The sequence below is a fragment of the Camelina sativa genome, chromosome 15, assembly GCF_030686135.1.
Source record: "Camelina sativa cultivar CO46 ecotype springtype chromosome 15, ASM3068613v1".
In the NCBI taxonomy this organism is placed as follows: domain Eukaryota; kingdom Viridiplantae; phylum Streptophyta; class Magnoliopsida; order Brassicales; family Brassicaceae; genus Camelina; species Camelina sativa.
Genome location: NC_141894.1, coordinates 20,077,307 through 20,148,842, shown reverse-complemented (window position 1 = coordinate 20,148,842; position 71,536 = coordinate 20,077,307). Strand labels below are relative to the sequence as shown.

General features: G+C 37.0%; 5 protein-coding genes and 1 pseudogene across 14 annotated transcripts; 4 read left to right on the top strand and 2 right to left on the bottom strand.

The window, feature by feature from the left end:
* The first annotated feature begins 26,268 nt into the window (after window positions 1-26,268).
* LOC147926899 (uncharacterized) lies at window positions 26,269-27,495 on the top strand (annotated as a pseudogene).
* Window positions 27,496-30,019: 2,524 nt separating this feature from the next.
* On the top strand, window positions 30,020-31,822 carry LOC104747139 (GDSL esterase/lipase At2g04570-like). The gene is made up of 3 exons (XM_010468715.2): window positions 30,020-30,501; window positions 30,830-31,319; window positions 31,419-31,822. The coding sequence occupies exons 1-3, from the start codon at window positions 30,088-30,090 to the stop codon at window positions 31,610-31,612; spliced, it is 1,098 nt and encodes a 365-aa protein (XP_010467017.2). The 5' UTR covers window positions 30,020-30,087; the 3' UTR covers window positions 31,613-31,822.
* A 4,521-nt stretch (window positions 31,823-36,343) lies between these two features.
* Window positions 36,344-38,153, top strand: LOC104747138 (uncharacterized). Of its 10 annotated transcripts, none has more exons than XR_015582810.1 (7): window positions 36,344-36,772; window positions 36,913-36,982; window positions 37,077-37,139; window positions 37,264-37,301; window positions 37,398-37,439; window positions 37,538-37,712; window positions 37,828-38,153. XR_015582810.1 is itself a non-coding variant. In XM_087489525.1 (6 exons), exons 3-6 carry the CDS (start codon window positions 37,098-37,100, stop codon window positions 37,848-37,850), a joined length of 282 nt encoding a protein of 93 aa, XP_087345651.1. In that variant the 5' UTR covers window positions 36,406-36,824; window positions 36,913-36,982; window positions 37,077-37,097; the 3' UTR covers window positions 37,851-38,153. The 10 variants fall into 10 exon arrangements, 4 of the variants coding, with proteins under 4 accessions (XP_010467016.1, XP_010467015.1, XP_087345651.1 ...); XR_015582809.1 differs by having other exon boundaries at window positions 36,406-36,824; XR_015582811.1 differs by lacking the exon at window positions 37,264-37,301 and having other exon boundaries at window positions 36,406-36,824; window positions 37,538-37,611.
* Window positions 38,154-43,804: 5,651 nt separating this feature from the next.
* LOC147926898 (uncharacterized) lies at window positions 43,805-45,994 on the bottom strand. The gene is made up of 2 exons (XM_087487233.1): window positions 45,406-45,994; window positions 43,805-43,851 (listed from the first exon to the last, which is right to left on the bottom strand). The coding sequence occupies exons 1-2, from the start codon at window positions 45,992-45,994 to the stop codon at window positions 43,805-43,807; spliced, it is 636 nt and encodes a 211-aa protein (XP_087343359.1).
* Window positions 45,995-47,340: 1,346 nt separating this feature from the next.
* Window positions 47,341-48,297, bottom strand: LOC109129120 (uncharacterized). The gene has a single exon (XM_019236760.2). It carries the CDS (start codon window positions 48,295-48,297, stop codon window positions 47,341-47,343), a length of 957 nt encoding a protein of 318 aa, XP_019092305.2.
* A 1,683-nt stretch (window positions 48,298-49,980) lies between these two features.
* On the top strand, window positions 49,981-52,207 carry LOC104747137 (putative F-box/LRR-repeat protein At3g42770). Its single transcript, XM_010468711.3, has 4 exons — window positions 49,981-50,284; window positions 50,474-51,373; window positions 51,457-51,600; window positions 51,691-52,207. Exons 2-4 carry the CDS (start codon window positions 50,480-50,482, stop codon window positions 51,946-51,948), a joined length of 1,296 nt encoding a protein of 431 aa, XP_010467013.1. The 5' UTR covers window positions 49,981-50,284; window positions 50,474-50,479; the 3' UTR covers window positions 51,949-52,207.
* Window positions 52,208-71,536: the final 19,329 nt, after the last annotated feature.

The following is a 71,536-nucleotide window of genomic DNA, read 5'->3' as shown; positions in this document are numbered from 1 at the left end:
CAAACTACTTGCTGTGGACTAGAACCACAAGAACTGCCCTTGGAGGTCGTGGTCTTTGGAGTCATGTCGAGAGTGACTATGCTCCAAAACAAAACCTAAAAGGAGAAGATGAAGGCGCTTCCGAGGAGGAAGTAGAAGAAGAGAGCGAGAGGAAGGCCAAGTGGTTCCAAGAAGACCAAGTTGTCCTATCTGTTCTCCAAAACTCTCTTGACACACCAATCCTTGAGGCCTACTCATATTGCGAGACGGCCAAGGAGTTGTGGGAGACACTTAAAGGTGTCTATGGCAATATCTCCAACTTGACTCGGGTCTTTGAGGTCAAGAAGGCCATAAATGAGCTTAACCAAGATGATGTGGAGTTCACTAAACATCTTGGCAAGTTTCGAGCTTTATGGTCCGAGCTTGACATGTTGCGGCCGAGTACACTCGATCCGAGTGTGTTGACTGAAAGAAAGGAGCAAGACAAGATCTTTGGTCTCCTTCTTACTTTAAACCCATCCTTCAACGATCTCTTGAAGCACATCCTCAGGGCAGAGAAACTTCCCTCTTTTGAAGACATTTGTTCACAAATCCAAAGAGAGCAAGGTTCTCTTGACTTGTTTAGCGGTAAGGGGGAGCTTGCTACGGCTAATAAAGGAGTGTACAAGCAAGAGGAGAGGAAGGTGTGGATATGCGACCACTGCAAGAGGCGGGGTCACCTGAAAGACAAGTGCTGGGTCCTCCACCCTCATCTCAAACCGGCCAAGTTCAAAGCAAACCTTTCAAAGGAAGCGGTTAGCGACAAGGGAGCCGGGCCGTCAAAGCAAGGAGATGAGGCAGCCATGACCGCAGCCTATGGAGAAGTGGTTAGGAAATCAGACCTTGAGGCGCTCATCCGTTCCATTGCCTCACTCAAGGAGTCTGGTATCTCTTTCTTTACCTCTAAGCCTAGTAAATCTCTTGTCATAGACTCGGGTGCTTCTCACCACATGATTAGTAATCCTAGTCTAATTGACAATATAAAACCGGCTTTAGGAAATGTTATAATTGCAAATGGAGAACAAATACCAGTGAAAGGAATAGGGGACTTGAAACTATTTGATAAAACCACAAAAGCTTTCTTTATGCCTACCTTCACATCTAATCTTCTATCGGTTAAGAGAACCACTAATGATTTGAATTGTTATGCAATCTTTGGTCCTAATAGTGTTCATTTTCAGGATATTGAGACTGGAAAAGTTCTTGGAGAGGGACAAGGGAGTGGAGATCTCTATGTCCTAGAGAAAACCTCGCCAAGTTTATCTACTAAATCTTGTTTTGTTGTTAATTTGGATAGTGTGTGGCATGCTAGATTAGGCCATCCTCATTCTCGTGCCCTTGCTTTAATGTTACCAAGTGTTTCTTTTGATAGTTCAATGTGTGAGTCTTGTATTCTTGGTAAACATTGCAAATCTATTTTTCCCAAGTCTAAAACTATTTATGAGCATTGTTTTGATTTAGTGCACTCGGATGTGTGGACTTCACCATGCCTTTCTAGAGATAATAACAAATATTTTGTGACTTTTATTGATGAAAAATCTAAGTACACATGGATTACTTTGTTGCCTTCAAAGGATAGAGTGTTTGATGCTTTTATAAACTTTCAAAATTATGTTACTAATCACTTCAATGCTAAAATTAAGGTACTTAGATCAGACAATGGTGGAGAGTATACAAGTCACAAATTCAGAGAACACCTAGCAAAACACGGCATACTACACCAAACAAGTTGTCCCTATACGCCCCAACAAAATGGTGTGGCCGAGAGGAAGAACCGACATCTAATGGAGGTGGCACGGTCGATGATGTTCCATTCACACGTTACAAGGCGATATTGGGGTGATGCTGTGATGACCGCATGCTACCTGATCAATCGGACACCAACCAAAGTCCTTAATGACCTATCGCCATTTGAGGTATTGAATGGATTTAAACCATCTCTAGAGCACTTACGGGTCTTTGGGTGTGTTTCTTTTGTACTTGTGCCAGGAGAACAGCGGAGTAAGCTCGATCCCAAAAGCATAAGGTGTATGTTCATCGGCTACTCCACTACTCAAAAGGGATACAAGTGTTTTGACCCAAAGACAAGCCGGCTGTATGTATCAAGAGATGTTCGGTTCTTGGAAAATGTGGGTTATTTTGATAACAAAGACTGGAACAGCTTGAAGGATCTTTCATCATCACCAAATGATAGATCCTCCAGCCTTAAGTTTCTCCTTGACCATCTCGGAAATCCGCCTACGGCCACAGCCCTTCCTCAGCCAGAACCCAACCCGAGCTCCATTGACCATACGCTCGAGCCGGAAGGTGCTATGCCCGAGATGATATCCCCGGACCATGAGATGCCCGAGTCAAACCAGAGCATGACCGAGGCACATGAGATGCCCGAGCCAAACTCAAGCCTGACCGAGACACGACCTGATGCTGAACCGGTCATCGAAGATGTCACTCAGTCCAGCCAATCAGTGCCGCCAGCTCAACCAGCTCCACGACGAAGCACGCGTGTCCGGTCTCACCCCTCTACATGGAAAGATAAGAGGGTCTACTACAACAGTCAAGCCGTCGCACATCCTATCCAAGCCGTATGTTCGCTCGAGCTGCTTCCGACCGAGCACCAAGCCTTCTTCGGCCAAGTTGATGAACACTGGGTTCCCCAAACGTACGAGGAGGCCAAAGAACATAAGGTATGGGTAGATGCTGTGGAGGATGAAGCTGGTGCAATGATCAGAAATCACACATGGGATGAGGCTGACCTCCCCAAAGGGAAGAAGGCCGTAAGTTCAAAGTGGGTATTCACCATCAAGTTCTTGAGCACGGGAGAGATTGAAAGGCATAAGGCACGGCTGGTGGCCCGAGGGTTCACTCAAACCTATGGAGATGACTACATGGCAACGTTTGCTCCCGTGGCCAAATTGCATACCGTGCGAGTAGTGCTATCGTTGGCCGTGAACCTTTCTTGGGACTTATGGCAAATGGATGTGAAGAACGCGTTCCTCCAAGGCGAGCTAGATGAAGAAGTGTACATGACTCCTCCGCCTGGTCTTGAGGACATTGTTGCTCCCGGGAAAGTCTTACGGTTACGCAAGGCCATCTATGGCCTCAAACAGTCACCACGCGCCTGGTACCATAAGCTCAGCTCCACTCTTAAGGCGAATGGCTTTAGACGATCGGAGGCTGATCACACTCTTTTCACTCTCAAGACATCACTTGGCCTGGTTGTGGTGCTGGTTTATGTCGATGACATCATCGTGACTGGCGATGACAAGGCCGGTATTGTTGCCATTAAAGACTCTCTCAAGTCTGCCTTTGACATTAAGGACCTCGGAGAGCTCAAATACTTCCTCGGCATCGAAATCTGCCGTTCCCCGGAGGGTATCTTCCTCTCACAACGCAAGTATGCTCTGGACTTGCTTGCTGAGACAGGCAAACTTGGTACGGTTCCAGCTACTACACCACTGGATGAAGATTACCAGCTCAAGCGAAAGGGGGAGAGCATTCGGGCGAAGGAAGGCAAACCATGCGAACCATTGGACGAGCCGTTCCCGGACGTCACACGCTACCGACGGCTTGTAGGTAAGTTGATCTATTTAACTATCACACGACCTGATATCTCTTATGCTGTGAATCAGGTGAGTCAGCACATGCAAGCTCCAAGCAAGTATCAATGGAGTCAGGTGGAGAGGATTTTGAGCTATCTCAAGGGCAGCCCTGGTCAAGGCATTTGGATGGGTAAAAACGGCAACACTGAGATCGTGGGTTATTGTGATGCGGACTATAATGGAGACACATTGGATAGGCGGTCAACTACTGGATATTGCACCTTTGTTGGAGGAAACCTAGTTACATGGAGGTCTAAGAAGCAAAAGGTGGTGTCATGTTCAAGTGCCGAGGCTGAGTACCGAGCTATGAGGAAGCTAACTAATGAGATGACATGGTTGAAAGGTCTACTTAAGGATCTCGGCATTGAAACAAGACGGCCGATGACAATGCATTGTGACAATGAGGCAGCGATCCACATAGCCACTAACTCAGTCTTCCATGAACGGACCAAGCACATTGAGAGCGACTGCCACAAGGTTAGGGAGAGGATCGAAGAGGGAGCGGTTCTACCATGCCACACAAGGAGTCAAGACCAGCTAGCCGACATCTTCACCAAATCTGCAAGTCCCAAGGTTTGTGATTATATTCATAGCAAACTTGGACTTGTAGACATCACACGGCCGTGATCAACTTTCCTAATCCGTGGACAGCACACTCTTTTTCCCTTGGCTTAGTTTTGTCCCATGAGGTTTTCTAAGTCAAGGTTTTTAATGAGGTGCTGCTTCACGGGTTCCAAGCTTAGCCATTTCATCAGGCTAAGCTTGAGGGGGAGTATTGATCAAGAATAAGCCTATGGCGTCCGTACAGTCCGTACCGTCCGTACGTGCAAGCAATGAGGCCGAGTGAAGCACTAAGGCCGAGTCATCTATGTGTGAGGATAGTGAGGAGGCCTGCTCACCTCCGGCCCATGAGAAGGATCGAGAATCCCTTGTGTAGCCGTTAGGGAGAAAGCGCAAGTGGACAAGAGTGGAAGACTAGGACAAGTCGCTATCACCGATCACCTACCCCCTCTCTCTCTCTCCTAATTGTCGATTTCTCTTGTTTCTACTTTAGGTCATGTGGTCGCCCTAGCTGCCTCCCTATTTAAACTCTTGTCATGTGTTGTATTTGAGATATTCTACCTAATTCTAATCTATTATCACTCTCTTTCATACTATTCGCCACCAACTCTTCTTCTTCATTCTAAACCTCTCAAATCTCTCTAAGTCTTCCGCTTATTTCAACAATTATAAGAGTTTGAGATTGATGTGGAGTGTTTAAAAGCCACTTATACCCATTTTGTCCCAAAACAGGCTAAAACCAAGAAAACATTGTTTAGAAGCTGTAAACAGCTATGTTAATGTTTCTGGGGTTAAAATGTGTCTTAATCCAATGCAACTGACTAGTTATAAGAGTTTGAGATAGATGTGGAGAGTTTAAAAGCCACTTATACCCATTTTGTCCCAAAACAGGCTAAAACCAAGAAAACATTGCTTAGAAGCTGTAAACAGCTATGTTAGTGTTTCTGGGGTTGAAATGTGTCTTAATCCAATGCAATTAACTAATTGTAAGAGTTTGAGATTGATGTGGAGAGTTTAAAAGCCACTTATACCCATTTTGTCCCAAAAAAGGCTAAAACCAAGAAAACATTGCTTAGAAGCTCTAAACAGCTATGTTAGTATTTCTGGGGTTAAAATGTGTCTTAATCCATTGAAACTAACTAATTATAAGACTTTAATAAAGATGTGCATAGTTTAAAAGCCACTTATACCCATTTTGTCCCAAAAGAGGGTAAAACCAAGAAAACATTGCTTAGAAGCTGTAAACAGCTATGTTAGTGTTTATGGGGTTAAAATGTGTCTTAATCCAATGCGACTAACTAATTATAAGAGTTTGAGATTGATGTGGAGTGTTTAAAAGCCACTTATACCCATTTTGTCCCAAAACTGGCTAAAACCAAGAAAACATTGTTTAGAAGCTGTAAACAGCTATGTTAATGTTTCTGGGGTTAAAATGTGTCTTAATCCAATGCAACTGACTAGTTATAAGAGTTTGAGATAGATGTGGAGAGTTTAAAAGCCACTTATACCCATTTTGTCCCAAAATAGGCTAAAACCAAGAAAACATTGCTTAGAAGCTGTAAACAGCTATGCTAGTGTTTCTGGGGTTAAAATGTGTCTTAATCCAATGCAACTGACTAGTTATAAGAGTTTGAGATAGATGTGGAGACTTTAAAAGCCACTTATACCCATTTTGTGCCAAAACAGGCTAAAACCAAGAAAACATTGCTTAGAAGCACTAAACAGCTTTGTTAGTGTTTCTGGGGTTAAAATGTGTCTTAATCCAATGCAACTAATTAATTATAGGAGTTTGAGATAGATGTGGAGAGTTTAAAAGCCACTTATACCCATTTTGTCCCAAAACAGGCTAAAACCAAGAAAACATTGCTTAGAAGCTGTAAACAGCTATGTTAGTGTTTCTGGGGTTAAAATGTGTCTTAGTCCAATGCAACTGACTAGGTATAAGAGTTTGAGATAGATGTGGAGAGTTTAAAAGCCACTAATACCCATTTTGTCCCAAAAGAGGGTAAAACCAAGAAAACATTGCTTAGAAGCTGTAAACAAATATGTTAGTGTTTCTGGGGTTAAAATGTGTCTTAATCCATTGAAACTAACTAATTATAAGACTTTAAGATAGATGTGGAGAGTTTAAAAACCACTTATACCCATTTTGTCCCAAAAGAGGCTAAAACCAAGAAAACATTGCTTAGAAGCTGTAAACAGCTATGTTAGTGTTTATGGGGTTAAAATGTGTCTTAATCCAATGCAACTAACTAATTATAAGAGTTTGAGATTGATGTGGAGTGTTTAAAAGCCACTTATACCCATTTTGTCCCAAAACAGGCTAAAACCAAGAAAACATTGTTTAGAAGCTGTAAACAGCTATGTTAATGTTTCTGGGGTTAAAATGTGTCTTAATCCATTGAAACTAACTAATTATAAGACTTTAAGATAGATGTGGAGAGTTTAAAAGCCACTTATACCCATTTTGTCCCAAAAGAGGGTAAAACCAAAAAAACATTGCTTTGAAGCTGTAAACAGCTATGTTAGTGTTTATGGGGTTAAAATGTGTCTTAATCCAATGCGACTAACTAATTATAAGAGTTTGAGATTGATGTGGAGTGTTTAAAAGCCACTTATACCCATTTTGTCCCAAAACAGGCTAAAACCAAGAAAACATTGTTTAGAAGCTGTAAACAGCTATGTTAATGTTTCTGGGGTTAAAATGTGTCTTAATCCAATGCAACTGACTAGTTATAAGAGTTTGAGATAGATGTGGAGAGTTTAAAAGCCACTTATACCCATTTTGTCCCAAAACAGGCTAAAACCAAGAAAACATTGCTTAGAAGCTGTAAACAGCTATGTTAGTGTTTCTGGGGTTGAAATGTGTCTTAATCCAATGCAATTAACTAATTGTAAGAGTTTGAGATTGATGTGGAGAGTTTAAAAGCCACTTATACCCATTTTGTCCCAAAAAAGGCTAAAACCAAGAAAACATTGCTTAGAAGCTCTAAACAGCTATGTTAGTATTTCTGGGGTTAAAATGTGTCTTAATCCATTGAAACTAACTAATTATAAGACTTTAATAAAGATGTGCATAGTTTAAAAGCCACTTATACCCATTTTCTCCCAAAATAGGCTAAAACCAAGAAAACATTGCTTAGAAGCTGTAAACAGCTATGTTAGTGTTTATGGGGTTAAAATGTGTCTTAATCCAATGCGACTAACTAATTATAAGAGTTTGAGATTGATGTGGAGTGTTTAAAAGCCACTTATACCCATTTTGTCCCAAAACTGGCTAAAACCAAGAAAACATTGTTTAGAAGCTGTAAACAGCTATGTTAATGTTTCTGGGGTTAAAATGTGTCTTAATCCAATGCAACTGACTAGTTATAAGAGTTTGAGATAGATGTGGAGAGTTTAAAAGCCACTTATACCCATTTTGTCCCAAAACAGGCTAAAACCAAGAAAACATTGCTTAGAAGCTGTAAACAGCTATGTTAGTGTTTCTGGGGTTAAAATGTGTCTTAATCCAATGCAATTAACTAATTGTAAGAGTTTGAGATTGATGTGGAGAGTTTAAAAGCCACTTATACCCATTTTGTCCCAAAACAGGCTAAAACCAAGAAAACATTGCTTAGAAGCTGTAAACAACTATGTTAGTGTTTTTGGGGTTAAAATATGTCTTAATCCAATGCAACTAACTAATTATAAGAGTTTGAGATTGATGTGGAGAGTTTAAAAGCCACTTATACCCATTTTCTCCCAAAATAGGCTAAAACCAAGAAAACATTGCTTAGAAGCTGTAAACAGCTATGTTAGTGTTTCTGGGGTTAAAATGTGTCTTAATCCAATGCAACTGACTAATTATAAGAGTTTGAGATAGATGTGGAGAGTCTAAAAGCCACTTATACCCATTTTGTCCCAAAACAGGCTAAAACCAAGAAAACATTGCTTAGAAGCACTAAACAGCTTTGTTAGTGTTTCTGGGATTAAAATGTGTCTTAATCCAATGCAACTAACTAATTATAGGAGTTTGAGATAGATGTGAAGAGTTTAAAAGCCACTTATACCCACTTTGTCCCAAAACAGGCTAAAACAAGGAAAACATTGTTTAGAAGCTGTAAACAGCTATGTTAGTGTTTCTGGGGTTAAAATGTTTCTTAATTCAATGCAACTAACTAATTATAAGAGTTTGAGATTGATTTGCAGAGTTTAAAAGCCACTTATACCAATTTTGTCCCAAAACAGGCTAAAACCAAGAAAACATTGCTTAGAAGCACTAAACAGCTTTGTTAGTGTTTCTGGGATTAAAATGTGTCTTAATCCAATGCAACTAACTAATTATAGGAGTTTGAGATAGATGTGAAGAGTTTAAAAGCCATTTATACCCATTTTGTCACAAAACAGGCTAAAATCAAGAAAACATTACTTACAAGCTGTAAACAGCTATGTTAGTGTTTATGGGGTTAAAATGTGTCTTAGTCCAATGCAACTGACTAGTTATAAGAGTTTGAGATAGATGTGGAGAGTTTAAAAGCCACTTATACCCATTTTGTCCCAAAACAGGCTAAAACAAGGAAAACATTGTTTAGAAGCTGTAAACAGCTATGTTAGTGTTTCTGGTTTTAAAATGTTTCTTAATTCAATGCAACTAACTAATTATAAGAGTTTGAGATTGATGTGCAGAGTTTAAAAGCCACTTATACCCATTTTGTCCCAAAACAGGCTAAAACCAAGAAAACATTGCTTAGAAGCTGTAAACAGCTATGTTAGTGTTTCTGGGGTTAAAATGTGTCTTAATCCAATGCAACTAACTAATTATAGGAGTTTGAGATAGATGTGGAGAGTTTAAAAGCCACTTATACCCATTTTGTCCCAAAATAGGGTAAAACCAAGAAAACATTGCTTAGAAGCTGTAAACAGCTATGTTAGTGTTTCTGGGGTTGAAATGTGTCTTAATCCAATGCAACTGACTAGTTATAAGAGTTTGAGATAGATGTGGAGAGTTTAAAAGCCACTTATACCCATTTTGTCCCAAAAAAGGCTAAAACCAAGAAAACATTGCTTAGATGCTGTAAACAGCTATGTTAGTGTTTCTGGGGTTAAAATGTGTCTTAATCCATTGAAACTAACTAATTATAAGACTTTAAGAAAGATGCGCATAGTTTAAAAGCCACTTATACCCATTTTGTCCCAAAAGAGGGTAAAACCAAGAAAACATTGCTTAGAAGCTGTAAACAGCTATGTTAGTGTTTATGGGGTTAAAATGTGTCTTAATCCAATGCAACTAACTAATTATAAGAGTTTGAGATAGATGTGGAGAGTTTAAAAGCCACTTATACCCATTTTGTCCCAAAATAGGGTAAAACCAAGAAAACATTGCTTAGAAGCTGTAAACAGCTATGTTAGTGTTTCTGGGGTTGAAATGTGTCTTAATCCAATGCAACTGACTAGTTATAAGAGTTTGAGATAGATGTGGAGAGTTTAAAAGCCACTTATACCCATTTTGTCCCAAAAAAGGCTAAAACCAAGAAAACATTGCTTAGATGCTGTAAACAGCTATGTTAGTGTTTCTGGGGTTAAAATGTGTCTTAATCCATTGAAACTAACTAATTATAAGACTTTAAGAAAGATGCGCATAGTTTAAAAGCCACTTATACCCATTTTGTCCCAAAAGAGGGTAAAACCAAGAAAACATTGCTTAGAAGCTGTAAACAGCTATGTTAGTGTTTATGGGGTTAAAATGTGTCTTAATCCAATGCAACTAACTAATTATAAGAGTTTGAGATTGATGTGGAGTGTTTAAAAGCCACTTATACCCATTTTGTCCCAAAACAGGCTAAAACCAAGAAAACATTGTTTAGAAGCTGTAAACAGCTATGTTAATGTTTCTGGGGTTAAAATGTGTCTTAATCCAATGCAACTGACTAGTTATAAGAGTTTGAGATAGATGTGGAGAGTTTAAAAGCCACTTATACCCATTTTGTCCCAAAACAGGCTAAAACCAAGAAAACATTGCTTAGAAGCTGTAAACAGCTATGTTAGTGTTTCTGGGGTTAAAATGTGTCTTAATCCAATGCAACTGACTAATTATAAGAGTTTGAGATAGATGTGGAGAGTCTAAAAGCCACTTATACCCATTTTGTCCCAAAACAGGCTAAAACCAAGAAAACATTGCTTAGAAGCACTAAACAGCTTTGTTAGTGTTTCTGGGATTAAAATGTGTCTTAATCCAATGCAACTAACTAATTATAGGAGTTTGAGATAGATGTGAAGAGTTTAAAAGCCATTTATACCCATTTTGTCCCAAAACAGGCTAAAATCAAGAAAACATTACTTAGAAGCTGTAAACAGCTATGTTAGTGTTTATGGGGTTAAAATGTGTCTTAGTCCAATGCAACTGACTAGTTATAAGAGTTTGAGATAGATGTGGAGAGTTTAAAAGCCACTTATACCCATTTTGTCCCAAAACAGGCTAAAACCAAGAAAACATTGCTTAGAAGCTGTAAACAGCTATGTTAGTGTTTCTGGGGTTAAAATGTGTCTTAATCCAATGCAATTAACTAATTGTAAGAGTTTGAGATTGATGTGGAGAGTTTAAAAGCCACTTATACCCATTTTGTCCCAAAACAGGCTAAAACCAAGAAAACATTGCTTAGAAGCTGTAAACAACTATGTTAGTGTTTTTGGGGTTAAAATATGTCTTAATCCAATGCAACTAACTAATTATAAGAGTTTGAGATTGATGTGGAGAGTTTAAAAGCCACTTATACCCATTTTCTCCCAAAATAGGCTAAAACCAAGAAAACATTGCTTAGAAGCTGTAAACAGCTATGTTAGTGTTTCTGGGGTTAAAATGTGTCTTAATCCAATGCAACTGACTAATTATAAGAGTTTGAGATAGATGTGGAGAGTCTAAAAGCCACTTATACCCATTTTGTCCCAAAACAGGCTAAAACCAAGAAAACATTGCTTAGAAGCACTAAACAGCTTTGTTAGTGTTTCTGGGATTAAAATGTGTCTTAATCCAATGCAACTAACTAATTATTGGAGTTTGAGATAGATGTGGAGAGTTTAAAAGCCACTTATACCCACTTTGTCCCAAAACAGGCTAAAACAAGGAAAACATTGTTTAGAAGCTGTAAACAGCTATGTTAGTGTTTCTGGGGTTAAAATGTTTCTTAATTCAATGCAACTAACTAATTATAAGAGTTTGAGATTGATTTGCAGAGTTTAAAAGCCACTTATACCCATTTTGTCCCAAAACAGGCTAAAACCAAGAAAACATTGCTTAGAAGCACTAAACAGCTTTGTTAGTGTTTCTGGGATTAAAATGTGTCTTAATCCAATGCAACTAACTAATTATAGGAGTTTGAGATAGATGTGAAGAGTTTAAAAGCCATTTATACCCATTTTGTCACAAAACAGGCTAAAATCAAGAAAACATTACTTAGAAGCTGTAAACAGCTATGTTAGTGTTTATGGGGTTAAAATGTGTCTTAGTCCAATGCAACTGACTAGTTATAAGAGTTTGAGATAGATGTGGAGAGTTTAAAAGCCACTTATACCCATTTTGTCTCAAAACAGGCTAAAACAAGGAAAACATTGTTTAGAAGCTGTAAACAGCTATGTTAGTGTTTCTGGGGTTAAAATGTTTCTTAATTCAATGCAACTAACTAATTATAAGAGTTTGAGATTGATGTGCAGAGTTTAAAAGCCACTTATACCCATTTTGTCCCAAAACAGGCTAAAACCAAGAAAACATTGCTTAGAAGCTGTAAACTATTAGAATGTACCAAGGAGGAGAGAGGAGAGGCCGGTAAGGCCGAGCCTTGGAAGAAGAGAAGAAAGGCCGGAAAGGCCATGTAAAGGCCGGTAAGGCCATGTCCGTGTCCGTGAGCGACCATGTACCGTGTCCGGTACCATGTACCGTGTCCGTGAACGGACCCATGTCCGGTGAGCGGCCAGTTAGGCCGTGAACACATTGAAGAGAAGGCCCGTCCGTACAGGCCCATCCGTACAGGCCCGTCCGTACAGGCCCGTCCGTACGATGAAGAGAAGGGCCGAGACCGTACGGACGGGCCTTCTCTTCATTGTACGGACGGGCCTTCTCTTCATCGTACGGACGGGCCTGTACGGACGGGCCTGTACGGATGGGCCTGTACGGACGGGCCTTCTCTTCAATGTGTTCACGGCCTAACTGGCCGCTCACCGGACATGGGTCCGTTCACGGACACGGTACATGGTACCGGACACGGTACATGGTCGCTCACGGACACGGACATGGCCTTACCGGCCTTTACATGGCCTTTCCGGCCTTTCTTCTCTTCTTCCAAGGCTCGGCCTTACCGGCCTCTCCTCTCTCCTCCTTGGTACATTCTAATACTCCCCCGCACGCTTGATCGGTGGGACACCATGGGGACCAAAGATCAAGGGTGGAGTAGTGTAGTCTACCTCATTAAAAACCTCAACAAAGAAAACCTCTTGGGATAAAACTTTGTTAAAGGGAAAAAGAGTATAGCCTCCACTATCCATGATGTCCCTTGACCTTGGTTTAAAAAGAACCAGCTCTCTTCTCTTCATTATTTGAACCGCTACTTCTCCTTAGCCCACCTTGCCTTTGGCACCTTCCTTATGATCTCCATCCTTGCACCTTTAGAATTTCTTTGAGGCTCTCATAGTCTCCTTTACCCTTTAAACAAGTGATAAAGAAGAAAAGTGTAAGTGTATGCTATGAGGAATATCAAAGACAATTTCTATAAGTGTGACAATTTAAGAAAAATCATATGGAAGTGTAAAGACTAGCAATGGAACTAAAAATAATTAGGAATTTAAAGAGAGTAGGGTTTAGAGCACAGCCTTTTGGTGTTTTTATGAATAGGAGGGAGAGAGTGTTGATCATTGTTGCGGTTTTGACCTCTCTTCTTGAGACCGCTACTGACTGATATATGCCCACTGAATCGGGCATAACTTTTGATCGGCTACTCGGAATGGTATGATTTCACTTCCACTGGCAAGATAATTCTGTGGTCTAGAACTTTGGTGAAGAACGCGGAAGCTGAATCGCAGTGGAAGGGTTTCGTCCGAGTCGATCTTTGAGACGTCTCGGCAGAGATTTGCTTGTTGCCGAGAACAGAGAATGTGAGGGGCGGTGAGTATAATGTCTATCTCCCCCGTACCCTTGACTTGATGATGAGCTGACATCTCATCATTTTCCTTGAAACCTTGTGCTTGACCTTCCTCAAAGTCTGGTGCACATCCGATCAACTACTTGGCGCTAACACACATGCTCTTGGGCTGATTCATCACCTTCCACCAGCTTAACAAAGACTTGGTGGCCCTTGGTTCTAACTCCAGGCATTGTGCTGCGCCTTCTCATGGCTTCTTTGTAGCCTTCAACCTCGCCATTTCTTCTTGAGATAGCAAGTGAGCTCCACACAATCTTCAAGGTTGAAACTGAAACCAAATTCAATGGAACAGATTCTAAACAAGAGATTGTTAGAGATTAGAGTATAGAGTGTAGAGTGTAGAGTGTAAATGGAGAATAGAGAATAAGTAACCAAGAGTATAAGAGAGTATGGGGGGGTAGTATAAGATGAGTGTAGAGTAGAATTGGGCTCAAGAGTTCCAATGGACAGAGTTATACTCTGTTTTCTTGAGTTTGAGACATCTTTGACAGCCAAGAACAACCAACAAGACAATCTCTTTTGGTGTTTTAATGGCTGAAACACATGGATCGTTTGGAAAATTAATTTCTCCAACGGTTTAGACAAATTTCATGGTAGAATCACTTAAACAAAGTGTTCTCCAAGATCTTAAGGCTTTAGATCCACGAAAATAACATATAGGAGATGTTTTTCGTGGTCCCAAGCAAAGAAGAAACAAAAGGCCTTTGGAACACCCTATTGTCCATCGGTTAAAAGAATGCATCCTTGGACCAGCTTTAATCTATTTGACCAAGCATACCATATATGCGAAAAACAAGATCTCTCTCTTCCTCAAGCGTGAATCTGGACACACCATATGACCAGAAACAAAGCTTTCTCAACCTTGAGAAGAAGAAGAAGTGATTTAGTAATTAAACTTTAAAGGAAATTTAACAAAAGCAAAATTAAACCTTTAAAGGAAAATTAACTAAATCTTAAGAGAATCCTAGGAAAAATCCTAAGGATTTCGTGGCTCTATACAAGCCTAAAAACACGTGAATCCTTACCAAGAACAAGAACAATTTGCTCCTTGGTTCATCACCACCTCAATTTAAACCCAAGCTTTTACCCAATCGGTGAAGCCTAAGGATGAGGTTTTAAAATCGATTTCTTTCACACACTTGGTCTATGAACTCTAAAAAGACCCAAGACCAAGCTTACTCAACATTGAGCTGCTAGAGAATCGATTTAACAACAAAAGCAAAATTAAAGTTTTAAAGAAACTAAGCTAAGCGATTTAACACCTAGGCTAGGATTAAAACTTTAATTAAGCTAACTCCTAAGAGAACCAACTTGAGAACGAGTTTGAGTCACCAAGAACAGAGCCTGCTCTGATACCATGTTGGGATTTATGAGACAAAGCTCATAAGAGAGGGTAGACAAACACTTGGTGAATGAATCCCCCTTTACCCACAACAAACTAACTCATTCTCAAGGGGGAGGAGAGAACATCAACTTGTGATGAACTCCCCATAAACTAGGCTAGATAGAACCCAAATACTAGAGAGTAAGCGGATCCTAACTAGGAGAAGCACTAGTTTGAGACTTATCCTCTTCTAGTATCACAGCACTTAGAGTTTGTATACTTAGGAGAAGGAGGATTAAGAATCAGTAATCTAGGCTAAGTAAAGCAGTAAATAAGAAGAGTTTAGGTGGATTTGAGAAGAGAATAGGCTGCCTTAAGGGCAGCCTCTAACCGCTAATCTCCTAAACACTCTACATTGTTGATATGAACAAGAACACAAGTAGAGAGGGAAAAACGGTTTCTCTTCTATTAGATAATGTTGTGATTGTGTTCCATATGAGAGTGTATACAAAGCTTAATATAGAGATACAAATGCCATATGACCGTTGGAGAGAAGAAGAGAGTGATGAAAGTGACATTCTCGATTTGGTGTTGGTGAGAGTGACCTTTCCTTCCTTCACCAACCAAGGGCACATGTGATCTTCCCATAAGCCTCTCTCTCTTGTAGGGCCTCGCTTTCCTCCTCTCAAACTCGGCCTCTCTATCTACTGGACCGAGCGCAGGCCTAAGGGCCGAGACCGTACGGACGGGCCTTCTCTTCATTGTACGGACGGGCCTTCTCTTCATCGTACGGACGGGCCTGTACGGACGGGCCTGTACGGATGGGCCTGTACGGACGGGCCTTCTCTTCAATGTGTTCACGGCCTAACTGGCCGCTCACCGGACATGGGTCCGTTCACGGACACGGTACATGGTACCGGACACGGTACATGGTCGCTCACGGACACGGACATGGCCTTACCGGCCTTTACATGGCCTTTCCGGCCTTTCTTCTCTTCTTCCAAGGCTCGGCCTTACCGGCCTCTCCTCTCTCCTCCTTGGTACATTCTAATATAAACAGCTATGTTAGTGTTTCTGGGGTTAAAATGTGTCTTAATCCAATGCAACTAACTAATTATAGGAGTTTGAGATAGATGTGGAGAGTTTAAAAGCCACTTATACCCATTTTGTCCCAAAATAGGGTAAAACCAAGAAAACATTGCTTAGAAGCTGTAAACAGCTATGTTAGTGTTTCTGGGGTTGAAATGTGTCTTAATCCAATGCAACTGACTAGTTATAAGAGTTTGAGATAGATGTGGAGAGTTTAAAAGCCACTTATACCCATTTTGTCCCAAAAAAGGCTAAAACCAAGAAAACATTGCTTAGATGCTGTAAACAGCTATGTTAGTGTTTCTGGGGTTAAAATGTGTCTTAATCCATTGAAACTAACTAATTATAAGACTTTAAGAAAGATGCGCATAGTTTAAAAGCCACTTATACCCATTTTGTCCCAAAAGAGGGTAAAACCAAGAAAACATTGCTTAGAAGCTGTAAACAGCTATGTTAGTGTTTATGGGGTTAAAATGTGTCTTAATCCAATGCAACTAACTAATTATAAGAGTTTGAGATTGATGTGGAGTGTTTAAAAGCCACTTATACCCATTTTGTCCCAAAACAGGCTAAAACCAAGAAAACATTGTTTAGAAGCTGTAAACAGCTATGTTAATGTTTCTGGGGTTAAAATGTGTCTTAATCCAATGCAACTGACTAGTTATAAGAGTTTGAGATAGATGTGGAGAGTTTAAAAGCCACTTATACCCATTTTGTCCCAAAACAGGCTAAAACCAAGAAAACATTGCTTAGAAGCTGTAAACAGCTATGTTAGTGTTTCTGGGGTTAAAATGTGTCTTAATCCAATGCAACTGACTAATTATAATAGTTTGAGATAGATGTGGAGAGTCTAAAAGCCACTTATACCCATTTTGTCCCAAAACAGGCTAAAACCAAGAAAACATTGCTTAGAAGCACTAAACAGCTTTGTTAGTGTTTCTGGGATTAAAATGTGTCTTAATCCAATGCAACTAACTAATTATAGGAGTTTGAGATAGATGTGAAGAGTTTAAAAGCCATTTATACCCATTTTGTCCCAAAACAGGCTAAAATCAAGAAAACATTACTTAGAAGCTGTAAACAGCTATGTTAGTGTTTATGGGGTTAAAATGTGTCTTAGTCCAATGCAACTGACTAGTTATAAGAGTTTGAGATAGATGTGGAGAGTTTAAAAGCCACTTATACCCATTTTGTCCCAAAACAGGCTAAAACCAAGAAAACATTGCTTAGAAGCTGTAAACAGCTATGTTAGTGTTTCTGGGGTTAAAATGTGTCTTAATCCAATGCAGTTAACTAATTGTAAGAGTTTGAGATTGATGTGGAGAGTTTAAAAGCCACTTATACCCATTTTGTCCCAAAACAGGCTAAAACCAAGAAAACATTGCTTAGAAGCTGTAAACAACTATGTTAGTGTTTTTGGGGTTAAAATATGTCTTAATCCAATGCAACTAACTAATTATAAGAGTTTGAGATTGATGTGGAGAGTTTAAAAGCCACTTATACCCATTTTCTCCCAAAATAGGCTAAAACCAAGAAAACATTGCTTAGAAGCTGTAAACAGCTATGTTAGTGTTTCTGGGGTTAAAATGTGTCTTAATCCAATGCAACTGACTAATTATAAGAGTTTGAGATAGATGTGGAGAGTCTAAAAGCCACTTATACCCATTTTGTCCCAAAACAGGCTAAAACCAAGAAAACATTGCTTAGAAGCACTAAACAGCTTTGTTAGTGTTTCTGGGATTAAAATGTGTCTTAATCCAATGCAACTAACTAATTATAGGAGTTTGAGATAGATGTGAAGAGTTTAAAAGCCACTTATACCCACTTTGTCCCAAAACAGGCTAAAACAAGGAAAACATTGTTTAGAAGCTGTAAACAGCTATGTTAGTGTTTCTGGGGTTAAAATGTTTCTTAATTCAATGCAACTAACTAATTATAAGAGTTTGAGATTGATTTGCAGAGTTTAAAAGCCACTTATACCCATTTTGTCCCAAAACAGGCTAAAACCAAGAAAACATTGCTTAGAAGCACTAAACAGCTTTGTTAGTGTTTCTGGGATTAAAATGTGTCTTAATCCAATGCAACTAACTAATTATAGGAGTTTGAGATAGATGTGAAGAGTTTAAAAGCCATTTATACCCATTTTGTCACAAAACAGGCTAAAATCAAGAAAACATTACTTAGAAGCTGTAAACAGCTATGTTAGTGTTTATGGGGTTAAAATGTGTCTTAGTCCAATGCAACTGACTAGTTATAAGAGTTTGAGATAGATGTGGAGAGTTTAAAAGCCACTTATACCCATTTTGTCCCAAAACAGGCTAAAACAAGGAAAACATTGTTTAGAAGCTGTAAACAGCTATGTTAGTGTTTCTGGGGTTAAAATGTTTCTTAATTCAATGCAACTAACTAATTATAAGAGTTTGAGATTGATGTGCAGAGTTTAAAAGCCACTTATACCCATTTTGTCCCAAAACAGGCTAAAACCAAGAAAACATTGCTTAGAAGCTGTAAACAGCTATGTTAGTGTTTCTGGGGTTAAAATGTGTCTTAATCCAATGCAACTAACTAATTATAGGAGTTTGAGATAGATGTGGAGAGTTTAAAAGCCACTTATACCCATTTTGTCCCAAAATAGGCTAAAACCAAGAAAACATTGCTTAGAAGCTGTAAACAGCTATGTTAGTGTTTCTGGGGTTGAAATGTGTCTTAATCCAATGCAACTGACTAGTTATAAGAATTTGAGATAGATGTGGAGAGTTTAAAAGCCACTTATACCCATTTTGTCCCAAAAAAGGCTAAAACCAAGAAAACATTGCTTAGATGCTGTAAACAGCTATGTTAGTGTTTCTGGGGTTAAAATGTGTCTTAATCCATTGAAACTAACTAATTATAAGACTTTAAGAAAGATGCGCATAGTTTAAAAGCCACTTATACCCATTTTGTCCCAAAAGAGGGTAAAACCAAGAAAACATTGCTTAGAAGCTGTAAACAACTATGTTAGTGTTTATGGGGTTAAAATGTGTCTTAATCCAATGCAACTGACTAGTTATAAGAGTTTGAGATAGATGTGGAGAGTTTAAAAGCCACTTATACCCATTTTGTCCCAAAACAGGCTAAAACCAAGAAAACATTGCTTAGAAGCTGTAAACAGCTATGTTAGTGTTTCTGGGGTTAAAATGTGTCTTAATCCAATGCAACTGACTAATTATAAGAGTTTGAGATAGATGTGGAGAGTCTAAAAGCCACTTATACCCATTTTGTCCCAAAACAGGCTAAAACCAAGAAAACATTGCTTAGAAGCACTAAACAGCTTTGTTAGTGTTTCTGGGATTAAAATGTGTCTTAATCCAATGCAACTAACTAATTATAGGAGTTTGAGATAGATGTGAAGAGTTTAAAAGCCATTTATACCCATTTTGTCCCAAAACAGGCTAAAATCAAGAAAACATTACTTAGAAGCTGTAAACAGCTATGTTAGTGTTTATGGGGTTAAAATGTGTCTTAGTCCAATGCAACTGACTAGTTATAAGAGTTTGAGATAGATGTGGAGAGTTTAAAAGCCACTTATACCCATTTTGTCCCAAAACAGGCTAAAACAAGGAAAACATTGTTTAGAAGCTGTAAAAAGCTATGTTAGTGTTTCTGGGGTTAAAATGTTTCTTAATTCAATGCAACTAACTAATTATAAGAGTTTGAGATTGATGTGCAGAGTTTAAAAGCCACTTATACCCATTTTGTCCCAAAACAGGCTAAAACCAAGAAAACATTGCTTAGAAGCTGTAAACAGCTATGTTAGTGTTTCTGGGGTTAAAATGTGTCTTAATCCAATGCAACTGACTAATTATAAGAGTTTGAGATAGATGTGGAGAGTCTAAAAGCCACTTATACCCATTTTGTCCCAAAACATGCTAAAACCAAGAAAACATTTCTTAGAAGCACTAAACAGCTTTGTTAGTGTTTCTGGGATTAAAATGTGTCTTAATCCAATGCAACTAACTAATTATAGGAGTTTGAGATAGATGTGAAGAGTTTAAATGCCATTTATACCCATTTTGTCCCAAAACAGGCTAAAATCAAGAAAACATTACTTAGAAGCTGTAAACAGCTATGTTAGTGTTTATGGGGTTAAAATGTGTCTTAGTGCAATGCAACTGACTAGTTATAAGAGTTTGAGATAGATGTGGAGAGTTTAAAAGCCACTTATACCCATTTTGTCCCAAAACAGGCTAAAACAAGGAAAACATTGTTTAGAAGCTGTAAACAGCTATGTTAGTGTTTCTAGGGTTAAAATGTATCTTAATTCAATGCAAGTAACTAATTATAAGAGTTTGAGATTGATGTGGGGAGTTTAAAAGCCACTTATACCCATTTTGTCCCAAAACAGGCTAAAACCAAGAAAACATTGCTTAGAAGCTGTAAACAGCTATGTTAGTGTTTCTGGGGTTAAAATGTGTCTTAATCCAATGCAATTAACTAATTGTAAGAGTTTGAGATTGATGTGGAAAGTTTAAAAGCCACTTATGCCCATTTTGTCCCAAAACAGGCTAAAACCAAGAAAACATTGCTTAGAAGCTGTAAACAGCTATGTTAGTGTTTCTGGGGTTAAAATATGTCTTAATCCAATGCAACTAACTAATTATAAGAGTTTGAGATTGATGTGGAGAGTTTAAAAGCCACTTATACCCATTTTCTCCCAAAACAGGCTAAAACCAAGAAAACATTGTTTAGAAGCTGTAAACAGCTATGTTAATGTTTCTGGGGTTAAAATGTGTCTTAATCCAATGCAACTGACTAGTTATAAGAGTTTGAGATAGATGTGGGGAGTTTAAAAGCCACTTATACCCATTTTGTCCCAAAACAGGCTAAAACCAAGAAAACATTGCTTAGAAGCTGTAAACAGCTATGTTAGTGTTTCTGGGGTTAAAATGTGTCTTAATCCAATGCAATTAACTAATTGTAAGAGTTTGAGATTGATGTGGAAAGTTTAAAAGCCACTTATGCCCATTTTGTCCCAAAACAGGCTAAAACCAAGAAAACATTGCTTAGAAGCTGTAAACAGCTATGTTAGTGTTTCTGGGGTTAAAATATGTCTTAATCCAATGCAACTAACTAATTATAAGAGTTTGAGATTGATGTGGAGAGTTTAAAAGCCACTTATACCCATTTTCTCCCAAAATAGGCTAAAACCAAGAAAACATTGCTTAGAAGCTGTAAACAGCTATGTTAGTGTTTCTGGGGTTAAAATGTGTCTTAATCCAATGCAACTGACTAATTATAAGAGTTTGAGATAGATGTGGAGAGTCTAAAAGCCACTTATACCCATTTTGTCCCAAAACAGGCTAAAACCAAGAAAACATTGCTTAGAAGCACTAAACAACTTTGTTAGTGTTTCTGGGATTAAAATGTGTCTTAATCCAATGCAACTAACTAATTATAGGAGTTTGAGATAGATGTGAAGAGTTTAAAAGCCATTTATACCCATTTTGTCCCAAAACAGGCTAAAATCAAGAAAACATTACTTAGAAGCTGTAAACAGCTATTTTAGTGTTTATGGGGTAAAAATGTGTCTTAGTCCAATGCAACTGACTAGTTATAAGAGTTTGAGATAGATGTGGAGAGTTTAAAAGCCACTTATACCCATTTTGTCCCAAAACAGGCTAAAACAAGGAAAACATTGTTTAGAAGCTGTAAACAGCTATGTTAGTGTTTCTGGGGTTAAAATGTTTCTTAATTCAATGCAACTAACTAATTATAAGAGTTTGAGATTGATGTGCAGAGTTTAAAAGCCACTTATACCCATTTTGTCCCAAAACAGGCTAAAACCAAGAAAACATTGTTTAGAAGCTGTAAATAGCTATGTTAATGTTTCTGGGGTTAAAATGTGTCTTAATCCAATGCAACTGACTAGTTATAAGAGTTTGAGATAGATGTGGAGAGTTTAAAAGCCACTTATACCCATTTTGTCCCAAAACAGGCTAAAACCAAGAAAACATTGCTTAGAAGCTGTAAACAGCTATGTTTGTGTTTCTGGGGTTAAAATGTGTCTTAATCCAATGCAATTAACTAATTGTAAGAGTTTGAGATTGATGTGGAGAGTTTAAAAGCCACTTATACCCATTTTGTCCCAAAACAGGCTAAAACCAAGAAAACATTGCTTAGAAGCTGTAAACAGCTATGTTAGTGTTTCTGGGGTTAAAATATGTCTTAATCCAATGCAACTAACTAATTATAAGAGTTTGAGATTGATGTGGAGAGTTTAAAAGCCACTTATACCCATTTTCTCCCAAAACAGGCTAAAACCAAGAAAACATTGCTTAGAAGCACTAAACAGCTTTGTTAGTGTTTCTGGGATTAAAATGTGTCTTAATCCAATGCAACTAACTAATTATAGGAGTTTGAGATAGATGTGAAGAGTTTAAAAGCCATTTATACCCATTTTGTCCCAAAACAGGCTAAAATCAAGAAAACATTACTTAGAAGCTGTAAACAGCTATGTTAGTGTTTATGGGGTTAAAATGTGTCTTAGTCCAATGCAACTGACTAGTTATAAGAGTTTGAGATAGATGTGGAGAGTTTACAAGCCACTTATACCCATTTTGTCCCAAAACAGGCTAAAACAAGGAAAACATTGTTTAGAAGCTGTAAACAGCTATATTAGTGTTTCTGGGGTTAAAATGTTTCTTAATTCAATGCAACTAACTAATTATAAGAGTTTGAGATTGATGTGCAGAGTTTAGAAGCCACTTATACCCATTTTGTCCCAAAACAGGCTAAAACCAAGAAAACATTGCTTAGAAGCTGTAAACAGCTATGTTAGTGTTTCTGGGGTTAAAATGTGTCTTAATCCAATGCAACTAACTAATTATAGGAGTTTGAGATAGATGTGGAGAGTTTAAAAGCCACTTATACCCATTTTGTCCCAAAATAGGCTAAAACCAAGAAAACATTGCTTAGAAGCTGTAAACAGCTATGTTAGTGTTTCTGGGGTTGAAATGTGTCTTAATCCAATGCAACTGACTAGTTATAAGAGTTTGAGATAGATGTGGAGAGTTTAAAAGCCACTTATACCCATTTTGTCCCAAAAAAGGCTAAAACCAAGAAAACATTGCTTAGATGCTGTAAACAGCTATGTTAGTGTTTCTGGGGTTAAAATGTGTCTTAATCCATTGAAACTAACTAATTATAAGACTTTAAGAAAGATGCGCATAGTTTAAAAGCCACTTATACCCATTTTGTCCCAAAAGAGGGTAAAACCAAGAAAACATTGCTTAGAAGCTGTAAACAGCTATGTTAGTGTTTATGGGGTTAAAATGTGTCTTAATCCAATGCAACTAACTAATTATAAGAGTTTGAGATTGATGTGGAGTGTTTAAAAGCCACTTATACCCATTTTGTCCCAAAACAGGCTAAAACCAAGAAAACATTGTTTAGAAGCTGTAAACAGCTATGTTAATGTTTCTGGGTATAAAATGTGTCTTAATCCAATGCAACTGACTAGTTATAAGAGTTTGAGATTGATGTGCAGAGTTTAAAAGCCACTTATACCCATTTTGTCCCAAAACAGGCTAAAACCAAGAAAACATTGCTTAGAAGCTGTAAACAGCTATGTTAGTGTTTCTGGGGTTAAAATGTGTCTTAATCCAATGCAATTAACTAATTGTAAGAGTTTGAGATTGATGTGGAGAGTTTAAAAGCCACTTATACCCATTTTGTCCCAAAACAGGCTAAAACCAAGAAAACATTGCTTAGAAGCTGTAAACAGCTATGTTAGTGTTTATGGGGTTAAAATATGTCTTAATCCAATGCAACTAACTAATTATAAGAGTTTGAGATTGATGTGGAGAGTTTAAAAGCCACTTATACCCATTTTCTCCCAAAATAGGCTAAAACCAAGAAAACATTGCTTAGAAGCTGTAAACAGCTATGTTAGTGTTTCTGGGGTTAAAATGTGTCTTAATCCAATGCAACTGACTAATTATAAGAGTTTGATATAGATGTGGAGAGTCTAAAAGCCACTTATACCCATTTTGTCCCAAAACAGGCTAAAACCAAGAAAACATTGCTTAGAAGCACTAAACAGCTTTGTTAGTGTTTCTGGGATTAAAATGTGTCTTAATCCAATGCAACTAACTAATTATAGGAGTTTGAGATAGATGTGAAGAGTTTAAAAGCCATTTATACCCATTTTGTCCCAAAACAGGCTAAAATCATGAAAACATTGCTTAGAAGCTGTAAACAGCTATGTTAGTGTTTCTGGGGTTAAAATGTGTCTTAATCCATTGAAACTAACTAATTATAAGACTTTAAGATAGATGTGGAGAGTTTAAAAGCCACTTATACCCATTTTGTCCCAAAATAGGCTAAAACCAAGAAAACATTGCTTAGAAGCTGTAAACAGCTATGTTAGTGTTTCTGGGGTTAAAATGTGTCTTAATCCAATGCAACTAACTAATTATAAGAGTTTGAGATTGATGTGGAGAGTTTAAAAGCCACTTATACCCATTTTGTCCCAAAAAAGGCTAAAACCAAGAAAACATTGCTTAGAAGCTGTAAACAGCTATGTTAGTGTTTCTGGGGTTAAAATGTGTCTTAATCCATTGAAACTAACTAATTATAAGACTTTAAGAAAGATGTGCATAGTTTAAAAGCCACTTATACCCATTTTGTCCCAAAAGAGGGTAAAACCAAGAAAACATTGCTTAGAAGCTGTAAACAGCTATGTTAGTGTTTATGGGGTTAAAATGTGTCTTAATCCAATGCAACTAACTAATTATAAGAGTTTGAGATTGATGTGGAGTGTTTAAAAGCCACTTATACCCATTTTGTCCCAAAACAGGCTAAAACCAAGAAAACATTGTTTAGAAGCTGTAAACAGCTATGTTAATGTTTCTGGGTATAAAATGTGTCTTAATCCAATGCAACTGACTAGTTATAAGAGTTTGAGATAGATGTGGAGAGTTTAAAAGCCACTTATACCCATTTTGTCCCAAAACAGGCTAAAACCAAGAAAACATTGCTTAGAAGCTGTAAACAGCTATGTTAGTGTTTCTGGGGTTAAAATGTGTCTTAATCCAATGCAATTAACTAATTGTAAGAGTTTGAGATTGATGTGGAGAGTTTAAAAGCCACTTATACCCATTTTGTCCCAAAACAGGCTAAAACCAAGAAAACATTGCTTAGAAGCTGTAAACAGCTATGTTAGTGTTTATGGGGTTAAAATATGTCTTAATCCAATGCAACTAACTAATTATAAGAGTTTGAGATTGATGTGGAGAGTTTAAAAGCCACTTATACCCATTTTCTCCCAAAATAGGCTAAAACCAAGAAAACATTGCTTAGAAGCTGTAAACAGCTATGTTAGTGTTTCTGGGGTTAAAATGTGTCTTAATCCAATGCAACTGACTAATTATAAGAGTTTGATATAGATGTGGAGAGTCTAAAAGCCACTTATACCCATTTTGTCCCAAAACAGGCTAAAACCAAGAAAACATTGCTTAGAAGCACTAAACAGCTTTGTTAGTGTTTCTGGGATTAAAATGTGTCTTAATCCAATGCAACTAACTAATTATAGGAGTTTGAGATAGATGTGAAGAGTTTAAAAGCCATTTATACCCATTTTGTCCCAAAACAGGCTAAAATCAAGAAAACATTGCTTAGAAGCTGTAAACAGCTATGTTAGTGTTTCTGGGGTTAAAATGTGTCTTAATCCATTGAAACTAACTAATTATAAGACTTTAAGATAGATGTGGAGAGTTTAAAAGCCACTTATACCCATTTTGTCCCAAAATAGGCTAAAACCAAGAAAACATTGCTTAGAAGCTGTAAACAGCTATGTTAGTGTTTCTGGGGTTAAAATGTGTCTTAATCCAATGCAACTAACTAATTATAAGAGTTTGAGATTGATGTGGAGAGTTTAAAAGCCACTTATACCCATTTTCTCCCAAAATAGGCTAAAACCAAGAAAACATTGCTTAGAAGCTGTAAACAGCTATGTTAGTGTTTCTGGGGTTAAAATGTGTCTTAATCCAATGCAACTGACTAATTATAAGAGTTTGAGATAGATGTGGAGAGTCTAAAAGCCACTTATACCCATTTTGTCCCAAAACAGGCTAAAACCAAGAAAACATTGCTTAGAAGCACTAAACAGCTTTGTTAGTGTTTCTGGGATTAAAATGTGTCTTAATGCAATGCAACTAACTAATTATAGGAGTTTGAGATAGATGTGAAGAGTTTAAAAGCCATTTATACTCATTTTGTCCCAAAACAGGCTAAAATCAAGAAAACATTGCTTAGAAGCTGTAAACAGCTATGTTAGTGTTTTTGGGGTTAAAATGTGTCTTAGTCCAATGCAACTGACTAGTTATAAGAGTTTGAGATAGATGTGGAGAGTTTAAAAGCCACTTATACCCATTTTGTCCCAAAACAGGCTAAAACAAGGAAAACATTGTTTAGAAGCTGTAAACAGCTATGTTAGTGTTTCTGGGTTGGCAGAGATGCAAACAATGGAATGTATCCATTTGCTTGGGCTGTTGTGGATGTAGAGAATGAATATAACTGGACTTGGTTTATATAGAAATTAAGGCTGATTGTCCAAATATTCAAGATGGTCAGGGTTTTACAGTTATATCTGATAGGCAAAAGGTGAGTTTGAATTTACTAAAGTCTCCTTTGGCTCTTATTCTTTGTTAAAAAAATTCACTTAAGGCTGTTTGGTTTTACTTTTTTAAGGGTTTGTTGAATGCTGTAGAGAGAGAATTTCTCAAGGTTGAACACATGATGTGTGCTAGACACATATACGGGAATCTAAAAATATTATTTCCATGTCTAAGTGAGATGAAAGGGATGTTTTGGAGGGTTGCTGAGAGTTACATATTGACTGAGTATGAAGCTAATCTGGAAAGGGTAAAAAATTATGATATAAGGGTGTATGAAGAAATAATGCAGAGGAATCCAAAGAATTACAGTCTTACCTTCTGCAAACCCACAACATCTTGTTTAGATGTGCACAACAACATGTCAAAGTCATTCAACAATGCTATTGATCCTTCAAGGTATTTGCCAATGGTTGAGATGTTGGAGACAATCCGGAGAAGAACAATGCAGCATATTGAATTGAGGAAGAAGAAAGCAGAAAAGCACAAAGGTAGATTCACAAAGAGAGCTGCAGCATTCATAGCTGAAGAGCAAGAAAAGCTAAAGTACACCAAGAATGTTCAAGATCATCAGAAGGTAAGTGTGAGGTTCTTGATTGTGACAAATCTGTCGGCTTGCATATGAGAATGCTAACTCGTGCTTGCCGAAAATGGGATATGAGTGGGTTCCCATGTCGTCATGCCTTACGAATCATTTCTCAGAAGGAGCTTAACCATGAGGATTACTCATCTGAATGGTACTCAAATGCAAAACAGAAATATATATATATGCTTCCAACATAGAACCAGTCAATGGTTTGCGTTTTTGGAGGAAAACTAGAGATGTGATCAAACCACCTCATACTTTGGTTGAAGAAATCGAAAACATGAGAAGAAGAAAACCCAAGCCAAAGAGGAAGAATGCCAGACATGAATCTCCAACAAAGAAAGCTTCAAGGAAAAACATGATTATGCATTATGGGCGATGTGGAGAAGCTGACCAAAATGTAACCAAGTGCAAGAATATGGTGTTGGAGATGTATAGGCCAAAGAAGAAAACCAAGTCACAAGGTCAGACTCAATCACAAGGTGCATCTCAGTAACAAGGTCCATCTCAGTCACAATGTGCATCTCAGTCGCAGGGTCCATCTCAGTCACAAGGTCCAATTCAACCAACACATGAATAGATCAGGTTTACCTCTTCTCTTAAATCTCACTTTGAATTTTGTTAACTGCTTTCTAATATTTACTTGTGTTATCTTGAAAGAGTTGATGTTTTGGTGGGTTTTTGGTGCATGGAGGAGTTGCTGTTTTGTTTGGTTTTTGGTGAAACATGGAGCATCTATGAGTTGCTGTTTTGTTTGGTCTTTGGTGAAACATGGTGGGTTTTTCGGAGCATGAAGGAGTTGATGCGGCTTATGAACTCTTACTTTTATTTTTCACGTTCTTAGTATGTCATTGATCTTAAAACCATAGGTGTAACATTTTAACAATTTCAATGTGCGAACAAGGTTTTGCAACTAATTATTGTCAAACATTAAGGTTTCATGCACCAGTTCAATCTTACATACTCAAAACATAAACATGTAAATCAAAATCATCACCACAACACATCCGATCATATTCTTCAAGCAACGAAGCTCCATTTTACACTCTCTTATCTCCTTTTCAACTGCAGCTTCACAAACACGAGTTTCCATTCGGAGTGTTTCAATCTCTGATTCACAAGAATTTACACTCTTTTAAAAATGTGATTGAGTCTTCTTCGATATGATCCATTTTCAACTTCAAATCTTCAATCTCTTCAACCACACACTCATCAGTCCATTTAAACGTGTGATACCATCGAGTCTGCAATGATACACAATCGATACTCAAAATCAAAATTTCAAACATAATGAAGCTAGATTAAAATTTGTAATTTGATGGTACCTCTTTGGATCCTCTTGGACAAAAGTGAAATAATCTTCCTGGGTTTTTCTGCGGTCTTTGAAGTACCCATTCTTACAGCTTCGCCGCATCTACATCTTGTTGGGAATCCTCTTACTTCCATCTGTTTCGCGACACTCTCCTCTGCGGCAAAAGGAAGAACACAAGCCCTAATTTTAAACTTTTTCCCAATTGTAAAAAGATGTAGTTTTATTCTTTGCCAAAACACATGCCCATATGATGAAACAGCGTCGTATTACTACGTTACAGTGCCACATATCATCTGAGTCATCACCATTAAACAGCTACTTAACGTTGTTTAATCACATGTTGGAATCGGCAACATCACATACAGTTCAGGTTGCAAATTTGAAAATTATTGGAGTTCAGGTTGGTAAATGCAGGGCCTTCAAGTCTGGGTACGAAAAAACGTTTCCCAAATAGTTGGAGTTGTTTTGGACCGTTTTCCCACTTGTGTCACCGATCTTTACAGCTCCAATGACTAAAGATGTTGAATTCAAGGTACGATGACCATCATATAATTTTGTAAGAATTCTCCATTATTGAGTTCATGGTTCTTTTGCAAAGCTGTCTATATTGAATGACTAAAGATGTTGAATTCAAGGTACGATGACTAGATTGTGTATTCTTGTCAAACGTACTATCCAAAATCCTCTCCCAATAGCTGTCTTTGGCAGTGGATCATCAAGAATTTGTTATCCATTAACTCTCCCAAATTCGATCGACGCCCCTTTTGATTACAAGGTTTTTCCTTACCAGTCAAAATGTCAATATTCTTCACATTCAAAACAAATACAATTAATTATGCTTAAATTTTTAAACAGAACACCAAAATAAAACACCTAGTATTTTTTTAAGAAAACAATGAAAATCTAACTAAAGCCATACCCATTTGTGTAGGATCATGGTGTTTTTCTCCTATCATGCCTCATGTTGATTAGTGACAATTTTGTAGATGGACCAGAATATTGTATCTAAAGTTCTTTTTTTTTTTTTTTTTTTTTATATTGTATCTAGGTTGGAGAAGCAAATATATATGTAATGGTGCAGAGATTCACAGTGATGCGATTGCTAATGACAAATACATAATGTGGGGATGATAAATAAATATATAAATCTACCCAGACATTTGTTAGTTTCTAAATGCAATTCAAGCATCTGTCATTTACCTAAAAAAATCTGTATCCCTTGTTAATTCACAAACTATTGTTTCAATTTGATTAAGACACTTGATGGAAATCAAATCTAGTGTCCTTTACGGATTCAAGAATCCTAGTTTCATAATTTTTTATATATTTTAAAGACAACATACGTTTAAATCCCAAAACATCATTTCGAAAGTATTTTAATTTTAAAGATTGAACCAACTAAATTTAATGGGATAAGATATGTAGACCCTTATCGATTAAAAGAATTATATAGGCTCGACAGATGATTCCTTTTAAACTGAAACCTCTAACCCAAGAATTAGAATATCAATATTTTCCAATTTGGTCATACCCCCTAATCATATAACTACAAGAATTTAAAGAGTACACACACAAAGTCAATCCAACGGTAAAAGAGAGCAGTATTGATGGAGCGGCAAGCGACCAAACAACAAATAGTGCTGAAATTAATAATGTCTCACCAGAATTTTCCAGCATTAATTGAAACACACACAACAAACCTCTCCTTATTTAATGAAACCACATTTCAAACACTCATATTTTCTCTTATAAAGAGACGCTATTCATTTACAGCTCATGGAATCACACTATTCCAATCAAAAACCACACATTAACACTATGGAACACCTCAAAAGTCTCTTCACAATTCTCTTCTTAATAACTTTGTCGCCGCTGACCGTAACGTTTGCAGGTAAAATACCGGCGATTCTAGTGTTTGGCGATTCTTCCGTAGATGCTGGGAACAACAACTATATCCCAACGGTTGCAAGAAGCAACTTTGAGCCATATGGACGGGACTTTGTTGGTGGGAAGCCAACCGGACGGTTTTGTAACGGAAAGATTGCAACGGATTTTATGTCCGAAGCGTTAGGGCTTAAACCGATAATTCCGGCATACTTGGATCCTTCTTACAACATTTCAGATTTTGCAACAGGTGGCACCTTTGCTTCCGCGGCTACTGGCTATGACAACGCCACTTCTGATGTTCTGGTACGGACTTTAATTTATTTCCCTTGTATTTATTACATATACTATTTGGTATGTTACATAAATAAACACGTCTTTAATTATGGACATTTATGATTGTTGTCAAAAACATACCATCATACTTGTTTATATTCTTATAAAAAGTCTACTAGCAGGTTTTTTTTTCCACTACTAAAATGTATGTGTTTATTATATAAAACAACATTTAAATTTCATATCATCGGATAAATGTAATGTCTAGACAAAAATATCGATGATATTGATTAGAAAGGTTATTTAGGGATATGTTCCAACATTTGTTAGTTATATATTTCGTTGATGGCGATTGCAGTCAGTACTACCTCTATGGAAACAACTCGAATACTACAAAGAATACCAAACAAAACTAAAAGCATACCAAGGAAAAGGCAAAGCTACAGACACCATAAACGACTCCCTATACCTCATAAGCATAGGGACCAACGATTTTCTCGAGAATTACTTCGCTTTTCCTGGCCGTTCTTCGCAGTACTCTGTTGGTCTTTACCAAGATTTTCTAGCTGGAATAGCCAAAGACTTTGTGAAGAAGTTACACGAACTTGGTGCTAGGAAGATCTCATTAGGTGGATTGCCTCCAATGGGATGCATGCCATTAGAGAGAGCCACCAACCTTGGCACGGGAGGCGAGTGCGTTGGACGCTACAACGATATAGCGGTTCAGTTCAACGGAAAGCTTGAGAAGCTGGTTGAGCAGCTGAACAAAGAGCTTCCTGGTTCCAACGTCGTTTTCTCAAATCCCTATGAACCATTTATGCGAATCATCAAGAACCCTTCCTCTTTTGGTAAGTGAACTAACAAATACCGTCATAAATAACTTCATTATCTTCTCTGTTTTATACTACATATGTATTCATTGTTTGAATGGTGGAAAAAAAATGAAGGGTTCGAGGTGGTGGGAGCAGCATGCTGTGCCACGGGGATGTTTGAGATGGGATATGGTTGCCAAAGGAACAACCCATTCACATGTACCAACGCAGACAAGTATGTGTTTTGGGATTCATTTCACCCAACACAGAAGACTAATCACATCATGGCCAATGCTCTCATGAACAGCACATTCGCTCACTTCCTTTAAATGATTTTTTTTTTTTAATGTTTGTATGGAAACTAGATATATATGAGAGTACTTTCATTATTAGGGTGTTTATTATATATAGGGATTGCTTCCCAAGTTCCCATATTTTTGATCCAATAATTAAACAATGCAGTCTGTATGTATTTATATTTCAGTAGACCTATGTTTATTTTTGATCCAATAATTAAACAATGCAGTCTGTATTTCTTATGTGTTAGTTAGCGAAACCTATGTTTATTTTATAAATTATGCCATGGTGTGTGTGCCTAGCCTATGTAACTTATTTTATTATCTTTAGTTATTATCTCTCCAATATATCTGTTTTTCATTGTGAAACTTTTGGGGCGCTGTGTTAATATTTCAAAATTATCAAACATTTGTAACTTTAAACTAGTTTTTTTTCTATAGTAAAAATAATACACTAATACTAGTGCACTATTTACAATACAAAATTATCTACGCGCAAAATAAATAATATATGAATGGTATACCAGTTCTTCACGCCTTCATGTTCCAAAAACATGATTCAACTCTCAGATTTACTATTAAATCTCCTATAGTACTACGAGTGGTTAAAACTTAAAACCCAATTTTTATTTAACAATGTTTAAACGACACCTTACAAGTGTTTGACGACAAAAGAAGAAGAAAAAAGTCGTTCTTAAATAGACTTTTTGTTTTAGCTATTTTTGAACTTAAAATATGATTTTGCTGTGTCAAAGAACATCAAAAGTGAAACAAAGGTTTCCCAACCGCCAATGATGCAACTAAAAGTTATCGTAGAGAGAGTTGACAAACTTTTATATAATAAGATTTATCTTGTAAAGGTATTTATTGATTACTCTTTGATGACCATGTTCTAAATTTACAGCACAAATATATAAGAAAAATAGTCAAATTGTGCAAACTGCAAACTATATCAAATTTTTTATCTTCTACATATGTTTCCATCAGATGGAGAATGAGGTGACGCCACAGTACCTGATTGTTACCAGCAGAAGGATAAGGAGGGTTAGTGTTGCGAATTAACGAGATCAACTGCATAACCTGTTAATTTGCTGCCTCCGAACACAGTGGCAAACCCCCTAATGGCGTAGGAACCATGAATTAATTAGACCAAAACGGCACATATATACTTTTAAACTCTTTTTTCTCCTCCTTACATTTACAGATTTACTTAATTTTTTAAGTCAGCCAACTACACTAAAAATATTACATATGAGGAAAAGAAAATATATAAAATCAAGTCGACAACAAAGATTATATATATTTTTTTTTAATATCTTATATAATATGAGAAAGGTTTTCTCAACTTTTGCTAAAGATATGACACTTGGCTTACTATATTTATGACACCTATATTTTTTTGGTTTGGACCTAATTAACTAAATTAGTTTGTATTTTGGACCTAATTAGTTAATTACAGGCCCATGAAACCAAAAAAACAAACCATCAACATTTCCTTTTTCTCTTTTTCAATCAGAAACATATGCAGCCTCCAAGAATCTATAACCACCATATATCAGTTTGTGATTTCTTCTTGGAACTATACCAACATTAAATTAAATTTATGGGTTTCAATTCTAAGGTTTAATTTCTGTGTTTGAATCTTGATTTTCACGGGCACAAACAGAATTAAATTTAAGTAAGATGGTGGGATGGTATTATTTAAGTAAATTAGTTTACTTTTAAAAAAAATATAGAAACCTAAAATTTTGAGCTTACTTCTGGAAAAATTACGTAAGATTGTGAGATGATTTTGATCTAATTCTATAATTATGAACACAATCAGTTATGTTGTGATTTGAAATAATATCATGATTTTATGCACTGCCTTATATCTACCCATTATTTTCCTCAGTTTGTAGTTTTTGTTTGTATTACTATTCATTTTTAACTTATTATTTTGAAACACTTGCAAATTTATGATCATTAATATTTGATTTCAATTTCTTCTCTCCCTTAAAGGCTCAAACATTCTATAAAGTTTGGTTTTCTAAAAACAACCTATTACCATACAAACACATTCTCTTTCAGACTATTGTGAAAACCTTTTTTTTTTTGGTCAAACACTATTGTGAAAACTTAAACACTAAATTTATATTCTGTCCTCAATTCAATCTCCAACAGACAACAAAACACAAGTAACAATAGTAACGTTGTTCGGATCATCCATTTTTGGAAAGTTCCTAACCTTAGAAGAAATATTATCTTACTAAGGCTCTGATTGGTAACGCATGTTACTTATTGCTGTAAAAACTTTAACTTAAAAATTTTAGCTGTAGAGAATTTGACTGTATATGCTTTGACTGTACAAACTTTAACTGTTAAAATTTGATTGGTAACAAACACTTTTTAAAGCTGTAACGGTTACTTTTATTATTAAAAATATTGAAATGATGATATTAATAATGATAATAAAAATAAAATAATAATGATTGAAATGGATCTTAAAAGAAAGAGAAAAAAATAAGAATAATTAATTTATAAAAATAAAATATGTAAAATATATATATATATATATATATATATATATATAAACTTGTGGAGAGCTTTATTATTATTTCAATCATATGGAAAATAAGAAAGAGAAAAAATAACTACAGCTTTTTATTATTTATTTTTTAACAGCCAAAAATGTCTCACATTTGTGCCTTTAAAAATTTGTCCGTACAAACTAAAAGAACGAGCAGTTAGACTTTTAAGGCTTTTAAAAATAATAAAGCAGTGTGAAACAACCGACCTTTTTTTTTTTTTAATAAATAAATAATAAATAATAATATAATTAAAGAACTACAACTAGTGGTCCCATACCCACTAGCCACCTAACCACATTCACAATCCAACAGCGGAACCACATACCAATAAATATCCAATAAAACAATATCCAATAACCAAATAAGTAATATCCAGCATTAATCCCAAACAGCATAAATCAAACAACCAGCAATCCTAACAATGCTCTAAGACTCAATTTTAGCAACCTAACAATGCCAGATAACCATACAATCAAGTCCCTAGAACATCCTCCTCTTCATTGCCTTTGATTCCACGATCACACTTTGCCTTTACCTGCACCACAAACACAAATTGAGATGCATGAGTATTTGATAAACACTCAGTGAGGCAATCCTCCCATCTACTGGGCTATACACACAAGCAATAAGATCTCTACATGCCACAAACAACAATCAATAAAACAAACCAGGCAATATACATAGCATGCAACGTCCATCGTAACTGAACAAGGGGTGTCGACCGACACCAGATGGTGTCGATCGACACTGACTATCTGGTGTCGACCGACACCAAACTGGTGTCGACCGACACCCTGCCCGACACTCCCGAAATCCTAGTTTGCGTCGACCGACACCTCCACATGGCATCGTTCGACACTCGCTAAAGTCCCGAGCCGTCCTCGCGTTGGTGTCGACCGACACCCCAACTGGTGTCGACCGACACCGATGCCGAGCAGGGATTTCCCTCGATCAGAAACTCCGAATCTCGCCTCCAAGCTTCTCCAATCCGCTCCTTGCACTCCCAGAAGCCAAACCCAGCCCAGACAGCAACGAAATATCATAGAGAACTCAAAGAAACAACCACATAAGCACCAATCACATAGAATCTAGAGATCTTAGCTTAGATAAGCCATGGTCATGCACTCACCTCTTTGCAGGAAGATTCTGACCAACAAGAACGAATTCCCTCACTCCTAGCAAGCTTCTAGCACCTTCCCAGCCTTGGATCTCCCAAGAACAGCAAGGAATCTCTCAATCTCTTCCCAAAAGCTCAAGAACACTCTCTCTTTGTGTTTTCTCTCAAAAACGGCGAATAAGACAAAACAACACGACCCTAGGTCGTTTTCTTCCTTTAAAACTCGATTTAGGGATTCCCTAAACCAACCACGCAAACCGGACAATTAAAATTGAACCGACCAAACCGACCACAATTGGTGTCGATCGATGCCTCACTAGGAGGTGTCGATCGACACCCTTACCAAAATACCAAAATTTGGTTTGCGGGTGTTACACAGTGAAAACATGATTGGTAAAATTTTGGCTTTTAAGACTTTAAATTAATTTTAAAGTCTTTAAAGTCTCTCCCAATCGAGCTAAAATCTCATAACACCCTTTCTATCAAAACAAATTCTCAAAACTCCCTCAAGATGTAGCTTAGTGGTTGTGAGCTCCATGCGCACGCGCGCGCGCCCAGGGTTCGAATCCCACTATGCGCGGTACAACTGGTACAACTAGGAGATATATGGTACAACTATGCGAGGACACTAGAGATGAATTCTCCTCCCAATCAAGCCTAAGTCTTGAAATTTTTTTCCCAAAAATGCAAATTATCTTTACAATTGTTCATCTTTTGATGACTTATGCAATCATTTTAAAACATTTATAAAATAATAAAAATTGCATGTGTATTTGATTTTAAAACAATTTTAATATATAATGATATAATTAGGAAAGAATTACTCAAATGTTATCCAAAAATTGGTTTATTACTCATATCTATAAATCTTTTGAAAATTACTAGAATGTTTAGTGCCATGGGTGTAATTACAATTTACCCCTTAGGTTTTGATTTTCGAATTTGAGTAAAAACTTAAAAAAAAAATACACATCAGCAAATTAAAATAGACATCATTCTCGATTTTACATGTCACTAAACAATTTTTTTTTCAGAATCCACAATTACAAAAACCACAGATCTAAACATGGTTAAACCAATCTTTCACTAAACCCTAAAATTTTTTTAACCTTGAGTTAGTCATCATCTCAGCCTCCCTCACCCCCATTATAAATTGGAGACTTCGTCTTCTTCATTTTTCACAAATCTCTTTCGTCCCTCACTGTTAAACCCTAGATCTTCTTCTTCTTTCTCAAAATCTTTCAATGGCGTCCGCATATGTTGAGTTCCGGTGCTTCGTTGGAGGTCTAGCCTGGGCCACCGATGACAGAGCTCTTGAGACAGCCTTCTCTCAATACGGCGACGTTGTTGATTCCAAGGTCTGTTACACGCCGAGATCGGACTCCGAGTGATCATCCCCGACGGATCTGTTCCGATCTTGTGTTTGTCTGTTACTTGATTCGGTTACTCTGTTACTATTCGTTCGTTCTTTGTTACTACTACTGTTACTTGTTTTTTCTCTAATCGGTACGTTCATCAACGATCCTGCCTTCTTTGCTTGTGTTTTATCTCCAACTCGGTATGATTTGCTTCCCTAGTTACTTCAAGCGTTTACTTTGTTTGCTAATTCGTATGGGATTTGATTCCTATGTGTTCCTTCTCTTTAGAGAGCTTGCAATCCAGATTGCTGAGCAGTTTGAAGCTCTAGGAGCTGATATAAGTCTTAGGTGTGCTGTGGTAAGCTCATGCTTTTAACTATGTTTACCCTATTTCAAATATGCCTGTTATAACAATGGCTTAAAACTGAATATGTTTCCTGATTTTTTTTTAGCTTGTTGGAGGTATAGACAGGATGCAACAAACTATTGCTCTTGGGAAACGGCCTCATGTTATTGTACGTTTTTCTGTTCTAATCTTATGGTCATTTGTTTGAGTCACTGCAGTTATCCTAAGTGAACCTAGTAGCTAACTATGGTATGTTGTTTCATAGTAGCTAACTATGGTATGTTGTTTCATAGGTTGCAACAGCTGGAACCTTTCTCTTGATAGTGTTGTGGTTTTAATCGATCAAACTGTCTCTCTATAATATTTTGGAGTGGAAGATTTAAAGGAACAATTTATTAAGGTCACTGAATTTGTTTTGTCCTTCTAGGTTCGTAAACTTCAAAGGGCATGTTTGAGGAATCCTGTGAAGGTATGAAAACATGAGATAAATTGATTTCTTTTGTCACAGCAATCATAGTTTGAGACTTTGAGGTATAACAATTGTATATGTTCTTTGCTTTCTTCCAGATTGAACTGCCTCCAAATACTCCACAGTCGATACTCTTAAGCAGCAGTATCGGTTTGTTGCTGCTAAATACAAGGTACCTTAACTACATAACAAAACGTAGTAAACAGATAATAGGAAGACAAAGTCTTATCATTGTTGGAGAGAGTTCAAGATGCAAAAAAGTTATCCGCAATGGTATATTTACTCTGCACTTTTACTACTACATGTAAGAAGGTTTAGATGTTTTTGCTTTTAACTTCAATTATTAACTGAAATATCTGTTTTTTGTGTGTGGCAATTTATGTTATAGAATATGAAAGAATCAGGAGGTAGGAAGAAGAGAAGGGGAGAAGATGATGAAGAGAGAGAGGTTCGTAGGAGGTAACAAGGACAGAGGTGATGGCAAAGACAAGAAATCTTCTAAGAAGTTCAAACGGTAAAATGGCTCTGTTTCTATTGTTTCCCGGCAACTCCACTCACCAAAATTTTGAATTCAAGTTTTGCATATGAACTTGGATAATTTAATCAATTTTTGTACTCGTAATTTGTATTTTCTTTTCTTTTTTGCACATTATTATTATACCATCACATTTACACTCTAAATATAGTTTGTGACTATGCTCAGTTCGAGATGAATTGTACTTGGGGATGTAAAGTTATGGCTGATTTGTCTATTTTCAAAGTTATGGCTGACTTACAGTTAAGTTACAGCTGAGTTATATACTTCACACGCCTGAGTTATGAATTAGTTATTAGATATTAGTACATATTCTTCTTTCTTTCCTAGGTCTTTTGTTTTATCAGATTCCTAATAAATTATCTAATGAAAACGTCTCTCGATGTCACAAAAAGTGTTGTTGGGGAATCGCGAAAAATTACTAATTCTGTGTCTGTTCAGATCCACACATAACAAATATATAAAGTTAGCTTTTCTCACAATATATTATTCAAATTAATTAAAAATTTTGAATTCTAATTGCGAATAAAAGAAATAAAAAGTATTTTTCAAATAGTTAACTGATATGGCTGATTTATCGACATAAACGGTTGACTTATGAAATATTGGTAAATTAGAATTATTATAACTCAAAATTAAAATATAGAATGAAAAAATGAATATTACAATCATTCTAAGCAATAAAAAGTAATAATTATAGACAAAGATTGATTTTTACACGGTCTGATCAAAATGTGTAAAACATTCAAAATATGACATTTAGGGGTTAGGGTTAGGGTTAGGGTTTGAGGTGTAGTGTTCATATTTCCAACATTATGGGTTTTAATATAACAGTTTGATTTTGGTTATATTGTGTTTAGTTTAAGGTGGTAATTTGGATATACTAATATGATAACCATTTTAAAATTTAAAAATTTTTGAAATTACTTTTCGGTTATTTCCGGTTATGTGTCGGTTAAATGAACATATAACCATAAATAATCTAAATGTTACCCAAATTAGGTCGATTAACTTAATATAACCGATAGCAAGCCGAATATAACCGTAACTAACCGAAAATAATGGAAAAAATAGTTTCCGGTTTGGTTCGGTTTGGTCGGTTATTTAGTCATTCTAATTTGAGGGTTGGCTGAGTTATTGTAAAGTTATGGCTGAGTTATCGTTTAGGGTCTTCTCAATAATATGAAAACGTATTCTTCTTTCCTGGGTCTTTTGTTCTGTCAGATTCCTAATAAGTATTAAAACGTCTCTCGATATTACAAAAAGTGTTGTTAGGGAAGCGCGAAAAATCACTAATTCTGTGCCTGCTCAAATTCACATGCATAATAAATTCATAAAGTGAGATTTTTATCACAAGATATTATTGCAAATAACATCTGGGTCTTTTGTTCTGTCAGATTCCTAATAAGTATTAAAACGTCACTCGATGTCACAAAAAGTGTTGTTAGGGAAACGCGAAAAATCACTAATTTTGTGCCTGCTCAAATCCACACGCATAATAAATTCATAAAGTGAGCTTTTTATTACAAAATATTATTGCAAATAATTAACTAATTATTATTCGAATTTAGAATTTTATTTTTCTAAAAGTATTTCTCCAACAATTGAATATTAAAATTATTATAACTCAAAATTTAAATTTAGAATGGAAATATGTCTATTATTAGGTTAACAGATGATTTCACGCCAAAATATCGCTTTACGGCTGAGTTATAACCATTGCGGGAAAACGAAAGGTCATGTGACGGCTGAGTTATAATCATTACGGGAAAACGAAAGGTCATGTGACGGCTGAGTTATAGTGAGTTATGGCTGAGTTATCACAAGAAACAATCTGAAAGTAAATTGATGATATATATGACTTTACGGCTGAGTTATAATATATCCTTTGTAAAATTGTTAACTCAAAAGATTATTCAACATCATGAAAATTTTCATGAGTTAAAGATGTGGTAAGTTGAGTTATCTATTTTTTTTAATTAAAAAAACGAAAATTCATTTATATAATACAAAAAATTATTTTTTCGTTTTTATTTAATTCATATATCAAGAAAAATAATTTTTACTGTATTTCTTTTATTTAATAACTTTTTTAATTAGTTATTTTATTTCTCCTAAATTATTATTTTTTATTATCATTTGAAATGAAAATAGACATAAACCTAAATTTTATTGAAAAATGTTACCAATCACTAACAAAACTAATTTTTTTGAAGTTGAGTTTGAATAATCATGTGTTATGGTTGATGTACAAGTTTGAGGTATATCCTTTGTAAAATTGTTAACTCAAAAGATTATTCAACATTATGGAATTTTTCATGAGTTAAAGATGTGGTAAGTTGAGTTATCTATTTTTTTAATTAAAAAAACGAAAATTCAGTTATATAATACAAACAATTATTTTTTTCGTTTTTATTTAATTTATATATCCAGAAAAATAATTTTTATTGTTTCTTTTATTTAATAACCTTTTTAATTAGTTATTTTATTTCTCCTAAATTATTATTTTTTATTATAATATTGAAATGAAAATAGACATAGACCTAAATTTTATTCAAAAATGTTACCAATCACTAATAAAACTAATTTTTTTAAGTTGAGTTTGAATAATCATGTGTTATGGTTGATGTACAAGTTTGAGGTATATCCTTTGTAAAATTGTTAACTCAAAAGATTATTCAACATCATGAAAATTTTCATGAGTTAAAGATGTGGTAAGTTGAGTTATCTATTTTTTTAATTAAAAAAACGAAAATTCAGTTATATAATACAAAAAGATTATTTTTTTCGTTTTTATTTAATTCATATATCAAGAAAAATAATTTTTACTGTTTTTCTTTTATTTAATAACTTTTTAATTAGTTATTTTATTTCTCCTAAATTATTATTTTTATTATCATTTGAAATGAAAATAGACATAGACCTAAATTTTATTCAAAAATGTTACCAATCACTAACAAAATTAATTTTTTTGAAGTTGAGTTTGAATAATCATGTGTTATGGTTGATGTACAAGTTTGAGGTATATCTTTTGTAAAATTGTTAACTCAAAAGATTATTCAACATCATGGAAATTTTCATGAGTTAAAGATGTGGTAAGTTGAGTTATCTATTTTTTTTAATTAAAGAAAAACGAAAATTCAGTTATATAATACAAAAAATTATTTTTTTTTCATTTTTATTTAATTCATATATCAAGAAAAATAATTTTTACTGTTTTTCTTTTATTTAATAACTTTTTAATTAGTTATTTTATTTCTCCTAAATTATTATTTTTTATTATCATTTGAAATGAAAATAGAGATAAACCTAAATATGATAAGATTTTAAATATTATGGCATGCATGTAGTTAATTTTTTAATTTGGAATGTAACAAAGGAGTTTAGTTAACAATGTAATTCAGCCACAACATGAAAAACATTACAGTAATTAAAAAGCAAAAAAAATTGCTGCCAAACTCAGCCGCTTCATCAACTGAAAATATGTAACTCAGCCGTATCGTTTGATAAGTCAGCCGTAACTGAATAACATTCTAGTAATTAATCTTTTGCTAATAAGTCAGCCGTCAAACGGCTGAGTTGTCGATAAGTCAGCCTATGACAGCTGAGTTATAATTTTTTTACCATAACTCAGCCGTAACAACATCTCATAAGTCAGCCGTTTTTCATAACTCAGCTAGTCGGAAAATGGTAACTCAGCCGTGTCGTAGTGATAACTCAGCCAAAATTTTGATAACTCAGCAGTGTCGTATTGATAACTTAGCCAAAATTTTGACAACTCAACCATCTGGTGAAAACTCAGCCATAAGGACGGCTGAGTTATGCGCATAACTCAGCCAGATTTAATAAGTCAGCCGTAACGCTTGGCTGACTTATGAGCATAACTCAGCCAGATTTTCATAAGTCAGCCGTCCGCTCTTACTCAAATGTTTTCCGATAACTCAGCCACAACATACCTATAACTCAGCCGCAACATACTCTGTAACGCGTTACGGCTGAGTTATGGTTACATGTCAGCGATTTCTGACGTGGCGTCTGACGTGACAATGGTATTTTTGTAATTACGTTTTTTCTGGTAACATAAAACAGGGGCACGCTGGGTATTTTGAAAATACCCGAAACATTCTAGTAATAAAAAAGTTTTTTGTAGATTCTGGTAATATTACCTAAAATGAGTAACATTTGAGTAATTCACCCTATAATTAGATACAATTAAAATAGATAATGATTTGAAGTTTTAAAAAATAAAACATGTGTCAGATTCTTAGAATAAGAGTTGTAAAAAACCTTACTATATCATATCATCTAATAATAAAATCAGGTTTTCTTTTGGCAAGCTTCAAAAGGTTTCATTTGATGCTCTTTTCTTTCACAAGTGTCATTTTGTTTCTTTAAATTTTTAGTGTAACAAATTTATTCAATTGAATTTACATAATAAAAATTTCGCTTAACAAATAATTTGATGATTACATAGTTTAAGGATATGAGATTATAATATATATATATATTTGGGTTGTATAGGATAATGTCAAGTAATACATGGCTATTTTAATTCCACACCTTAATATAAATAATTCACATGATCTTGATATTACATTATTTATTTCATTTTTAATGCATTTAAAATAAACTAAAGTATATTTTAATAAAAATTACTAAATAACTAAATGAGAATTGAATATATTTAAACAACATACAATTTTAGTTATAAATTCACAGTAATGTAGTTTATAGAAATATATTAATATTTAATAATTGTATATCTATAACTCTCACTTAGTTTATGTGACTTATATAACAATGAAATACTCCCTCCGTTTTCATTTAGTTGTCAGTTTAGGGGGTTTTCAATGAAAACTAGAATTTCACCCGCGGTACATCGCGAGACTAAATTTTAAATTATTGTATTTTAAATAATAATTTTTAATTTATTTACTTTTCAAATTCTCAATTAATTAAATTTTGTCTAATTAATTTAGAAAGTTTGTTTAGAATTTTTTTCTTCTTCTTACGTTTTATAAAGTTTATAACCTAATTACATTAGATTTGTTATTAGATAGAATATAAAATTCTAGATTTGTTTTGTTCTCTAGAAGTAAACAGAGAGGTATATGCCTATATAGTATGTTGGTGTATATTTTTATGTGTATTTTTTTTGTCGGAATATTAAGAATGTGTTATAGTATGTGTAATATTTTGTAGTTCATATACTAAATAATTTATAAGTTAATTTTCAAAACTATGATTACAAATCTATAGTATGTATGAGATAAACTAATAGTTTTAGTGTTGGTTTTATAGTCTAAACCCGCCATGCTAGGCGGGTGAGGCAACATGTTCAAAAAAATTTAATCCGCAAAAAATCTGTGACAACCCGTCCTGTGACCTGCATCAATTGGTGACAACTTGTCCTGTGGGAAGGTTGTTAAAGGGTGAGGACCAGGGTTCGAGGAACGCCTGGCGCACCAATAACCTACTGGTGGATTGGGATATCCACAGTGATGGGTTAGGATCGATACCCTGCAGGGCCAGCTTGGAGTCTGTTGGGACAACTAGCGGGGGGCTAGCAGGGTCCACGGATGGTCCGTTGGGGCAGCTAGCGGGGGGCTAGTGGGGTCCGCAGGACGGGTTGTCACAAAATCATTATACGAAACCCGTGAAAATAAAATTAGTTTTAAATACGTAATAAAAATAAAGATAAATCTGTGAGCAAACAATATCTTTTATATTTTCTTATTATTCCTTGAATAAGATATCAAATTGAATGGTAAATATGTTTGTTACCTTTTTAAAATCATACAGTTAGTTTTTTCTGAATGATTGTTTAAATTCAAAATTTATGTAGAACAATTACACCAAAATTAATGGCATTTGCTCCTATAACAATTACACCAAAATTTATGTAGAACAATTACACCAAAATTAATGGCATTTACTCCAAAATTAATGATTGTTTCTACAAATAATCTGATTTTTTTTTTTGGTAAGGATAAACAATCTAAATTGTGTATGAAGAAAACATTGTTTTGTAAAATTGGAAACTTAATATTAATTAAATTAATTATAAACTTAATATTTAATGTTAAATCTTGTTTAGGAGTGGTTTAGATTGTTTTGGAAATTTCTTTAGGATGAGAAATCTTGTTTTCAAAAACAGAAATTTAATATTAATTAATTGGAGGAAAAAAAGAGAAAAAATATTAATTAATTAAATAAAAAATAAATAAATAATCAATACTAATGACATGATTGTAAATAAGTATGAACTTCAGGATTTATTTCATAAATGTCTTCAAAAATGTATATATTGATGTTAAGTTTATCCATGCTGTTTTAATATTTTGATCAATAAAAATTAATATAAAGATTAGTGTATTTATTACCCAATTAAATAATAAAATTTCTATATGTTTTAAATTACAATTTTTCTTATAATAAAAAAATACACACTTTACTAAGGGCATCCTTAATAGGAGAACTTTTTTTCATGTTCTTAGATTAAATATATTGTGTAAATAATCTAAGATCAGTTGTTAAGATCATAGGTTAAAAAAATGGGGGAACTAATTATGGTGTTCTTAGAATAAATATAAAGTGAAATAATGTAAGATCAGTAGTTAAGATCTTTTGTTAAAAAACTAGTTTTTGGGAGAACATGTTTAAGATCATAAGATTTAATAATATAATATTCATAAACATTTTACAAATTATAAAAACTTAAAAAATAACATTTAAATTGCTTACTTATAAACTTGAAATTAAAATGTAAAAAAAAACTAACATATTACATATTACCAAATTTATTCCATATATGCTCTATCAAATCCTCCTTTAATTTCTGATGTGCTTGTCGATCACGAACTATTGTATGACCATCACCTAAACCCTCAAGATTTGTAGACATATTTACTGAAAACGAAAGATCCGGACTAATTCCGGTTCCATCTTCTTGTTGGAATTCATGTGCGTCATAGAGTGTGTATGAATCTCGTTCATCCTCGACAATCATATTATGGAGTATGAGACATGCTCTCATAATATATGCAATCTTACCCTTTGACCATAAAAGAGATGGATTTTTAATCATGGCGAATCTAGATTGCAGGAGTCCAAATGCACGCTCAACATATTTTCGTGCACCTTCTTGTTTTTCTGCAAACAAATGATGTTTCGGATGTTGTGGTTGTGGGATGGATTTAACAAATGTCGCCCATTCCGGGTAAATACCATCCGTCAGATAGTAAGCCAAATTATATTCATTTCCGTTGACATAGTACGTAACTTCGGGAGCTCGACCGTAAATAATGTCATTAAATACTGGTGATTGATCAAGAACATTTAAATCGTTACAAGTACCTCGAGCTCCAAAAAATGCGTGCCATATCCAAAGATCTTGTGAAGCTACCACCTCCCAAACTATTGTTGGTTTACCGGTGCCTCGTGAATACATTCCTTTCCAGGCGGTTGGGCAATTTTTCCACTTCCAATGCATACAGTCGATGCTCCCAACCATCCCGGGAAAACCCCGCAGTTCTCCGTAAAAGAGTAGCCTTTGAAGATCCGCTTGTGTGGGTCGGCGTAGGTATTCAGCGCCAAACAAGTCAACTATTCCGACGACGAAATGTTCCAAACATTTACGAGAAGTCGATTCAGACATACGTAAATATTCGTCAACCGAGTCCGCCCCTAGCCCATATGCTAGTAATCGAATTGCTGCAGTACATTGTTGTAGCGGTGAGAAACCATTCCGGAAAGTTGCATCCTTTTTTGGTTTAAAATATGGAACTTCTTCACTGAGACGATTGACAATACGCAAGAACAATGACTTGTTCATGCGAAACCGTTGGCGAAATTGCTTCGTCGTGTAAGTGGGATTATCACTAAAATAATCGTTCCACAAACGTTCGTGGCCTTCTTCCCGTTGTCTTTCGATATGAGTACGTATATTATTTTCCTCTGGAATTTCCTCTTCAGCAGCTTCAAATTGATTATTAAATTGCTCTTGGAAAAATTGGTTCATACTATCACTATTTCGATCATAATGATAGTGAAAATTGTTAAAATTGTTGGAAGAAGATGCCATAGCAATGAAGAAGAGAAAGAATTATTTGTTTTGGGTGAGAAGGAATGAAATATTTTATTTTGGTTAGAGAAAGAAATATTTGTTGTTGTAGAGAGAAGCAAGGAGCAAGGAGGAAATGTTTGTTTTGGTGCAAGGAGCAAATGTTTGTTTTTGATGAAAAAACCTTGTGCTCTTCTCATCTCATATATACAAGTGATGAAACTAAAATCCAAAGAAACAATGTCATGTTTCTCGGGTTCACATACGACTACATAGCAACATCCACACATAATTCACGACAACATTCACGGGTTCACATACAACCAGTGATGAAACTAAAATCCAAAGAAACAATGACGACTACATAGCAACATCCACACATAATTCACGACAACATTCACGGGTTCACATACTATCAAACTACCCTAAACAAAAATCCAAACAACATCCACACATAAACATCACGGGTTCACATACTATCAAACTAGGGTTGCCGTGGTCAGTCACGGGTTCACATACTATCACACATCCGAAAGCAAACAACATCCACACATCACGATCATTACTTGAGCTGGTTCACGTGGTCAGTCAGCTGTATCACTCAGTCCTTGAGCTGGATCACTTGATCCTTGAGCTGGATCACAAGTACCTTCAGCTTGATCATTTGGTCGTTGAGCTGTATCACTTGTTCGTTGAGCTGGTCTAGTTGAGCTGGTTCAATTGTTTGTTGAGCTGGTTCGTTGAGCTGGTCCAGTTGAGCTGGTTCAATTGTTCGTTGAGCTGGTTCCGGAGGGTTGTGAATCCAGTCGCAGGAGCTGGTTCGTTGAGCTGGTTCCGGAGGGTTGTGAATCCAATCGCAGTAGCTGGTTCGTTGTGCTGGTTCCGGAGGGTTGTGAATCCAATTGCTCTTGCTGGTTCCGGAGGATAGTAACAAGTCTCAGCCTCCTCTTCAGACTCAGTACTATAGTCTAATGGGCTGTTTATACCATAGTCATATTCACGGTCCATTTCTTCTTTCAACCTGAAACCGAAACACATATATAAGTTCATGAAATTGATATGGATTAACATATAGCATATTAACATTGATATGGATTCACGGGTTCTAAACATTGAACAACAAACATAAACATTGATCCATTCTAAATATTGAATCAAATATAAAACATACACATTCATGAAAAACATATAGCATAAACAAAGAAAAAGGGATTCATTAAAAACATAGAGACCATAAAAACATAGAGACCATAGTTAAACATGGATTCGCTTAGACAACAAACAAACAAGACGGATTCGTCTAGTTAGAATAGTTCCGCCATTAGCTTCTTCTTCAATGCTTTTTCATCATTGTCTAGGGTTTCATTCTTGGCAATGAGAGTGTCAAGAATGGACATCTTTTGGAGTTGTTTCATGCCCTCTAAATCCTTCTGTTTTATCTCCCACATGTGATTAAACTCCGCAGATGGTGCAGCCTTCTCTTTGCCTTTGTTCCTCACTCTTTTCGTTGCCTTGATGCCCGCGGGTCTGCTCTCCTGCTCACCAAAGACAGAACCCGTAGATGGTGCAGCTTCATCAGCTTTTCTCTTGTTAGAACTGGTTGTCTTCGGAGTGGGGTTCATACCCTCGAGACTTGTCCATTTCTGTTCATAGCGTAGAACATTCCAAGCATACTCCATACTGAACTTGGTCTTGTACAAGTTAGTGTAGATTTGGTGAGCATTTTGTAAAACATCTAGATCGTTCATCCCACTAGCTCTCTCACTCTCTGCCTCTGCAAAAGCTCCACAGAACTTGCTCACATCCTTACTGATCTTTTGCCACCTTTGTCTACAATGGTCAGGGCGCCTAGGCTCAGCACCATCACAGACATGATTACTTGTTTCGTAGTAGTCTCCTATACGGATCCAAAAGGACCCTGCCTTTTGCCCATTCCCAACTACTGCATCCTTCGATGTGTTTAACCAGCCGCTTATTAGGACTAAGTCATCTTGGGTGGACCATAGCCTTCTCTCCCTTCGCTGTTCTGCTGTCTCTTCTGTTTGACTAGGAGCTTGACTCGGCTGTGAACTCGGCTGTGAACTTGGTTGTGAACTTGGCTGTGAACTTGGCTGTGAACTCGGAAGTGAACTTGGTTGTGAACTAAAATAAGGAATTTGAGAGGAACCAATGTTTACATTGGAAGCAAAGCTGTCATATGGGAAGTTAAGAAGGCTAAAGTAGTGTTGAGACTGATTGTTAGGAGTATTGTTTGATTCCATAGCAATCAGAATTAAACAAAGAAAAGATATTGTTCGAAGGTGGATGATAGAAGAGAAGTAAAAGTTATGATAGATTAGAAGAAAGAAGCCAACAATAAGGTTGATAGAAGAGAAGTAAAACAAGATGGACTTAAGCAAAGCGGTTGGACGTAAATATAGAGAACTTAAGAAGCCATCATTTAATCAAAAGTTAGGAGTTGTTAGGGAGTTTTAATTGTAAATAACAACAACCTACTTCAGTCAAATCAGAAGTAAATAAAAGTCATTTACTATTTTTCAAAGTAAATCATTCATAGATTTGTTAACTACTCAACTATATTTGGTGAAGCATTCATAAGTTTCAAACCATTCAAACCGATTTCAAAAGTATCACAAGTTTGAAAATTTTTGACAGTTTCACAAGTTTGAAAATTTGTGACAGTTTGAAAAGTTTAAAATTTTTTGACAGTTTTAAAAATAGCAGACAGTTTCACAAGTTCTTACACACACTCAAACCTACAGAACAAAACTACAATCACAACGACTAGTCAAATCTAACCAAAACTAAGAGACATACAAACAAACCAAATGATATAACATCCGACACTACAAAACGAAACCAACACCAAACCAAAACAAAGATGGTGAGACATACAAACCAAAACAAAGAAACACTTACTTGACAACAACAATGTCTAACATCCGACACCACAAAACAAAACCAAAACCAAACCAAAACAAAGATGGTGAGACATAAAGACCAAAACAAAGAGACACTTACTTGACAACAACAATGTCTAACATCCGACACCACAAAACCAAACCAAAAGCAAATATAATCACAGAATAAACACTAATATCACAACTCAAATCAGGAAACCAACCTTGCGACTAACCTTTAACTTTCGAGCAAACACAGGTTTCTTGAAGAATCCGATTTAACTTCCACTAGTTGACCTCACCTACAAACCTCCGAAACAAAGAAATTTCAAGTTTAATTCATCAGTTTTATTGTTGATACAAAAATCAAAATACAACTCTCGGAATTCAATCATAGATAGATATAGATTAATTCCAAATCCTATACTATAATCGTATAATGATTAATCCCAAATCCTATACTAAACTGAAACCTAATTGTTAACCCTAAACCGAAATCTTACAGATTTGAGATTAACCCTAAATCGATAAAACCTAATTCAAAGATTGAAAGAGGAAACGACTGTGACAAACTTTCTCTGTATGACCGGAGATTTGTCCGACAAAGGAGAGGAGGAGACAAAGGCGTTTCGAGTTTGATTTTGGTTTCGATTTGCCAAAAGCCGGATAAAGGAAACGACGAAGACAAGGACGGAATAGGATGGAAGTAGCTTCTCTCCTTTCGATTTTGGTGTTTCAATTGCCGAAAAACAAAGCTTCGGCGGCGACTATGGCGAGAACGAAGCTGTCGCCGTTTTCGCAAGAGAAACAAACCCTACACACGATTTCGTGCGAATGAAAGAAATGAAAAAATAAAAAATACTCAATTTTTTTTCGACCAATCAGAAGAGAGGAAGAATATTGGAACATCCTTTGGATCAGTTCTGAACCAAGATCAAAAATATTGATCTAAGCCCACTGTTACATATTTTTATTATTTATTGGGTTTAGACAGGGGGAAAATTATCCCATTAAAAATGACCTAACACTCATATCTCAAATCTCATATAATATTTTTATTTAACTATTATCTTCACTAACAATCATTACTCAGTAAACAGATAATTTCCAAAATCACAAAAAAAATTCAAAAAAAATGTAAACTAAATCCGTGGTACTACTAGTAACTAATATGGAAAAGAAAAAAGAAACCTACGGAGAAGATAAGCAAAGGCAGTATAATCATCCGTCGCCGCCTTAATTCTTACATCAATTGCACATCAATTTCTCATCTTCTCTGTGAAGGGGTATTTTCCCCCCGTTTGTTTCGATGAATTCGAATCTGGATTTGTAGTTCAATCGATATCTAGTAAGAATCTGAAGCTTTTTCTCTTTCTCGAATTTGATGAGTCTTAGTGATAGTGATGATGTTCTTGATTCTATAGAGTAGAGATTGATGATCGTGTAGAGAAAGCTTGAACCTTTTAAGGTTGGGATTAAATTGAAACTTTATGCTACTGTTTCTTGAACTCTTCTCTTTTCATTTTTCATGTTTCAGGTGGTGATGGGTTCAATGGATCATCTTCCAGATGAGGTTCTTATCAAAATATTGTCTTCTCTTCCAACAAAAGAAGCTGTTTCAACCTCTGCTCTCTCCAAGAGGTGGAGGACTCTGTTTACTTACAATCTTAGTCTTGACTATGACAACTCCACCATCCTTCTGCAATCCCGGAAGCGTAAACAGAAAATGCGCAGTACCGCCGAGAGTTTCCGGGATTTCGTGGATAAAACATTGGCTTTACAAGGTGGTAAACGTATGAAGTCCTTCTCACTGAAGTTTAAAGAAACACTTGGAGATGAAAACAGTGTGGCTGATGTTAATCGCTGGATACTTCATGCCCTTTTCCACGGTGTCTCTGATCTCCATCTACGGATAGGTACTAAGAAGCGGGCTTATTTTCCAAACGAAATCTTCACCAGCACCACACTGGTTAAGCTGTCAATGGTAGCACAATGTTACACCTCTTTGCTTCCTTTGAATATATCACTCCCCGCACTAAAGGTTCTCTTCCTTGATTCAAGTTGGTTTGACTCTACTTGTTTCCGTAATGCGCTTATCCCTGCTTGCCCTGTACTTGAGGACTGCACCATTTATCAAAAAGCTCGTTCAATGGGAATGCCATACGCCATATCCAGCAAAAGCATTAAGAGACTCTCAGTTACCTATAACTGTCCTTTATTTGTTGCTTATGGCATTGAATTATTTAACACACCCGGTGTTGTCGACCTTTACTACTCTGACCATGTTCGGCATTGTTATCCAAATTGTCATTTGGATTCAGTTGCCAAAGCTACACTGGACATTCATTTCTTAGATGATAATGCTGCTGATGTCACAGAGCTCCTCACTGGGATACGCAACGTCAAGAGCCTTCACTTGACTTCTTCTACTGTCGAGGTCAGTTTCAGTGTATGGTTCTCTCATCTTCTTTATGGTTAACAGGAACACTTTTTTTTTGTGTGTGTGTGTGTGTGTTTCAGGTGATTTTGTTATGCTGCAAGGGTGGAATACCAATGTTCGAGAACCTCGTTAAGTTGGAGTTTTCGGGTAGAACACGAAAGTGGAAATTTCTTCTGCCACTTCTGCTGGAGTGTTGTCCAAACCTAAAAACTCTGGTTCTCTCGGTATGAAACAAACCCTGAACGAATCGATCTTACTTTATATATACGACTTTGGCATGAAATTAAAGTAGCCCTCTCCTCTTAATGCTTCAGGGTCTGGATCAAAATTGGTTAGAGGGGATTCACATTCCTCCAAATAATCAAGTAAAGATGCTGAGTATCATGCACTATCGAGGAACTACGCGCGAGCTGAAGTTCATGAGCCATTTCTCAGCGAGGATGAAGTGTCTTGAAGTTGTGAAAATTCATGTTGCACCTCGGGTGGATGACTCCAAAAAGGTGCAACTCACAGAAGATCTGTTGAAGCTTCCCACCACAACTTCATCCAATCTCAATGTTCAAGTCATGTGATGATATCATTCATAAGTTATTGTTATATCTTCAAACATCAAATATTTTGTTTTCAGTGATTTATGATTTATCATTGGGAACAAAGAAAAAAAAACAACTTATTAGTTACCATGTTTAGGGGTTGCTGAGGTATATTGCTCCATAAGATATGGCTTCTTGAACAACTGTGGTTTCTATTATGAGTACCTTTAAAAGTTTGTAATCTTGTATTCTCCAACAACTTTGGCAATGGCTTTTATGTTATATCCTCTTTGTCAAATGCAGCTTAAACGACTCATAGTCTCATACAATTTCAATTCATTTGAATCGTCAAAGTCGCAAAGACTTTAAAATACATCAGATGGAAACAATCTATGAAAATCATAAGTTTCTTTAGTTAACTTCTCGATTGGTTTTGCGTGCGACTTTATGACAAAATTATACTTTAACAAAAGGGTCGGAGATCTATACTAGTATTTTTGCAGCAGTTTTTGCTCAAAAATACTAATAAAGAAAGTTTTAGCAATTAATGCTACTAATATAATTAATTCTGTTAACCTCTAACAATTTTATATGGACCTCTTAATATTTTATGGGCCTCTTGATAATTCATAATTTAAGAGCCTCCATCTATTTAGGTTGTAAACAAAACAATGTCCAAAATTTCATAGGACCCGCGAAAATATACTCTTTTGCTAATAATCTAAATAAAATTTCCGGAAAATGAAATTGTAGACAAAATTTCCGGAAAATTACATTGCAATAACTATGACATTAATGATATTCTCAATTGCCAAAATGATTCTGAATACAAATGAGTAGACTCTTGATTTATAAGGCATTCAAACTTTTAAAACTTTTATTTGGTTTATTCCGCTTCTTTATTTTAAAGATTTTTAAAAAGTTAAATATGATAATATTATACCGTAGATACACAATAAATATTAAAAGTTAAGATGATATAATGTGAGTTAAAATATCTCGGGACGGGGTTATATAGCAGGACGGGTTTTATCGATATTTATATAAAATAAAAATAGCAGTAATTCGGTGTTACACGGGTAAAACATCGTTTCATTATTTTGTTAACACTGTCAGTATCAGAAAATAGACATATATCTATACAAAAAATAAATTATATTGCGGTATTATATAGTTTATTTAACAATTATTATATAATTATAATATATTTAACCAACAAATACAATTTATAATTTTAATATTTTAATTATAAATAATTTTGCTCCGCGGTGTACTGCAAATCCTAATCTAGTTGATAAATTATATAATCTTGCGTACTAGATTTATAATCGTTGCGTTGCGCGGTACTATAATTTTTTTTACTATTAATTCAAAATATTGAATATAGATATAACATTTTTTTCACAACTAATTCTTTCTTTACAGTATTTCCAGTATATACTAGTCATTTCTTGCGTCTACTCTCTTTTTATATTATATAATCTTACTTATAATATATCAATTATGAAGATATATCATAACTATTTTTCATTTTCTAATACTCTTTTTTTTATCAGTTGAGTGATCGTTACTTATTAACGTAGAGATTCGGAGTTTTTGATCGAAGGAAATCGCTGCTCGGCAACGGTGTCGGTCGACACCAGTTGGGGTGTCGGTCGACACCAACGCGAGGACGGCTCGGGACTTTGGCGAGTGTCGATCGATGCCATGTGGAGGTGTCGGTCGACACAAACTAGGGTTTTTCGGGAGTGTCGGGGAGGGTGTCGGTCGACACCAGATTGTCAGTGTCGATCGACACCACCTGGTGTCGGTCGACACCCTTCTTTCAGCTACGATGGATCGTTGTATGCTTTGTATATTGCCTGGTTTGTTTTACTGATTGTTGTTTGTGGCATGTAGAGATCTTATTGCTTGTGTGTATAGCCCAGTAGATGGGAGGATTGCCTCACTGAGTGTTTATCAAATACTCATGCATCTCAATTTGTGTTTGTGGTGCAGGTAAAGGCAAAGTGTGATCGTGGAATCAAAGGCAATGAAGAGGAGGATGTTCTAGGGACTCGATTGGATGTTGTCTGGCATTGCTAGGTTGCTAGAGTTGAGTCATTAAAAACATTGCTAGGTTGCTGGTTCCTTGTTTCTTGTTGTTTGGTATTTGATTATTGTTGATGGATTGTTATTGGATATTATTGGTTTATTATTGGATATTGATTTATGTTATTCCGCTGTTGATTTTGAATGTGGTTAGGTGGCTAGTGGGTATGGGACCACTAGTTGTAGTTTATTTATATATATATATTATTTATTATTTATTAAAAAAAAAAGGGTCGGTCGTTTCATTTTGGTGTCAGAGCCCTTACGGTTCTAGGTTTAAGTTCACTAGGTTTCTGTTGTGATGTTTGGGATTGCATGTCTTGATTGATTATGTGAGTTAGTCAATTGTGTGCGGCATGGAGTCCTAGAACATCCTCTTTAAGCCTTCAATGAGATTCCACGGTGAGTTATTGTTATGTTTCTTTGTGTGGTATTGATTTGTTTTCTGCTTGTTAGCCTCTGTTCTTGGAAGATCAGTGGTTAAGGTGTTTGAGTTGTTGGTCGTGGACGGGGACGTGGTCGTGGTCATTGTCAGGCGGGTCCCGAGGCCAGCGAGTGTGTGGTCCAGAGTTCCACGAGGAGGTACGTCAGAGGGTCGCGAGCGTATCAGGAGGGACCAGAGGGGATTAACCGGTGAGCGTGCCAGGGGTGCTGGGAACCCAGGTGTGGGGTTGTAGCAGGTGGAGCCCAGGGTCGAGATGATCGCTTGGCGGATCTGTTGGCGTGCTGTTGGAGCGGTTACCGAGAGGGGTACCAGTGTAGGCTCCAGTTGTGCCGCATGTGGCGGGGTGCAGTCGAGGGCTGCGGATGTTGGGGACTTTCCACCTTACGTTAAGAGGATGGAGCGGTTGTAGATGACCGGTATGAGATTATTCTCAAGAGGTATCGGGCCTAGAGAGGCGGATAGGTGGACATATGCAGTTGGAGCAGATATTTCTCTGTTTGGGGGTTAATCCAGTTGGATATTAGAATTTTAGTGGGCAGGTGTAACATTGCAATGTTATACTCGGACCACAGGAGGTACTTGTGTCGGGAAATGTTTATGTTAAGAATTGTTGCTCCTGAGGGGATGGTGATTCCCCTGAATACCGATAGCTCGAGGGGCTGAGGGCTCCGAGAGTGGCAGAGGGGACGTTGTTCTCCTGAGGGGATGAGTAGTTTCCCTGATACCAAGATCTTGAGGATTATGGTCCAAGAGTGAGACGGTATAACTCGAAGACGCTGGTCTGAGAGTGAGATCGGTATGACTCGAAGGTTGCGACCTAAGAGTGGAGGAGGTGGGAGCAAGCAATGTATAGAAGGTGAGTATAAACACCACGACGGAATGTAGACCTCGAGAGTGATGGTGGTTTAATCTTGGATTTTAGGTTTTTGTTGGCCGTTGGGCCAGGGTTTTATGAACCAGAGCGGTTATGAATGTGTGGCTGTTTTGCCAGGATTGTGAGGCCGGTGGTGCCGGAGTCCCAGGAAGGGGAGTTACAGCAGGATTGAGCCGGGAGAGGCATGTTTGCCAGATACATAAGTTCACGAAAAGCCTTCATGGCAGGATAAACTAATCGTTGCAACGATGTTGGATGAAGTTCATTTGAGAAGGACAGGGTTGCTAGATTCAAGGTTTTGGTAAGCTTGTTGGAGGGAATAAGTCAAGTGGTTTGAGTTAGCGGCCTGCAAAGCATTTGAAGCGGTGAATCAGAATATGCGAGCGTATGGTACTTGTTTGTTTTATTACGTTCGTATTGATGATTTGCTGTGGAGAATTGCCAAGCGGAAAGCTATCTTTGGAATAAGCTAACTTGTGGAAGTTTCCCTAACTGGCAAGTTACTAGAAGTTTTTGGAGGAACAAGAGGGTGGATATTCAGGTGGGGGCGAGTTGATGTCGGCATACTTGAGTGTTGGTTTAGTTGAGCTGAAGAAGTAACTAGAGGATTTATGGAGCAAGAGATTCATACGTTCTAGTGTATCACAGTGGAGAGCGCCGGTGTTGTTTGTGAAGAAGAAGGATGGGAGTTTCCGGTTGTGTATTGATTATAGGGGTTTGAACCGGGTCACTGTGAAGAACAAGTACCCTCTCTCGAGGATTGACGAGTTGTTGGATCAGTTGAGGGGTGCTACTTGGTTCTCCAAGGTGGATCTGGCATCGGGTTATCATCAGATACCGATAGATGAGGCAGATGTGAGGAAGACTGCTTTCAGGACGAGGTATGGGTATTATGAGTTTGTGGTGATGCCTTTCGGGTTGACTAACGCACCAGCAGCGTTTATGAGATTGATGAACAGTGTGTTTCAGGAGTTTCTGGATGTATCTGTCATCATTTTCATCGACGATATCCTGGTTTATTCTAAGAGTCCTGAGGAGCATGCAGTGCATTTGAGGGCAGTTATGGAGAAGCTGCGGGAGCAGAAGTTGTTTGCCAAGTTGAGCAAGTGTAGTTTTTGGCAGCGTGAGATGGGTTTTCTGGGTCACATTGTTTCTGCAGAGGGGGTTTCTGTAGATCCAGAGAAGATTCAGGCTATTAGGGATTGGCCTAGACCGCAGAATGCCACAGAGATCAGAAGTTTCCTTGGATTGGCAGGTTACTACAGGAGATTTGTGCAGGGGTTTGCAAGCAGAGCACGTCCTATTACTAAGTTGACAGGGAAGGACGTTCCTTTTGTCTGGTCAGAAGAGTGTGAGGAAGGCTTTGCAAGCCTGAAGGAGATGTTGACTACTGCGCCAGTGTTGGCTTTGCCTGAGCAGGGAGAACCCTATGTGGTTTATACAGATGCATCTAGAGTTGGGTTGGGTTGTGTTCTGATGCAGCATGGGAAGGTGATTGCTTATGCTTCGCGGCAGTTGCGGGTGCATGAAGGCAACTATCCTACTCATGATTTGGAGATGGGTGCTGTAGTTTTTGCCCTGAAGATTTGGAGATCTTATCTTTATGGTGCAAAGGTACAGGTGTTTACAGATCATAAGAGCCTGAAGTATATATTCACTCAGCCTGAGCTGAATTTGAGACAGAGCCGGTGGATGGAGCTTGTGGCAGATTATGATTTGGAGATAGCCTATCATCCTGGTAAGGCTAACACGGTTGCAGATGCTCTGAGTCGGAAGAGGGTAGCTTCGGCTCAGGAGCAGGAGATGGAGTCTCTGGTAGGGGAGATCAGTGCTTTGAGCTTATGTGCTGTTTCACAGGAACCGTTGGGTTTGGAAGCAATAGATAGAGCAGATCTTCTGAGTAGAGTGCGGTTGGCTCAGGAGAAGGATTTGGGGCTGGTGAATGCCTCTAAGGATGTGGATTCAGAGTATCAGGTCTCAGAAAATGGTACTATCTTGGTGCACGGTCGTGTGAGTGTGCCCAAGGATGAGGAGTTGAGACAGGAGATTCTGAGAGAGGCTCATGCGAGCAAGTTATCCATTCATCCAGGAGCGACTAAGATGTACCGTGATCTCAAGAGGTACTATCATTGGGTCGGGATGAAGAAGGATGTGGCTAGTTGGGTTTCGAGGTGTGATGTGTGTCAGCTAGTGAAGGCTGAGCATCAGGTTCCTGGCGGGTTACTGAAGAGTTTACCCATTCCTGAGTGGAAGTGGGATATGATCACCATGGATTTCGTGGTAGGATTGCCCGTGTCTCGGACCTTTGATGCTATTTGGGTCATTGTGGACCGGTTGACTAAGTCTGCACATTTCCTGGCCATTAAGAAGACTGATGGAGCAGCGGTCTTGGCTAAGAAGTATGTGAGAGAGATAGTCAGATTGCATGGGGTGCCAGCGAGCATTGTGTCTGATAGAGATTCTAAGTTCACTTCAGTGTTCTGGAAGGCATTTCAGGCGGAGATGGGCACTAAGGTGCATATGAGTACAGCTTATCATCCTCAGACAGATGGACAGTCTGAGAGGACGATCCAGACGCTGGAGGATTTGCTGAGGATGTGTGTGTTGGATTGGGGTGGCCATTGGGCAGACCACCTGAACCTGGTAGAGTTTGCTTACAACAACAGTTATCAGGCGAGTATTAAGATGGCTCCTTATGAGGCTTTGTATGGGAGGCCATGTCGTACACCATTATGCTGGACTCAGGTGGGGGAGAGGAGCATGTTTGGTGCTAGTTTTGTTCAGGAGACCTCAGAGAAGATTCGGGTTCTCAAGCTGAACATGAAGGAGGCTCAGGATAGACAGAGGAGTTATGCTGATAGGAGGAGGAGAGATCTTGAGTTTCAGGTAGGAGACAGAGTGTACCTCAAGATGGCCATTTTGCAGGGTCCGAACAGGTCATTGTCAGAGACTAAGTTGAGTCCGAGGTATATGGGTCCATTCAGAGTGATTGAGCGGGTTGGACCAGTGGCATATTGATTGGAGTTACCTGAGGTTATGCGTGCATTCCATAAGGTTTTCCATGTGTCTATGTTGCGGAAGTGTCTCCGTGAGGGTGAGCAGGTGTTGGCTAAGATTCCTGAGGATCTTCAGCCTAACATGACTGTGGAGGCGAGACCAGTGAGGGTTCTCGAGAGGAGGATCAAGGAACTTCGGAAGAAGAAAATTCCTTTGATGAGAGTCCTGTGGGACTGTGATGGTGTTGAGGAGTAGACTTGGGAGCCTGAGTCAAAGATGAAGGCAAGGTTCAAGAAGTGGTATGAGAAGCAAGCCGCGACTTGAGCTTGTTTAGCCTGGTCCCATCTGTAATCCGTGGCTAGAGCGGGAATGGAGTATTCCAGCCCATCTCTCTTGTTACTCGGTCGCTTGGGGTGGTTGGTTGTGCGACTCAGTAACAAGATGGGGTGGTTTTGGGGTACAAAGTTTCCGTGAGGCGGGGTTGTGAAGAAAAGTTTCTGAAGGAGAAGTTTCCAAAAGTGGAAAGTTTCCAAAAATGGAAAGTGCTAAATATGGAAAGTTTTATGGGAGTTAGAATTTGTCCATTTTAGCGGTGGAGAGCCTTAAAGGGGGCTTGTGTGTGGCCTTAGTGGCGGACTTTTGAGTCAGTGTGCCCGTGTGTGGCGGTCTTTTTAGACAATGTGTGGTCTTTGTGACGGGCTTTTTAGCCAGAGTGTCTTTGTGACGGTCCTCTTTAGGACATTTGTGTGGCCTTGGTGGCCGTCCTTTTTAGGACATTTGTTTGGCCTTTGTGGCGGGCTGTTTAGCCAGAGTGTCTTTGTGACGGTCCTTCGGGACAGATGGCTTTTGTGGCGGGCTGTTTAGCCAGAGTGTCTTTGTGACGGTCCTTCGGGACAGATGGTCTTTGTGACGGTCCTTAGGGACAGATGGCCTTTGTGGCGGGCTGTTTAGCCAGAGTGCCTTGGTGGCGGTCCTCTTTAGGACATTTGTTTGGCCTTGGTGGCGGTCCTCTTTAGGGCATTTGTTTGGCCTTGGTGGCGGTCCTCTTTAGGACATTTTGTTTGGCCTTTGTGGCGGCCCTTGTGGCGTGTATATGATCCTTGTGTGGTCATGAGGTATTCTGGTGAGGGAATATGTGGTTGGTAGGACATTGAGATGTTTTTACGCGAGCCACGGGAAGGAAACCTGGATAGGGATAGGACTCAGACGTGTTCAGAATCGTTTGCTCGCGACTCTTGGGAGACTTAGGTTCTCCTAGTACTGCCATATTCAGAGACTTTGTGGCTCGGGAGTGTGGTTGGCATATCGACTTCGGATGACGATCCGGAGGCGCGCTGTAGGGTGGCAACCCGAGAGACGAGTTTGGACTTTTCCTTATATATTATGGCATGCAGGCTTTGGCCTAATGAGGAGCCAACATTTGGCATGCAAACTTAGGTCTGATGAGGAGCCAATAAAAACTCAAGGTTTAGGCCTATGAGTAAAGGAAAGTCCAAAAAGTCAAGAGCAAATGACGCCTGGAGCGTGAGTCTATCGCCTAGAGGTGACCTTCTGTAGATCGGTCGGAGGAGTGCGGGCTGTGGAGACGGTTGCACGGGAGTCCTTGGCTGATGGTTGTTCGAGATTCGAGGACGAATCTAGATTGGTGGGGGAGAATTGTAACACCCGCAAACCAATTTTTGGTATTTTGGTAAGGGTGTCGATCGACACCTTCTAGTGAGGCATCGATCGACACCAGTTGTGGCCGGTTTGGTCGGTTCAATTTTAATTGTCCGGTTTGCGTGGTTGGTTTAGGAAATCCCTAAATCGAGTGTAAAAGAGGGGAAACGACCTAGGGTCGTGTTTTTGGTGTTAGTTGGCCGCTTTTAGAGAAAAAAAAAGAGAGAAAAGTGTTCTTGAACTTTTGGGAAGAGATTGAGAGATTCCTTGCTGTTCTTGGGAGATCTAAGGCTGGGAAGGTGTTAGAAGCTTGCTAGGAGTGAGGGAATTTGTTCTTGTTGGTCAGAATCTTCTTGAAAGAGGTGAGTGCATGACCATGGCTTATCTAAGCTAAGATCTCAAGATTTTATGTGTTTTGGTGCTTATGTGGTTGTTTCTTTGAGTTCTCTATGGTATTTCGTCGCTGTTTTGGCTGGGTTTGGCTTCTGGGAGTGCAAGGAGCGGATTGGAGAAGATTGGAGGCGAGATTCGGAGTTTTTGATCAAAGGAAATCGCTGCTCGGCAACGGTGTCGGTCGACACCAGTTGGGGTGTCGGTCGACACCAACGCGAGGACGGCTCGGGACTTTGGCGAGTGTCGATCGATGCCATGTGGAGGTGTCGGTCGACACAAACTAGGGTTTTTCGGGAGTGTCGAGCAGGGTATCGGTCGACACCAGTATGGTGTTGGTCGACACCAGATTGTCAGTGTCGATCGACACCACCTGGTGTCGGTCGACACCCTTCTTTCAGCTACGATGGATCGTTGTATGCTTTGTATATTGCCTGGTTTGTTTTACTGATTGTTGTTTGTGGCATGTAGAGATCTTATTGCTTGTGTGTATAGCCCAGTAGATGGGAGGATTGCCTCACTGAGTGTTTATCAAATACTCATGCATCTCAATTTGTGTTTGTGGTGCAGGTAAAGGCAAAGTGTGATCGTGGAATCAAAGGCAATGAAGAGGAGGATGTTCTAGGGACTCGATTGGATGTTGTCTGGCATTGCTAGGTTGCTAGAGTTGAGTCATTAAAAACATTGCTAGGTTGCTGGTTCCTTGTTTCTTGTTGTTTGGTATTTGATTATTGTTGATGGATTGTTATTGGATATTATTGGTTTATTATTGGATATTGATTTATGTTATTCCGCTGTTGATTTTGAATGTGGTTAGGTGGCTAGTGGGTATGGGACCACTAGTTGTAGTTTATTTATATATATATATATTATTTATTATTTATTTAAAAAAAAAAGGTCGGTCGTTTCAGTCGCGAAGTTTCTTTGACAGTATTGTACAACACACAAATTTTGTTTCCTAGTAATGAATCTCATTATTTGACTCGTTCTATCCATAAACATCATATCATAACATCAAATATTACATTTTTTGGTGTGTGTGAGGTTCAAAATAAATTTTCTCTAATATGTTTTATTTCAAGTAACTTTACACATTTCTCTTAAATATACATATTATTTTAATTTTTGAGCACTTGATTAATATTTTTTTCTTTTTTTTATATACGTTTGTTTAAGAATTTTACCATTTTTCAATTTGTAAACTGATAAATAACATACTCAGACTATTTTAATCATTTATATTATTTAGAATTGTAAATAATAATATTCACCAAATCCTTCTGGTTTTAATCAGTAACATAAATTTATAATTTAACACTAACAAACATAGTCTCAAGTATATATATATATATATATATATATATATATTTATATTATTAATTATATTATACTATAATTGAAAATAATAATATACACCAACTTTTAATCGATAAAATGAATTTATAATTTAACACCAAGAATCACTTTAAAAAAAATTAAATTTTTGTGTTTTTTTTTAAACTCTTCTTTTTTTTATCCTAATAATTGTAACTCTTGAAAGTAATTGTTGTTCCATTAAATATATAATAGCTTCATTTTCTCCTTTTTCTAGATTTGATGTTCACAATATTTTAGAAGGTATATAAGGTACTAATTTGATGTATACTATTCTTGAAATCCATCGTAATCATATCCCACTTCCACTTTAGAATTGTTGTACAAATTAGAAATATTTACATAATTATTATATGTTATGATAGAAATATCTAATTTTATATTTATATTTTATTTTGATATTTTTTTTGGTTGTATTTTTTTTATTTCATTTTTGGTTTAGATTTTAGTTTAAGTTATTGTAAATTATTATTTTAATAATAATAAAAATAATACAGAAATGAGTAAATTAATTGATGTTTTAACTTTATAATTTATGTTCTATTGATAATGTGAATTAATTTGTTAAAATTGAAAATAATAAGTAACGAGGTGAAGTTAGGAAAAAAGAGAAAAATTAACTTTATATATATAGATTACAATTGGGTCCAACTTGTGTTCGGTCAGCGGTACAACCAGTGCACACTTTAAATAAAAATATCATGAGCGGAGCAACCCAATACTATCGACATACAGATTATTACCCAAATTATCCATATTGTGTTATAAACCACTTAAGGATGGACTCCATAACCAAGCCCATACACGGTCCATACACTGTCCAAGACTTGAAGCCCATTCGGTCAAGACAAGAAGGCCCATCGGCCATTAGGACTTAGTCTATGTCGGTTTAAGATATTGTGTTTCCTATTGTGATAAGTCCTAGACTCTACTATATATATGTGACCTCTATAAACTCTAAGGAATAAGAATAAGAGATTTCAACCTTTGAATCCTCTAATTTACAACACGTTATCAGCACGATAGACTCTAAAGTCCAGCTGAGAAAAAACCCTTACCCTAAAACCCTAAAACCCTAAAACCGCCGCCTCTCCTCTTTCTGTTCTTCCCGAACCCCTCTTCTCTTACTAGCTCACGTCCAACCCTTGTTCGTGGCTAGTTCTTGTTCGAGATCAAGTTTGAGCAGCCTGTGCTCGTGATCAAGTTCCATCCAAAACTTGTTCGAGGTTCGCGGTTCCAGTTCGTGAGCAATACAAGGAGCAGTCGAGATCCGTTCGTGGGAGGCTGTAGCGGTTCTGTTCGAGGTTCGTGGTCCACACAAGTTCGAGGTTCGTGAGAGATATCTGAGGTCTTTAGCTCCCAGATCAAAACCGGTCAGACCCCTTTGGTGTTAAGGTACAAATCGAAACTTATGGGACCATATAATCGAACTTGGATCTAAAACTATTAAACCCTAAAACCTGCAACTGCACATACTGATAAAACATTAAGATCCATGATCCCTAATAACCCTAAAATCGAATTTGTTTGATAAGGATTGATTGTTTAAATTGCTTGATCGATTGATTGTTTGTTACATGCATCATAAGTATGAAAATCGGATCATGTATAGGGTATTATAGAACTGTTTATTGCATAAACTGTTTCTGCATATAATTAAGTTGCATGAACCTTAAAAATCGAATTGAATAGACTTGTTTTAGGATTGTTGAAATTGGAATTTTCACAGAAACAATATTGGATCAATTATAACATAAACTGTTCTTGTAAATAAAGAAAAATTTCGGATCCTTAAACTATAAAACTCGAAAATCATAGACCTGTTCTAGGCTGCTAGAATTATTAGGATAACCCCTAAATTCAATCTTAGTAATTATCCATTCAGCACATACACCATCACCTTGCTGAGAGTCTCAAGAATCAGTATTTCTTCATAGAAGATCCTCTTAGCCTTTGAACAGAGCTTAAACGCAGACATGGACACCAAAAGACGGTGCTCCTACCAAAGGCCGAGTTTGATTGGAAAAACCTAAGGATCCAGGACTACATATCCGTGGATGAGTATAACTCTGAGCTTTTTAGGATTGTCTCACTCCTTAGGTTGTATGGTACTGAAGTGACAGAGAAAGAGCTGCTAGAGAAGACATTGTCTACTTTTAGCACTCACAACATAGTCCTTCAGCAACAGTATCGGGAAAAGGGTTTTGACAACTATGGGGACCTTATCTCGTGTTTACTGTTAGCTGAGCAGAACAATGAGCTGTTGCTGATGAATAGTGCTATGAGACCTCCTGGTACAACCCCATTACCAGAAGCACACAAGGTTGATTTGGCAAAGAAAAATTATGTAGAGCCTAAAGAGCCCAAAGAGCCTAAAGAGACCAACTATGTCCACAGAGAAAGACACTATGGCCGTGGCCGTGGTGGCAGAGGACGTGGTGGTCAAGGAGGCCAAGCTAGCCGTTTTGATGGTTACGGCCGTGGAGGCCGTGGCCGTGGGTCCTTAAAACCACAATCCAAGGCTGTCACCGATGTGGTATGTCTAACCATTGGGCCAAGAATTGCAGAACACCCAAACATCTTATTGATGCATATCAAGAGGTCTTGAAGAAGAACCCATAAGCCAACTATGTGCATCTCGATGGTGAAGGAGACTTCGACTATGAGAATGATGACTCACTAGCATATGAGACTTCCGATTGCCTTAAGGATGATGCCTAAATTTCGGTTTTTATTTTGGTTTAATTTCTATGCTTTTAATTTCGGTCTATGTATTAAATAATTACTTTGGTTTAAATTCAAAGATTTTATTTTATATGATTGTGTTTTTAAAATTAAAACATAAATTATTATCCTATATATAAATGGCCGAGGATATGAGTGTACTAGTGGTGGACAGTGGATCCAGCCACACCATATTGAAGGACAAGATATATTTTGTAAACCTCATATGAAAAGTGCCAATGTTAGTACAGTTGCGGGTATAGCAAGCTTAATAGAAGGGTACGGCCAAGCTCACATATTATTACTTAATGGCACACATATTGAACTAAGTGATGCCTTGTACTCACCCAGCTCTAAGAGAAGTTTATTGAGCTTTAAAGACATTAGATTGAATGGTTATCATATTGAAACCAAGGGTGAATGAAATAAAGAATTCCTATACATTACAGAAATTGTGAAAGGACATAAGAAGGTCCTAGAGACTATACCTGCACTAGCCACTGGTTCATACCATGCTAAGATTAACATGATAGAAGCTAACTTGGCAAAGAATAAAATGTTCAATGAACAATTCACTCTATGGCATGACCGGCTAGGCCACCCGGGTTCGAACATGATGCGTAAATTGATTAAGAATTCGAATGGGCACACCCTTAAAGAGAGAAAAGTTATCCCTAAACATCTCACTTGTGTAGCATGTGCACAAGGGAAACTTATCATAAGGCCATCACCAGTAAAAGTCACTAAAGAGACTTCAAACTTTCTGGAAAGGATACAAGGTGATATATGTGGACCTATACACCCACCTTGTGGGACATTTAGATATTTTATGGTTATGATCAATGCATCAACCAGATGGTCACACGTTTGCTTGTTATCCACAAGGAACCTAGAATTTGCTAGACTGTTGGCTCAAATTATAAGGCTAAGAGCACATTTTCCAGATTTTCCACTTAAGACTATACGTCTAGACAATGCTGGTGAATTCACATCCCAAGCGTTTAATGATTACTGTATGTCCATGGGGGTGAGTGTGGAACATCCTGTGGCACATGTCCATACACAAAAAAGATTAGCTGAATCATTCATTAAACGAATACAATTGATAGCTCGGCCATTGCTAATGAGGTCAAAGCTCCCTGTGTCGGTTTGGGGACACGCAGTCTTACATGCAGCAGAACTTATACACATCAGGCCATCTAGTGAACACAAATATTCACCATCCCAACTATTATCGGGTCAAGAGCCAGACATATCCCATCTCAAAACATTTGGATGTGCCGTTTATGTACCTATTGCTCCACCACAGAGAACTAAGATGGAACCTAAAAGGAGGATGGGAATATATGTTGGATATGAGTCTCCCACTATTATAAAGTATCTTGAGCCAACCATAGGAGATTTATTTAAGGCCAGATACGCGGACTGTCAATTTGTTGAGTCCGAATTCCCTATGTTAGGTGGTGAGACTAGCAAGCTGGTCAAGGAATTAACATGGAATCAAACATCCTTAATTTGGCAAGATCCTCGAACTCTAGCATGTGATGCAGAGGTTTAAAAGATTGTTCATTTACAGAAGCTAGCTAATCAATTGCCAGATTCCTTTGCTGACCCAAAGAGAGTAACAAAATCGTACATACCAGCTTGTAATGCACCAGTACGTATTGATGTTCAAAAGGAACACAATAATCAAGTTGCTACAGAGTCTAAGCCACGTTTGAAACGAGGTAGACCATTAGGTTCCAAAGATAAGAACCCTCGGAAGTCTAAAGGTGCAAAACAGACCGAGGTTAAGGGAATTACAGAAAATACAGACATAGCCGCGGCAAAGCCTAAGGTACCAAATGAGGTTTGGGACGCTGAACCTCAAGGACCTGAAGATATTGATAATAATGAGATCTCAATAAATTATATCATGTCTGGAATCCAATGGAACCGAAAGGATGTCGACATCAATGAAATATTTGCATACAAGGTAGCACTTGAGATAAATGAGGATCATGAACCCACGTCTATATTAGAGTGCACTCAAAGTAAAAATTGGCTAAAGTGGAAAGAAGCCATTGACGTGGAGTTAAACTCTTTAAAGAAGAGAAGTGTGTTTGGTCCGATCATAAGGACAACACCTAATATAAAGCCAGTTGGACACAAATGGGTCTTTGTAAGGAAGAGAAATGAGAATAATGAAATTGTGAGATATAAGGCACGGCTTGTAGCACAAGGATTCTCTCAAAGACCAGGAATAGCCTATGAGGAGACATACTCCCCTGTGATGTATGCAACAACATTTAGGTACTTACTAAGTCTGGCTATAAGAGAAAAACTGGATTTACGGTTAATGGATGTTGTAACCGCATACTTGTATGGTCCACTGGATAATGAGATATATATGAGATTACCAGAGTGTATTGAGCTCAAAGATAAGAGTGGTTCTCGAGAACAGTACTGCATTAGGCTGAACAAATCCCTTTATGGACTGAAACAGAGTGGTCGAATGTGGTATAATCGATTAAGTAAATATTTAGCTAAGGAAGGCTATAAGAATGACCCAATCAGTCCATGTATTTTTATTAAGAAGTTTGCAAACAAAGGGTTTGTTATTATAGCAGTTTATGTTGATGATTTAAACATATTTGGAACCCCTGGTGAAATCTCCCAAACAGTAGAGTATTTAAATAGAGAATTTGAAATGAAAGACTTAGGAAAAACTAAGTTCTGTTTGGGGCTACAACTTGAGTACATAAATAATGGAATCCTTGTGCATCAAATGTCATATACAGAAAAGGTACTCAAGAGGTTTAATATGGACCAGGCTCACCCATTGACCAGCCCAATGGTTGTAAGAAGCCTTGACTTGGATAAAGATCCATTTGGTCCAAAGAAGGACAATGAAGAAGTTCTTGGTCATGAAGTGCCATACCTTAGTGCTATATGAGCTTTAATGTTCTTGGCTAGCCACACTAGACCAGACATATGTTTTGCCGTGAGTCTCCTAGCAAGATTTAGTTCTTGTCCGACTAAAATGCACTAGAATGGTATTAAACATGTTCGGCGTTACCTACAAGGAACAACAGACTTTGGTTTATTTTATACTAACTATAACAGAGAAGGTTTAGTTAGTTTTGCTGATGCAGGTTACCTATCGGATCCACATAATTCAAGGTCACAAACTGGTTATGTATTCACGCATGGTGGTACAGCGATATCATGGCGTTCTATGAAGCAAAGTCTTGTGGCGACTTCATCAAATCACGCAGAGATAATAGCAATTCATGAAGCCAGCAGAGAGTGTGTTTGGTTGAGGTCTATGACTCAACATATTCGGACCAATAGTGGCATGGACGACAACAAGGAAGCAACGGTCATCTATGAAGATAATACGGCCTGCATCGCATATCTCAACGAAGGTTACATCAAGGGAGATCGGACGAAGCACATCTTACCGAAGTTCTTCTTCACACATGAACTACAAAAGGCCGGAGAAGTTCAAGTGGTAAAAGTTCAATCATGCGACAACTCAGCCGATCTCTTCACCAAAGCACTGCCGACAACAACATTCAAGAAGCTCATGCACCAGATTGGGATGCAGAGACTTAAGGAATTCAGGGATGCTTAGAACAGGGGGAGCAATGTGTGCTGTACTCTTTTCCCTTCACCATGGTTTTGTCCCACTGGGTTTTTCCTGGTAAGGTTTTAATGAGGCAGCATCCCCAAGCACATTGCATCTATCCCTTAGCATCTTGCATGGTTATGTCATCCAAGGGGGAGTGTTATAAACCTTAAGGATGGACTCCATAACCAAGCCCATACACGGTCCATACACTGTCCAAGACTTGAAGCCCATTCGGTCAAGACAAGAAGGCCCATCGGCCATTAGGACTTAGTCTAGGTCGGTTTAAGATATTGTGTTTCCTATTGTGATAAGTCCTAGACTCTACTATATATATGTAACCTCTATCAACTCTAAGGAATAAGAATAAGAGACTTCAACCTTTGAATCCTCTAATTTACAACATATTGTTTCTTTTCACCTTCTTTTTCCTTCGTCCCTTCTTCTCACAAAAGTTTTCCCTTCGTCCCTTCTTCTCACAAAAGTTCCTACACGGCTACACACAAAAAGAAAAGGTTAGTTTATACATTTGACCTTATAATACTAGTATGTATGTAAGTCCTGCCGATTAAAAAAAATGTATATAAGTCCTAATTGCCTTATCTCTACAACTTGGGAATCAATGTTAAAGATAGAGGTGTCATAATGGGTTCAAATTAATGGATTAACTCAAACCAAACCAATCTAAAAGCTTATTGAGTTGTTAATTTGAGTGTTAATGGGTTAATGAGTCAAATTGGTTTATAAGTTTAGTGGATTGGGTTGAAATGGATTGGATTAAAATGAGTTTATGGGTTAACTCGAACCAAACCATTGAATTAATTTTGAATACCAAATTATACCGATTTTTCATTATGAACAAAACTCATCTTTCGATTTCTTAAGAAAATATCTTCTTCTTCTTTGATCTTTCTCTCTTATCGCTCTTTTCGCTCTCTCTCCCACTTCTTCTTCGATCGACGACTTCGGATCATGGGTATGATTTAAATTTTTATTTTTCTAGCTTAAATTGTGATTGGCTTTATGCAATTGGGTTTGGCTGTTGATTAGCAAGAATTAGAGCCGTGATTAATGGCTTATGGGTTTAGAATTAGAATTGACTTGGTGTTGTTATTCTAGCTGTGATTTGTTGTTCTAGCTCTTATGATTCCTATTGAAGGCTTTGAATCCAATTGTATTTGGGGTTCTTCTATTGGGTTTTTTGGATTAGCTTATGTATTTGTGTGGATTGATCACCTATAGATTTTTTTTGGATTAGCTTATGTATTTGTGTGGATTGATCTGTACTATGTAGATGTTTCTGCTTAAGTCAGGTTTTGTATCAACTCTGTTGTTCTCTAGTAAGTAACCATGGATTAGTGAGTAACCATGGTCCGTAGCTTAAGAACCATGAAAAGTGAGTTTTTAGTGTGTTGTTTAGTGAATCATTGCTCCATGTGGATTAGATTAGATTAGATTCTAAGGTTTCTCCTTTGTTTAATTATTGATTCACTGTCATGTCGCGTGAGTTGTTCGGTGAAGCATGTTCCTTTTGGTTGTCTTGTAACAAGTAGGCACATCTTTTCTTTTTTTGTTATTTTTATATTGCACTTTATGTGATCTTATTAACTTGTATTTGTTGAGATGCGACTTTGTCTCTTCATCTGCTTTTTTTCCATGAGTTTTGGAATTGGTTGCTGAGAGAGTCTAGTCATTTTGTTATCTTCTAGGCTTCCTAAGTAGTGAGGTATATAATATACCTCAATATACCGTGTATTGCTTCGATTTTTTGATCTCTTCATCAAATGCATCACAATCTAGAATACTAGTAAGTTCTTCTCATCATACACAAAGAAGTAAGAGGTCATTAGTGTGGAATCACTTTGTAATAGAAAAAGCTGATAATGATGAAGAAAGGGCTTATTGTAAGAAATGTCCAAAGTGTTATTTGTGGCAGCCTACTAGTGGAACATCTAATTTGAAACGACATTATGAGAAATGCTCACTAGATGTGGATGTAGAAAGAAAGAGGGTGAAGTTTGATGATAAAATTGCTAGGGAGAAGTTTAGTAGGGTGATTATACGACATAATCTACCTTTTCTTGTGGTTGAATATGAAGAGCTTAGGGATTTTCATAGTTATTTAAACCCAGATTATAAATGCTATACTAGAAACACAGCTGCTGCTGATGTGGTCAAAACTTGGGAGAAGGAAAAGCTGAGATTAAGGTCTGAGTTGGAAAAAATTCCAAGTAGAGTGTGTTTAACTTCTGATTGTTGGACTACTGCTTATGGAGATGGATATATTGTTGTGACTGCACACTATGTTGATGCAAAATGGATTTTGAATAGCAAAATTCTTTCATTTTGTGATATACTTCCTCCTCATACTGGTGATGCATTAGCTGGTAAGATTCATGAATGCTTAAAAGAGTGGGGGATAGAGAAAAAGGTGTTTAGTTTGACTCTGGATAATGCTACAGCTAATGGAACATTGCAAGACATATTAAAGGATAGGCTTAATTTAGATAATGATTTGTTGTGTAAAGAAGAATTTTTCCATGTGAGATGCTGTGCACATATATTGAATCTTATTGTGCAGGATGGTTTATTTGTTATTAGTGGTGCATTGACATAGATTAGAGAAACTGTAAAGTACCTTAAAGGCTCAAAGTCTAGACTTATTGCATTTGGGGAATGTGTAGGAGGTGATGGTGAAGTTCTTTTGTCTTTGGATGTTCAGCATAGATGGAATTCAACTTACTTAATGCTAGAGAAGGTTTTAAAGTATGAGCGTGCTTTCAATAGGTTTAAAGTGGTTGACAAAAATTACAAACATTGTCCCTCAACTCAAGATTGGAAGAGAGCAAAGTTGATTCATGAGATTTTGATGCCCTTCTATAGTATTATTACTTTGATGTCTAGAAGAAGTTATTCTACATCTAACTTGTACTTTGGGCATGTATGGAAGATTCAGTGTTTGTTGAAAGTGAATAGGAATCATGATGACAACATGATTAGAGAGATGATACATAAGATGAGGCTGAAATATGATAAATATTGGGAGCAGTACAGTGTTATACTTGCTTTGGGAGCTGTTCTAGATCCTAGGATGAAATTTAGACTTTTGAAGTGCTGTTATGTTGAACTTGATCCATTTAGTTCACAAGCAAAAATTGATCACCTTGAGAGTGAGCTTTATAAACTCTTTGAAGAATATCGAAAAAATTTTCCTTTGACTCCAGTTGTGAGTTGTGCAAGATTAGAGTCTTATCCTCCTAAAAGAGGTAGAGGAAGCTTAGACGTACAAGATGTAAGTTTCTGTACTTGTAAGTTTAAGTTTGTTTGATGGTTTAACCGTTTAAGTTTCTAATGTGTTTAAATTTTAATGATACAGGATTTGTTTGATTTGGATGATGTCCCAGATTATATTGAACAAGGCAAGTCAGCTTTGCGTATGTATTTAGAGGAACCAAAGTTAGAG

Bases quoted from the DNA above. Each gene is read 5' to 3' on its own strand.
- LOC104747139 (XM_010468715.2), top strand. From the start codon at position 30,088: ATGGAATCACACTATTCCAATCAAAAACCACACATTAACACTATGGAA. The intron at 30,502-30,829 runs GTACGGACTTTA...TGGCGATTGCAG, and splicing joins ACGCCACTTCTGATGTTCTG to TCAGTACTACCTCTATGGAA. The intron at 31,320-31,418 runs GTAAGTGAACTA...AAAAAAATGAAG, and splicing joins CAAGAACCCTTCCTCTTTTG to GGTTCGAGGTGGTGGGAGCA.
- LOC104747138 (XM_010468713.3), top strand. From the start codon at position 36,827: ATGATTTGCTTCCCTAGTTACTTCAAGCGTTTACTTTGTTTGCTAATT. The intron at 36,983-37,076 runs GTAAGCTCATGC...ATTTTTTTTTAG, and splicing joins TAAGTCTTAGGTGTGCTGTG to CTTGTTGGAGGTATAGACAG. The intron at 37,140-37,397 runs GTACGTTTTTCT...TTGTCCTTCTAG, and splicing joins GGAAACGGCCTCATGTTATT to GTTCGTAAACTTCAAAGGGC.
- LOC147926898 (XM_087487233.1), bottom strand. From the start codon at position 45,994: ATGAACCAATTTTTCCAAGAGCAATTTAATAATCAATTTGAAGCTGCT. The intron at 43,852-45,405 runs GTAAACCAACAA...TAATTGTTATAG, and splicing joins AATGTATTCACGAGGCACCG to GAGCAAATGCCATTAATTTT.
- LOC109129120 (XM_019236760.2), bottom strand. From the start codon at position 48,297: ATGGAATCAAACAATACTCCTAACAATCAGTCTCAACACTACTTTAGC.
- LOC104747137 (XM_010468711.3), top strand. From the start codon at position 50,480: ATGGGTTCAATGGATCATCTTCCAGATGAGGTTCTTATCAAAATATTG. The intron at 51,374-51,456 runs GTCAGTTTCAGT...TGTGTGTTTCAG, and splicing joins TGACTTCTTCTACTGTCGAG to GTGATTTTGTTATGCTGCAA. The intron at 51,601-51,690 runs GTATGAAACAAA...TTAATGCTTCAG, and splicing joins TAAAAACTCTGGTTCTCTCG to GGTCTGGATCAAAATTGGTT.